Here is a 72,089-nt window from a genome sequence, read left to right as displayed (position 1 = left end):
TTGAACAAATTGGGAAACAAATTTTTCCTGTACAAATGAATGCCGACCCCAAATTTCGGAAATTTCAGGACAATTTTTTTTTGTATTTTCTCAAATTGAAATTTATTTACAGATTTTTGTGATTTTTTGGGTTATTTAAAATTTTTTTTAAATACCAACCGACCGACCGACCCTACTTGAAAGGTCCGTTCGCCCGTAGAACAGGGTTTCTCTCTTTCTCGCCTTACTTATAATTTTATAAATATTATTTGCTTCACCCCCTTCCCCAAAACCACCCCCTTTTACACTCATAAATTAATTGGTTTTTGCTAACTTTCCCCTTCCGTGTAAAGTAAAACTTTATAAGCCGGTTGAATCAAACTGAACAAAATTGACGTATACAATTACAATATAATACCATGACAATAATATGTATGACGAGATCTAACTTACTAGCTGAATAAACCTCAAACCATGCATCACATACGTGATTGTACGTCAAATTGTCATATAACGCATGAATGTGATGTTTAGTATACGAGTCTTCCTCAACATCTTCCAGCCGGGATGATTAGATCATGTACAGTCATCTACGTGTTTATACTCTAAATTGTACGTCAAAGGGTGACAAAGGGTGTACAGATTACCGATTTAGCACGGGGGACACAAAAAGGTGCTTAAAAACACATTTTGAATTTGTTTTTTTGTCCATTTGCGAGCGAATGAGTAAGTTTATAGTTGAGGAGGTCGGGCGGGGACATCTAGCCTATTAGTTTGAGAGGGTCACTATACTGAAAAGGGCTAAAGTTATAGTTTCCTCAATTTACGTTATAATTAGAGTTAAAATTAGGGTCAGAGTTATGTTTATTGGTGGCACTACGGAGGGGGGGGGGGATAATTATCTTGACTCCCAAATAAATAAATCCATGACCCCTTCCTTCCGAAGAAAATGACAGCCCCCTAAGTTCCCTACGTGCAAACATTATCAAATAACATTATCGGCAGCTACCCAGTTCTGATCTTAATGCCAGTAAGAATCACATTTCGTCATCAATATGGCCAATTGCCACGCCCATTTACCACGGAAATAATAAAATATTTCCGGCTATATCTAGCTTTTCCGTCATAATTTTTTTTTTTTTTAATGGAAAATCCAAATAAAGAGTTTATGTTTCGGGTCAAATTATTTTGCCCTTTGCAATCAATGCCACTATTTTGCAAAACCAATTTTCCTTGTAACCTGTCATTTTCGCCTATACTTTTGCGTGTGGAATTTGTGCACATCCGGGTACCTTACATCGTTGAACACGGTATGGCGACTTGTAGATGTCACGTGCGCATTTATAAAAGCGCATTTATATATATACCCGAATCCACTGCTGAGTATAATAGCAATAGAGGACAAAAAATAGTAACAAGAATTCCATCTGAAAAGCAGAACGAGCAGAAGTTGTTACCGACTTCGTCTGCACTGTCAAAGGAATTAGATAAGGCGCAAGAGCTTCTAGAAACACCGGACTGAAAATAAGAATGCGCTTTACATTATATTTTTGTCGATCATCTGATACACTTCTTAATATAAAACATGTGTGCTCAAACATACCATTTATCCAGCCTTCGTGGTTTACGTTTAAATGGGTTAATTTGTACATTTCATACAGTTTGCGCTTAAAATCTCATCAACTCAAAGGTTACAAATGCAAACCACGTAATTTTTACACATCAGCATGAAATAATCACGATGTAACATATGGTAACACAATAAATTGGATAAGTAGGAATTCATTGGAGTAATTTTTACTCAAGCTCTAACGTAAGACGACCAGACAAACATAAACATAGCAAAGTCTGTGTGTACTATTACATCTGGCTAAATCATTCAGCATTCCAATGCTGGTATAGAGCTCATGAAGGAAAATAGTAAGTCAGCATTGCGTACATGTAATGTCATGCTATGAGGATAACGGGTGTCAGATTCCTTTTACAGTTTTAGAATTTTCCTTTTTCAATTTTCGGTAACATAATAAAATACTCTGATATAAACAGTGAATCAGTGAATAAGAGCGTTTTGGTAATATCCAGATATAATATAAAAAAACACGCCGAAATGAGCACAACTAATATAAGCAAGTTACCCCTTATTTACAATAATCATATGAAATATTTTGAAACACATTTCTTGCACATTTACACGAATTTCTACGATTTATATTTCTTCAGAAATTTGCAAAACCAAAGGGAAGGAAGAACTTCAATATCATTATAGACCGGTTGGAAATATGTGCTTATTTATATTTAAGCGTTAATTGCTTAAAAGCTGGCAACCAAATAATCTCATACAGGGGTAAAAATTAAACATGTCTGGGCATAAGGATCACAAAACTGCAATAGTTGTGTGCGTAGAATATTATTATAGTTTCCAAGTAATGAGGCTCAGCAGGTCCAAAGTCAATTTACAATTGTACAGTTGTGACAAATTAAATTTGCTCCGATTTTAGTTAAAATGGAGGCAAATTGTTCCTCAAACTCACGGGATTCAGGAAAGAATCCTTTTTACCATCTGCGATGTGAAATTCACAAGATAGATGATAAATATATACAAATGCTATTAAATCCTACACACACACCACAAAAGTATTGTAACATTGCTAAAAAGATAAATTCCGCAATTATTGTAAGTCGATCATTGATCCAATATCCTGTCGATTGTACATGACGTAGTAGATGGAAATGTTAGGTTGCATGAAATAAGTAAGAATAGGCTAATAATTTGGATGGAAGGTGTCACTTGTGGTGACATCATGCGCCTATTTCAGTGCTTACAATGGCGGAAAGACAGGAATCTGTTTGAATGCAGAGACCTTAGTCCACAAAATGTTGAGATGCCTTTACAATGGCCTCCAGCTGTTTTTTAAAATTGCTTTTTGCAGAGGTATCAGTAAAAATGGTGGTGGGAAAATGGTTTATGTATGTGACGGGTGGAAGAGGTTACCAGCCTTAGCAAAAATAGGTCCTTCAAGGTATGTCGGACTCTGAAGAAAGGAATGTCACGTGTTTACCCAATAATGCACCGGATGACCTTGAACCGCACCAAAACCATTGTCTTGTGTGTTCATTATACGTGTTTAAATGACATTACGTCCAGTGACCATATTATTGCAATTTAAATTCCTGAGACCCTCAATCCTTACAAGACGTCCGCCATCTTTGACTGTTATTTTCGTCCAATCACCACTTCAGTGCAAAGTTCTTCCGCAACCATTTTTCTGATACCTTCCACAAATCACTTAAACCATTCTAATTCATCTGGACATTTTGCGGACTAAAGTTTCTTCGCCCCTGCATTCAATTTCCATTTTTAGGCATTGTAAGCACTGTAATAGGCGCGTGATGTCAACACAAGTGACACCTTCCATCTCATTTATTAGCCTAATCTTACTATTTCATGCAATGAACATTTCCATCCAGTATGCCATGTGAAATCGACAGGATATTGGATCAATATTCAACTTACAGTTTGCGGAATTCTCTTTTTTTCGACAATGTCGCAATGCTTTTATATTAGCCAGCCATCGCAGATTCTTTTTTCTGAATCCTCTAAGCTAGACGTACAATTTGCAACAATTTGACTTTTGACGGATGTAGAACCAGCAAACCGATCTTAGACCTTTTGTGCCCATAACTCTTTAACTATATAGGTCTTATGCGCCCAAGCTTTACATTTCAGCGTACCCGATTTACTAAATAAAAGCTGGTCGCCAGCTTTTACGCAAACCTACCGATTCGAACGCGACATTTCCAAAATAGAACCAGTCTATTGCAGTTGGCATAAACTGTAAATTTGCTTAAGGATTTAAATTTAGAATGGAATCTGATATGTAAGATATTGGTTACGTCTAAATTCTTCTGTCATTTGAACACATTGACACGTTAACCTTTACAACATAATATTGATGTCGACATAAAACGATTAATACAAAATAAGTGAACGACAGCAAACAAAATTCAAGGTTGCCTAATCAATTTAATATGTCCTTATCAACATGAATTTATATTCAAACATGTATAGCAGGTATAGATTATTTAAAGATAATTAAATCACATTTCAATCTTGTCTGTGGAAATGATAGCTTTCTGCTACATTACTGCTATACATTGAACCTTTTATTAAACACAATTTTTAGGTTTGGTTGACGCGCGCTGCCAGGTTTAATTAGTTCTCTTACTTGAACACTCGACATCACTCTGTAAAACGATAGTTATGTAATGTGAAGTGTCTTAAGGTCTCGGTCAACCACCTTTGCACAGTATTTACATGGGTCCTGAAAGTACACCAGACACACCTAATTGCTTTCTGAATACAAGAAATGTTCTTTTAATATAAAAAAAATTAGATTTGTTGAAATTCGCGATACAATACAAATTTGATGGCAAATTATTTAAAAGTTACATTATTGACATTTAACAGTCCCAGAAGTAAACTTAGGTAGACTTTATAAATCTAATGCTATGTCTTTTGGGAAACTTCGTGTATATCTTCAATACGAAAGGTCAACATTTTAATTTACCTTAACATTTGTATTATATCGCGATTTTCAAAAAATATTATTTGATATCAGGAGGATATCAATCGTTTTCAGAATGAAATTTGGTATGTCTGCTGTGCTATCAGATACCACAAAACATACTGTGCACAGGTCGGTGACGGAGCCCTTAAATGCAAAGACATTTCTAGCTATTTCCCTAAAATGCGTACACCAACACTTAAACATAACTATGATAACATGGAGTGGTTTACACACACAACTGCGTCACGATTCTTAAAAGACACTCGCATTGACTATTCAGGTAAATACCCAAGTACTCACCAAATCCGCAGCGAATTCTACCAACGAGCACGTATTTCCCGCGTATTTCAGAGGGCCGTGTTGGAGTAAATAACCATTAAATGGTCGAGTTTGTCTGTTTGGTGACTAAAAAATCATGTTGGTAAGTTCAATCTTCATCTGGTCATAACAAAACACATGGCATTTTAAAGGGAATCCCCTATTTACACTCCCTGTGTAGAAGATTAAGTCATTTCTTCCATAAGGGGTGTATGGAATTATGGAATAGCCCATTTTTATCAACTTAAATGGATGTCAAACTTTGTTTTGTTGAAGAGCTACGTACCGACTTGACTCTAACAAAGTACGTCACCAAAAATTGGATTGAATAGTACGAATTCACATCACACAGTAAAATAAAAATGTAGTTGTTCAATATCAGGTCAAATAATTAAGAAATAAAGGGTAATGCTTTATCCTTTACACCCAAATAATGTGTCCGAGGCAGTAAAAACGTAAATAATGGGTGAGGCGCAGCCGAACCCATTATTTAAACGTTTATACTGCCGAGGACACATTATTTGCGTGTAAAGGATAATGCTGCACCCTTTATTTCTATTCTATTACCATAAAATAGTGCGATTTACAGAGAAAATATCATTTTTTGGCACAAATTAATATTTTAACTAGTTGTTTACTTCAAGGTGGAGCGCGTACGCGTAAGTGACAGCGTGTACCGCGGAAATATTGCACGCGTAACCAAGCGTGATGCTGTGCGTAGAATGTGTTACGGCGCTCGACCCATTATTGCAGAATAATGGGCTCTCACGTGACGCGTTTCAACAAATCACAGTGCGCGATTTTGAATAATGGGTCGTGGAGGTAATAGAATTCCAGATCAAGTGAACTGCAGAACCAAGTACAACGAGAGATCCTGGGCGAGAGTTACGGTTATGTAAATTATGGTAAACATGAAGAAAAGACCAGCCCGGTTTGAAATTTACTTGAGTTGTACAAAATATATTTTGAGGAAGAGTGAACTCACTAACATAGTTTTCCAGTGCTGTCGTCGCTAATGTTTATATATTGGTAACCTACAAGCATCCTGAATTATTCCTTTCGATTTAGAATGAATTAATATAAGATATTACAAACACCTATTAGTTATATATTTTCCGCAAGATTAATTACTACTACTACTAGTGTGTTCATCCTATTTACAAGCGTGTGACAGAATACGTCAGGCACATCTTATCGGTCAGTTTCACCAAACAGAAAAACTCGACCAGTTAATGGTTGTTTACTCCAACACGGACCTCTGAAATACGTGCTCACTTGTAGAATTCGCTGTACATTTACGTCAAAATAAAATGCTGGCGTATTTACCTTTATAACGAACGCGAGTGCCCTTTAAGAATCGTCACGCAGTATTTATTTTAACTACTCCATGCTATCATAATTACGTGCAGGTGTTAGTGTTAAGCATATTTTAGGAAAGTAGCTGGAAATGTCTTTGCATTAAACGTTTTAAGGCACTTCACATTACATAAGTGTTGTTTTATAGATTGACGTTGAGTGTTGAAGTGCAATAATTAAACCTGAGAGCGCCAAACAAACCTTAAAATTTAATTGTTTAATTAAAGATTCAATTTCGCATTGCGCCAGAGCCGATTAAGTTAATAGGGATTTCATAGTCATACCTTTAAGGCGGATCGGAACGGTACCTGAGATAGCAGTGTTTGTGCTCAAAAATTGAGAAAATAAAGCCCACAATCACAGCGAAAGGTATAGGTGCATGATTTTCAATTGGATGGGGAGAAATAGCAAAAACATTTGCTATTATACGATCAATGTATTACCGTACAGAAATAAACGGTTATATGTAAAATTAACAAAACTAGAAATTATGGCCTGAAGGCCGATTTGCCAAAAAACATAAACAGGATTGAAATGTGATTTAATTATCTATAATTTATACCAACTATACATGTTTGCAGATAAATTCATGTTGATATGGACATATTAAATTGATTATGTAACCTTGAATTTTGCTTGTTGTCGTTCACTATTTTGTAGTAGTCGTTTTATGTCGACATCTATTACGTTGTAAAGGTTAATGTGTTCAAATGACATTTGGTGTTTCTATTTCTATAATCTTACTCTATACAAAGTTACCGGAGCAATATCACGCTGAGAAAGAATACGGCAAAGCTACTACACTACAATCTACATTCTAGGGTTCTGAATTTAAATCTTTAGCAAAGTTACAGTTAACTTTTTTTAATTTCTTGTCTTCGGGAATAGCTACAGCCTTGGTTTTGCCAATTCCTTAAGAAAAAATCGTAGAAATTCGTGTGCGTATTTGTGACCGTACAGCACGAATGAGCCGTAAATGTCCTCAATTGTATTCTGAGTTACAGTGTAAAATGGGCATGAAGGTCGTATTCATAGGTACCTCAATTTGGTGCTACGTGTACCTCATTTAATGAGATACACGTAGCACCAAATTGAAATACCTATGAATATGACCTTCATGCCCATTTTACACTGTAACTCAGAATACAATTATGACATTTACGGCTCATTCGTGCTGTACGGTCACATTTAGTAAATGTGCAAAAAATGCATTTCATGTTATTGTTGTGAATAACGGGAAAGTATAGTTGTAAATGAATGTTTAGACACTTATAAATATTAGTTTGGTCGATTTTGTATATATCGACACCGCAAAGATATATCAGAGTGATTTACTTTGCTACCGTAAATTGAAATACAAAAAGGAAAATTCTAAAACTTTAAAAGGGAATCTGACAGCCCTTATCCTCGTATAGCATATCACATTATATGTACGCAATGCTGACTCACTATTTTCCTTCTTAAGCTTTATACCATCATTGGAATGTTGAATGATTTAACACGATGTAATAATAGTACACGAATGTTAGAATTGTCTAGTTTGAGTTCACATTGCTTTAATGAATCCGTACTCATCCAATACATTGTTTCACCATCTGTTACATCATAATTTAATTATGAAATAAAATTTCATGCTGATGTGAAGAAATGGCGTGTTTTGCATTTGTAACCTTTGAGTTGATGAAATGTAATGCGCAAGGTTAGAATAAATAATGGCATATGTCTGAAACTGACACAAAAATGTTTTAATAATATTTAAATGTCGGGTTATATATAGATCACGAATACGTTTTTAAAACGTTATTGTAAAATATTTTGAGCAAACATTTTAAATATTTTGTCAACAGTTAAGCTTAAATAAGTTAGAATGCTTTGCATCACGTTTCCAATAATGTTTTATGAATGTTTTTGTGAATATTCTGAATCATCCAGGTAGATAAATAAAGTAAAATTAAGTATTAAACTGTTAATCTGGACTTACTGTATTCAACTCAAAACAGTAAGTCCAGATGAACAGTTTAATATTTAATTTTACTTTTTTTTATGAATGTTATTAAACGTTTTTATACCTTCTATATTACCCGACATTTAAACCTTTTCTGTAAAACGCGTTAAACGTTATGTGTTTGCTGGGGAGCACACATGTTATTATAAATATCAGATAATCGACAGAGAAATAATTATAGGATCTGGCCGTTAAAATTTGGATTGGGATTACGATTCGGAATGACGCACTTTTGGAACAACGGATAGGTACCGAAATAATGGGGTATAAATATTTGATATATTGGGCTTTGAAAAGACGTTCCAATTGAAAGACACCGGTTTCCGATTTCGTTATCAAAATACAATTTTGTTGGATATATTGCATCGTTTGTTATTATCCACAGCCATGGGACATATTATTGCTGAAATGTGTTTCTATTGCCCTGCAAATGCAAAACTGTGTCTTGGAAGCTCGAGCACGATTAACCTTGAATTTCTTTACACGGTTTTACTCTCAAATCACACGATAGCAACGATCAGCATGAAATTATGTCCAAGTATTTATCATTGTTTATTTGACAATAAATAAAACACCAGAAGTGCGAAAAATAGAAAAAAGAAGTACTAATGGCAAGTTATACGTTTTGGTGTTCCACGCTCGGAACTGACTATAGGTATTTTGATCTACAGTGAGCAGACTTGTAGCAAGCAGCTGCTTTATCGTCGATCTTCTTTTTGTAATTCCTATAGCTTAGGTTTCTCATAAATTTGATTTTAAGGTGGTACTACACCCACCGATAAAAATGTTGTGACTAATATTTTGCATTTTTCTCAAAAAATCACTACACACTGGTAACAAAAGTTATGTATATTATAGGGGCAAGGCATCCAATTACTGCACTGACATTTCAGTGATTCAAGACAAGTGGTTCATTAAATTAGGTATATTCTAGCGGTACTTCTTTTCCTATCATAAATAACGTACCGTTTGTCTTGAGTCACTGAAATTCCAGTGTAGTTACTGGATTCCTTGCCCCTTTTGTTACCAGTGTGTTATTATTTTTTGAGAAAAAAACGCAAAAATAGTCACAAATTTATCAAGGAGTGTAGTACCACCTTAAAGTATGCTATGGTAATTCAGAATACATTGGAAATCACATTTTAAAACCGTGTTTTGTTTTAATAAATCGGCATCTTTATAATGTGTGTATTGCCAGCCACGTGGTGATGCTGACATGAGTTAATAATTTCTGATGCTGACATGAGTTAATATTTCCAGCATAAAAGCAACTAATTTGATCAAATAATTCAAACTACCAATACAATTGCATGTTGCATTTTAACGAACCAATACTGCTATTCCACAAAGCGTAAACAAAATTAACGTTGAAGTAAATTGCTTTTTAGTAGGTCAATTTTGAAAATGAGTCAGTGGATGGGAGCCAATTTCATGTAATTATGGTCTCGGATATTAGTGTTGTGCATAGGTACCAGGTGGGTCGCACTTCATGAGTTATTAATTTCATTTTATTTTCATTTATTAGACCTCATCACTGGTATTGAAATACATCGAGCAAGCAATCTAAAAATATATTGAAAACAATATCTATAGCAAGTTTAAAATATAGGAATAGAGCACACACAAATAAACCAGCGATAAGGCGAGAAGGTGAATAGCATCCCACCTTTTGATGTAAATGGGAGGTAGAAATTCCATCAGTCTACAATCTGACCACCTGCAAAAAGAGCCACAGGTCAGGTGCATGTATTGGAAGAAATACGATCTGAAGCAAAATGGGCTTTCAAAGTATTCAATACTTGAATAATCCAGACCAAGATATGCCGATACTTGATACTTTAAGGGACGCACCATTTGATACTCAGGGGGGTAGGAAGTTGGGGTCGGGGAAAGGCATGTTTTTTTTTTTTTAATTTCATGCATTTATACACAGTTAGGTGGGGAAAGTTTTTTTTTTTTTTTTAGTGTTGGTGGGAAAGTTTTTTTTTTGCTCATGTAGTGGGTGAAGTTTTTTTGTTGTTGAAAAACTTCCTACCCCCACCCTGAGAATCTAATGGTGCGTCCCTAAGGAGAAAAGATTCAGCTTGCCTATTATAGCCGCATGAGGGAGTCGATTCTATAATGGAATGGAAAAACATGGCTTCAGAGCTTCAGTTCAAAAGGCATTGTTTTAAATTTAGAAGCAAGAGATGGTTTAGTGGTGGGATTGTCTTCACCAGTACTGCACTGTTGAAGTTCTTATCTGACGGAATATTTGACTTATATCAGAATCCAAACGCCTGGTATAATAATTACATTCACTCATAAACAGGACACAATATTATTGCACATTATCATCATATATTTTTATTTGATCAGCTTTTATATAATATTCAACACACAGTTGATTATTACTTTTCATTGTTAAGAAACAATAAAATTGCACAATATTATCACCATTAAAGTGTATTTAGTTGCATTAGATTCAAGCAAGTAAACATATAGGGTGCACAACTTATAAGTTCCCCCTATATATTTTTTTTATAAATGGAAAACTATTTGACGAAATGCAAACCTGTAAAATGATTTGGGTAGCCTTATTTGTTTTACACATGTGGACCAAATTTTAGCGTCACACGTCATTGCGTTCAGTCACAATGGTTCATTATGTAAAAAAGGAGACCGTTTTAAACAGTGTTAAAAGTTGCATCTGAGTCCATAGGACTCAATTCTCAAACAATACAGTAGGCCAGGAATATTCATGTGTTTGTAAAAGAAAACTTAATCTTTGGTTTTCTTCTTCTTCTTCTTGAAAAGCAAAGCAGGTGTTTTATTCTTTTCTTTTTAATGATAAATGTCTGAGATGGAAGGGATATGTACTGCAGTGAGAATAGACCACGTCGCCAGTAGTTCATCACATGTGAAAAGTCACATTTTAATAATGCCGCATTTGTCCGAATTTCTTCGCGGTAGAGCAATAGGTTTGCTGAATGAAAATGTACCGGTGAAAGAAATTGCTCGTCGTGTGGGAGTTGGGCCTAATGCAATTCGAAAATTTATCAATGAAAACACAACACCACAAGAGCTAACCCGAGCAATCCAACATCTATGGAACAACATGGACCAGCAACGGTTCCGGAATTTAATAAACAGCATGCGGCGACGTTGCAATGCACTTGTCAAAAGTGTATGAGGACACATCCCCTACTAAACATCTAGACATTAAGTTTTCTTTCCATTACAAACACATGGACAGGCCTAACATACTGTATTGTTTGACAATTGACTCCTATGGACTCAGGTACAACTTTTAAAACTCCCTCTTTTTTTACATAATAAACCATTGTGGCCAAACGCAATGATGTGTTACACTACAAATTGGGCCAGATTTGTAAAACAATTAAGGTTACTCATAACTTTTTACAGTTTTACATTTCGTTAAATAATTTTCGATTTATTTTAAAAAGCGTTAGGGGGAACTTATAAGTTGTGCACTCTATAATTGTTTGTTGCCTATAACGTTGACAAAACAAAGGTTAACTCGAGTGAAGATTTTAATTTCCCCATGTATCTGGGACATATGCCATGTCAAAAAACTCGCCCTTGGAAAGTTTTACTTCGATCTGCGACATCATTCTCAAAATCAGAGTGGGTCAAGTTCACTCAGTACCGGGCAAAACTTCCATAGAGACAGGGATGAATTTGTAAAGTCGTCCCGTCTCACCGACCCCTAAAATGTTTTTAACAGCCCATATTAAAAAAACCATTCGACATATTACTTTTATACAATTTATTTTTACACTATATAAGAAATGGTGGTATTTTGGTCTTAAACGTTGGCCTTACGAAGATGCCAACCACAATGATTTTAATCATTGCCTCGGGTCGGTACGATATGTGAATACTAATAATTCCAAACCTATTGCGACCACATTATAAAAGTACATTAGTAACTATACATTATCAATTTATGGTTGATGAAATATAATAATTTATGTCAGCTGGCGCACATCATGTCATCGTGAAATTTTATTTCTCACAAAAAGAGTCCTTTCATGTTGAGTACAGTGCTACATAGATCTACATTACAGGAAGACTAATAAATAAGCATAAGAAACAACCAGTTTTGGTAGATCCATTTAGATAGGGGCGCATCCAGGAAGGCACATTATAATTCGAAAGAAAGGTTCATCAGACGGACTAATGGAACAACAACAAGCAACAGATGCTATGGTTTGGTGGGTACCAAGCAGTCGTCTTAGGGCACTTACTTTAATGCCCACGTGACATGATGGGCGCTGACATTACAGCATTACGCGGGATGCATGTCCAAATTTTCTAGCAAATTTGTCATGTTTTTGCAACTTTGTAGTATTATTGTCTATCGATAACTTTTTTAGTTTAGTTCTTGAAAACATACTAAAAAAAGCAGAATCCTCCAATGTGTAACTAAGTTGCCTTATACATTTTCAGCAATTTTGATGATATTTTTCTGAAAAATTCTTATCTCTTAGTATTGTAGCATATCTACTAATCACTTGGTATGGCGGCGCCCATGGGTCACGTGGGCATTAAATTTAGTGCCTTTTATTAAATGGCCTATGGTGACTGATGAGTGCAGATTTAGAACCAAAACCAACTTACAGGATCCACCTTTTGACACAAGGATCAATCTTCTAACAAAAACTCGAATGAGCAAACAAAAGAATCCCCTTTTTGTATGTGCAAGTCGTCCACTTGTTGTACTATTCCGCCAAATGGTACACTTTCTCCAAAACAGTACCTGTTTTGAAACGAACACTGGTTACGCCCTGAATTCAAATAGACAACCGTAAGTTTATAATACTTGTAAATTCAATGGACAGTTTAAAACAATAGAAAATCTAGCTCAACATTGAGTTAGACTCATTATTCAATTGCTAGCATTATGTGATAAAAACATTTACTTCTTAACGAATTGCTGCTTCTTGGGTCAAAAAGTATAAGCCAGTTCAGTGAATCAGGATAATTTATGCAACTTCAATTCCTTTGATTGTTCTATGATGGTATATACATGTAATAAGAAACAAGTACCATAAAATTTATCATTTGCGATGCATACCACTGAGCGCAGAACAAACAAAAAAGTAGTCTTACGGCAAACATTACGCTACAAACTCTTTTAACAATTTGCCATATTTTACCAACTGAAAATCATTATGTTTCCAGCATGACACCTGTTACAAACTGTCAACATTTGACAACATTACCTAAAGCAGAGGTAACCTTTTGGAAAACTGGATTGAACAAGGTCATATGATGTTACTCCACACCTGGGTCACATACTGCCCCTAGACGAATGATAAACCCCAGAGACAGGGGAATAATTCCTTCGCAGGAAGAGATGCTTCCATTTTAAAGGACCTGTAATGCAACGTAAAGGTAGGGTTTCCATCTCTGAGATCACCGTTCATAATAAGTCAAATGCATTTCTTACATACACATTACGTTTCTTGTAATCATAAAGAAAGATAAATGGGTATTAAGTCCAAAATATGTACAAATGCAATCTGAATCATAGTAACAGGAAAGAAAAGGCACGCATTTCTATAATTTTGAAATTTCCAACAATATCTTACAATATAATGAAATGCAACCAAATGTTTCATTTGCCTTATAACGCAACAAAAGTAACATACTTGTCCATGTAAAGTCACAAATAATTTACTGAGCACGGCTAAAATTGGAAGACAAGTACTTTTATCTAAAATATCTGAAAATGAATAATGGAAATTTTGAAAATTATATCCGTAATTCATTTGCGTGTTATTTGTGATGTCGTCATTTAATAAGGTAATTAAAGTGGACATTTAAGTGATATATAATGGCTGAATGCAAGACCAAAGCGATCAATACTCATAATTTGTATTGTATATAGGCTGAACCTATCGTTTCAAGCAGGGTGTATTTAGCAATTTGCTATGATGAGTGGCTTAAAGGTGAGTGGACAGATTGTTTCATATTTTGTTCTTTATCTTACATCATTAAAATAATCTGTTTCTAAATTTTGCGTTATATTACTCTAACGGTTTTGATATGAGAAGCAGAAACATGTATAAACAATGCCCATATAACATGAAAACAAATACTTCATGGTGGTTAACATATTTAACCACGTTTTTCTTCACATCATCTAAACAAAACATATCCCGGGCGTTAAATTTAACTGAGGGTAATGAGACAAATATATGCTACAAAAATCTCAGAACTATGGGAGATGAGTCTGTCTATCTGGTCAAACACTTTTAAATTAACAATTCTTTACTAGGTTACCATAGTACTGTACCAACAGTTTTGTTGCTTATCTTATTCAACCTTAACTTATAACGATTTTTTCCCTGAAAATCTTCTGATCGGGCTTAATGTATGACAACTGCATTCTTGATTAAGATATGTCGTAATTGCTAAGCTTGTGATTCGTCAATGTTTCCATCTTTAAAACCACACATATGCACACCTGCTGCTGATTTGAACATGACAATCTATTATCGCAATTATGTAAATTACTCGCATTACAGTATTCTAATATAAAATATTGCTATGGAAATATTTTAATGTTTCCACGGCGATATCATCATGCCAATCAATCTCGATTACAAATTAGTTTGGAGACGAATTACAGTTTTCTTACAGTGGAAAGTAATTCACTATCTGGGAATCTGTGTGTAACACTGAATTGGCACAGGAAAATCAGTCCCTCTTCTGCAACCCGGTGTGTGATAATAACTGTGATCTGCTACCACTAAATGAGTCGCAAGTCGGTAGTTTCGAGACATCCTGGCTGACCGAGTTGATATTCCCATTGTACTCCCATTCACAAAGGACTGTAGACACATGGAGCTATTATAAGATGGAGAGGAAATAGATTACGTAACGCATTGAAACCTTGTGCCGATTTGAAATCTGACAAGCTATTCATCGAAAGGTACCTTTTGTTTGGGACAAAGGGCTTCCACCATTAAATCGGTAAGCTGACCCGACAGTGTATTAACGCTTTACCTAGCAGGCTACTGTCAATAAGTGATCAAATGCAAGTCGCGTGAAAGCGCTTAATGGAATGAAAAGTACCTATTGTTATACATAAACCCAAGGGTGTGATTGAGTAGCCGTAAGCACAAAAGGCACACATTAGCCGCTAATGCATAGTTCGTTGTCACCCCACTGACATTAGGTGCTTCATTTAAATAAATTGAATGCGCCTGCTGAATGATTACACATCATGGCTGCCATGTCTATAATGGTATTAAATAGCTACGTCCCGTGAGCTACGTTGTATACATGTAACATATAATAAATAAATCCAAGCAAGGTAAATCATCCACAGCAAAGTGCTCAACCAAGAAGGGAGCTGGAATACATTTAAAATAGACTTGGTGATTTATTACAGCATTATTTACAATATTGTTTCATGCAAGCCAGCCGAAGCCGACCTACACTCGTCAGAATTATGCTTATCACTGGAAACTGATTATGATGCACGGAATGCTCACGCCGCGAAGTGGCGACGGTGAGCGCGAAGCGCGATCACCGAGCGTATATAATAAGTATACCAGTATAGGCCTATATAAAAGTTGTTTTACAAATTGAGATTTTATTTTATTTTATTTTAAGAAGGAGAATGTCATAATCAGTAAATCAGTGGCGTACTGAAGGGGGCAGCTCTTCTGTGAGAGGTCTTGGGAGGTGATGAGGTGTGAGGAGGGGATAGGAAGAATGAGAGGGGACTGGAGGAAGAGAGAAAGAGGAAGAAATAAAGAGAAATAAATAAATAGACGTAAATAAATAGAAAGGTAAGGAAAATGATAGGAATGAGAGGGGATGGAGAAGGGAAGGGAGATAAGAAGAGGGAGTGATACTTTAGCAAGTACAGAGAAAGGAAAAGGAATGAATGACAAATAAATGTAGGCCTTATAATAATTATTATAGAAACTAAACACAGCCCCCCGCCCACACACACACACACATAGGCCTAACACTAACAGCACTATAGGCAGCCATTCGATGCCAATGCCTTTATGCGTTACGTATTTAAAACGCCCAGTCAGATGTATTTTACACCTGCCAAGCACAAGTCACCCAATTTCGAAAATTGGACGTTGAATGTACACTCTCATGAATATTGATTGGCAACATTTTCCAATATGTCAGCGCTCAAATCGGACACAATAGAACAATAGACCATTCAGTGCGTTGTGTAGACACCTACTGGCTTGAACAGGTGCGTAAGAAACAAAGAACACAAACGCAGCTAGTAGCCAGGGCGTCTCGAAACTACCGACTTGCGACTCATTTAGTGGTAGCAGATCACAATTAATATTCTTTTATATTGATCAAACACACTCCCACAAACATGAAAAGCTATGAAATGCCAGTCTACAATTAAAAATAAAAAGAGTACTATAAATACCTTCATCTTATACACGCACGGGGAATTTCTCTTCCCACAAGCTGTTATTCTTAGCTTACACATTAGTTACGGTAGAGTGATATTGGTATTTTTTACATTATAAAAAAATAACTGAACTTTGTTAAATGTATATTCATTTTAGTAGCGCATTTATTCGCACATTTTTGCCGCGTGGCAATTTCATGCAATATGAGCTTCACAAATATTTAACACACATACAAGTTATATTTGTTGACAACAATGTGAAGCAATTACAGCAAAACAAGCGTGTTGTTTTTAAAACCGTAATTGGCTTTCGTTTCTGGCTACAATATCCCTATTTTAATCAAAGAAAATTTTATTTATTTAAAACTAAATTACCTTGTTAAAAAAATAAATATTTGCAACACATGACAACCGCGCATTTCATAAAGCGCCGTTTTGGTCAAATTACATAAATATCATATTCAATGACATTGAATACAAAATAAGAAAACAATGAATTATTGCGTTAGTTTGCAGTATATAAATACCTGGCAATATATATATAAAGAAAGCATTAACCATGAAAAACATCCCACATAACATTAGATCTATCAATATGATAAAATTATTTGCCTCTTACTTGGACGGCATTATCTGTCACGTTTTGTTTCGATACTTATGCAAGGGTCATTCAGCACCGTGAACCCATCCTCATCAAGCATTCACCTTTGTTTACCTTAATTGCTTGTGTATAAGAGGCAAGGCATCACCTTGCTTTTATCCTTTGCTCACAATTTTGAGGCCAGCTTCATTAAAGAAACCAATCACCATAACGCTAAGAATTTTGGTCAAGTTTCATCTTGACCATTCTTTTATTAATTCAAGCTTCACCCAGTAAGTCATTTTATTACGTCCGAGCTGGTGAAGATGGTGAAGATTTTGCATCAGTAAGATAGTGAAGCTTGGTGTGGCTTGAGGAGGACGGGTTCCCGATTCACAATGACTCCTACAATAACAAAACACAAGAATCATGGTGATTCTAACTCCATCATGCAAGAATCAACCCATTGTTCTGTTCGCTTCATTTTACTACTATTGTCCGTATCAGTCTCTACGCCATGATCTTCTAGCATCTTCCGGAGATCTTTCATAGCAGCCTGGTTTGTGTTCGCGTTCAAACTGTCCTCAGTTTCGATTTCTTCCAGCGTTGTCGAAACAAGATTACATGATCCTTTTGATTTCACCCACGTATCGCTAAGGTACTTACTGATTTCAGTCACACTGCACCTTCTGTCCATCTTAGGTTCCAGGATCTTTCTAATGAACCTATGAAATCTCGGAGTAAATTTTCTCCATGTGGACGATATTGCCGTAGTTTTGCGCTTTTGCCAGTTGAGGAACTCCCGATAGCACCTGTCCTCATTGTCCGCTCTATCCCACGGGAACGTCCCGGTCAACACGCAGAAAGTAAGCACACCAAATGCCCAAACATCGTGACAGAAATCGGCCGTATAGCCCTCATTCATTACTGCTTGGCACATCTCGGGAGGAGTATACGGTACATTAGGGCAATTCTTCTTGACAAATGTCCCCCTTTTTTGAGTCTTGCGAAAATCTGAAAGTTTAACAACATTCATATCTCTATCAAAGACTAGAATGTTTTCTGGTTTGACGTTGCCGTGTACCAGATGCCTTCTGTGAAGAAAATCAATAGCAGAAACTGTTTGATTGAGACATGATTTAGCTTTAGTTTCTTCAATCCCTACGTGTGGAGGTATAGCGTCCAAAAGATCTCCACATGGAGCGTATTCTTGAGCAAAGACGTACGATTCCCGTGTTTCAAACGGATCGTCATAAGTCACTACAATGGCAGGGTGTACAGACAGTTGACAACTAACGTAAAATTCACGCTGAAACTCTTGTAGTCTGGTACTGTGTTTATGAAGGTGTTTCAGAATCACGCGTTTGCCCATTGATTTATGGACGGCCAATTCCACCTTCCCGTACCCGCCTGCTGATAATAATCGTATGGTAGTGTAATGTTGAGCACCCTGGTACGGGGAAGAGTCCCTACTACTGTTCCTTGCATTCATTTTGGTATGCAATGTTAGTAGTTGGAATTGACTACTAGTTCCAATAACAGTAACCTCCTATACAAGTATCACCTCCGAATGTGAAACAAGTCCCCGAATCAGGTCATAGTTTTAATGTTTGGGCTACTTAACATGATGACTATGTAGTATCGAAATGCACCTGTGAAGTTAGCGATATAATGATATTGCACTCGTGTTACATTGTGTTAAGTGAAGCAATGCCAGTCTACATGGTCTAGCATCCCACATACTCTGCAAAATGTCAAAACCTGATATATGTTGCCTTGCTTTCGATCACTAGCGAAGCAAATGTGGTGGCACCAGTATTTTTTCCATCTAATCAGGCGTGGTTGCCTACAGCTGCAATGTCATTTTCTATGGTTGTATCTGCTCCAAATAGCAAAATGAGTTTTTAAGCAGTTAGCATGGTAAGTATCACAATACTGGTAACGTCATTATCACCTAGCGACCAATAGGGACTCAATTTCAATGCCCTGTTATAGATAACTTCTGGATGTAACAAAACATATTGTTGTTATTTAGTGTGAAGCTGAAGTCAATTCACCCAATACACACTGTCGCAAAGATACCACTGAACAGTCTTCATTGACGAATTTCTATCACTGCATACAGTTCTTTTCATGACTTGGTAAATATTTTCATATAGATGAAAGGAAATAGTAAATCTAGCACGTTCCAGTGCTTGTCTGTGCCTACCTACAGCTGGAAATGTCACTTGAAGCTGAGGAAGACAAACAAGGTTTGTGGCTATACTCAGCTCCTTAGTCCGCATTATCAAGTATCCTCAAGTCATAGTCCAAATGTAAACCACATCGACCTAGCGTCAATTCGCGCGCACGAAATAGTGAGATGGCGGTATTAGATAGCTAGATGGCACAGCACAGTAATGACACAGCATCACCGAGAGCAGACTCGTGCATTCTCAACAGAGGGATGAGCAGAACCAAATTAGATGATGCTATTTTTAACGGATGGATGGCTGGTCTACTCAGCTCAGACTCGCGTGGCATATATATGCCCTGCATTCTATCACTCACGCTCGACATTTATCTGGAGTAACCAATTTAATTTAATACATATGATATGATTAGTCCGCAGGAACAAATCCATTTGTCGCTAATATAATCATTGGGTTAAATTTATTGCAAAGGCTGTAGGGTTTACTTTAAGGAGCTCGTGCTTTAACTCGGTCCTCTGTTTCCTATCTAAAGAAGAATTCACCGCCAAAATATGCCCTTGGCTATTTCTATTTTGTACAGCTACAGATTTAGCTTAGGAAAAATAATTATTTTATAAGCAATTTCTAAGCCTACGCACAATCGCGTGTATAGGAGACATATTGTTGCATATTGTAAAAAGTAAAAGATGAATGTCATCCAATAGGAAACATAGCCCTTAGCAAAACAACGTTTTCTTGATATGTCTTAAGTATAGGTTTATATTTCAACTGAATTTTTCTTAATGAGATTTCATGATGGTTCAAAATTATTTTTTATCTGTGATTGCGATTGCATAGACCTGTTATCTAATGATTACTTTTAAAATATACAATATTCATGATGTTATGATTGCAGTACGTAATTTAATTTTCTTGTTTTAATCTGTAGAATTTAAATACATATCTTTATGCAGCATTTATCACATCCCGCAGATAACCTCTCAACACACGCACTTTTTCAAGTAAGCAATAATATATATATGTTCATATACAGACCATCAAAATATTTATTAAATCATTTAAAAGTGCATTTCCAATAGTAGACTGTATAAATAGGCAAAGAAACATGATCCAACTTGTACCATTAACCATATGGCTGAGGAAATAATGCTGAACAAATCAAATAAAACATTGAGTACAAACGAGTGCAACACACACAGGTCACAGATGTGTAATAGTCATTATGTTAGGTAGATCAAGCATTAAAACTATGACTTGATACGGGGACTTGTTGCACATTCAGAGGTGATACTTGTATAGGAGGTTACTGTTATTGGAACTAGTAATCAATTCCAACTACTAACATTGCAGACCAAAATGAATGCAAGGAACAGGAGCAGGGACTCTTCCCCGTACCAGGGTGCTCAACATTACACTACCATACGATTATTAAGGATTTGTACAAAGTGTAAAAACAGTTTTATTTTCAGTGTGAAGATGGTATACTGTTTTAAACAATTCTTACTGAAAGAACGTTATCTGAAACCAATTTATTTTGCCTAAAGGCCTGCTCGACTCTCACTGTTGTTTGATGTATATAGAATTGGCTTCATTATTAAGAAAATGCAAACTATAGATGGCGCTATAATATTGGTGAAAATTTAAACCGATTCATACAAGCATTTGAATTCACACTTACGTGTAATTTTCGTAGTTTATCCAAGCTCACTTCATCAGCACTCTGGTGGATTGCGGTACTAGACGTGGTAGCGCGATGATAGATAGATGGCGCTATTTATCATAAATCATATTTCTTAATTGGCAAGGGATAGGTAATCAATACTGCCATTTAAACAGCTGGAATAGGTGAAACAAGCAACAAAGAAATTTTATAAACATATTTCATCAAAAAAAACCCACGGAATTATTTTTATTAAAAGCCTGAAAGAGTAATTTCCAGTATCTAAATAGCGCCACCAATCTTGTCATAAATAGATACATTTTATATCCGAAAAAGCTTTAAAAAATGCTATGAAAGTGAATAGTGTTGTAAATAAGGGGAAATTAAAGTTGAAAATGACTCAAAAGCATCTGTATACATTAGTATGATACCGCTTTAAGCTGTTTAAGCCTAAAAATTGGGTTGTACATGATGTTTTGTTTGAAAAACCAATAAATGGTCACATCAAACAACCGTACTCTATAAAGAAGTTGCAACACGTGGATACTATATAGCGAAATATCCCTTTTATCGGCGGGTACGGAGAGGTTTAATTGGTCGCACTTTAAAATTTTTTTATTACATCTAGTAAATCATTTAGTACAAATACCAGACAGACAGTATCTTGTGTTTTTAGATGTTGATTTTGTTTCTTATCTTGTCCGACTTTGATAACTTTCTGAAACTTGAAATGAATGTTTTTTTTAATTTAACTTGCATGTTTAATGACAATTTGGTTTCACCTGGATTGTGATTGGCTGTTCCAGTTGTAATACATACACCCCCTCTGGAGATTAAAGTCCATGTCTTCCATAGGGTGTATGGATTTCAACTGGAATAGCCCAATGCTTTGATACAAACCTATATCGTCACATGTTGATCGGTTTGGTTTACGGCAAGAAACAACATTTGAATTATAGTCATGGTAATATGATGTGGTAAATTAAATCTATATTTTGATGATTATAACACATTTATACAATGTAATGTCATCGCACAATATACATTTGAAATTGGGGTTGGAAGATACCTTCCCCTAAATAACAGCTAATAACAGTATTGCGAACCTTCAGCATCCATGGTTCGATGTAGAGAGTCTTTCCTATTCAGAGGAAATATTGCAATTACACACCTTATCGCCTTTTAACAATAACCAATGACACTAGCACGTAATTCCAGTCAAGCACCAATCTTTAATCCTATTGTTGAAGAGGATAATAAGCTTATACTTATGTATAGCATTAGTAAAAAGCTTAAGTCTTTGTTTGCTTTGGCTAAATCCTGTTCAAGTGGTGGGCTAACCAACAATTAACAATGAGAGGACATTCCTGAACCGCGTTCAGTTGGGGATGATTTGAAGTGACCGCCACTTATGACCATTTGATATTTAATACCAGCAATGTGGAAAAAAAGAAATAATGTAGTGCCAAAATAATTTACCCTTTTACGGAAGGAGCAAAGTTTAACAAGTTATAACTCCGCTTCTGCAGTACGAATGTCAGCGGCGAATGTCAGGTTATTATTTCCCAGTCTTTAAAAAAATTGCAGGCAGAGGTGGGAATCGATCTCGGTACCTCCCGGTTAAAAAGCACTGTGCAAGACCACTAAGCCAACTAAATATCTGTTGTGAGATGCTTGACATTAATCTTTGATATTGCTTAATGGAACAAATCGCGGAATTAAATTAGTAATAAAAGAAGTATATAGATTCTTATTTAGCGGTCAAATTGGATAAAAGGGGAAATATTTGCCCCTGCTCTAAAGAAAATATAGGTTAGAAAATTATCAAATAAATTTAAATTAAAAATTGAGATTTTATATTTATTTCTTTCACGAGGCGGACAAACACTGACAAACACTGTATAAGCTAAAAACTCGACCCTCATCACTAGATGCTGTCATAGCTCAATGGTAGAGCATCAGACTGCTAATGTCAATATCGTTGGTTCGAGTCCTCCTGCCAGCAATGGTTATATTTATGATTTTAATGCTACGCTACAATTTGTTCAATTTTTTTCGTTTATTTATTTATTTATTTATTTATTTTTGTTTATTTATGTAAATAATTTGATATATTTGAAAGAGGTATTTGAGCAATTGAAATTTTGATTTTATAATCCTATGGGGTCATTTTGAACCCCCACCCCTCCCAAATTGCCAAACGCACAACACCTATGAGTTTGCATCATACATGTCATCATCATAAAAAAAACCATTCTATGTATACCTGACGCCGGCAACTAGACTACTATACAAAAAAATAGTATCACATCTTTCCTGCTCAATCAATATATTATAATACTTGCAAATAGATCATAGTTTACTAATCTAATCCTGTAATATAGACCTGTTATATCACCTTTACATGGTTTGTTATGGTAGGGATTAGTGTCCGATCTCTGTAATGTAATGTAAATGAAGCATATTGATATGCAGGAAGAATCGATCAGGGCGCTATCTATTAGGGAAAGATAAACACTATTCAAAATATCAATAGACAAGAAGAAAGGGATGTGGAGATTTGTAATTGAGTCATGCATGATTTAACAGAAGGTTCTTTCCAAAACCCAAACGTAATGAACAGGATTTTTTTACGAACTGTTTATGGTCAGTACCGCACGAGGCACATATAACTGTCGATTATACCTGATATAGGGCATGGACAATACATTTCCTGTAACAGGAATTTGTTATCATGAGTAATTTTTTTTAAATTCAATATGTTCGAGTTTTGACAATCCTGGATAACTCAAGAAAGACTCTAATTGAAACCTATTTACATTGGGGTCCATTTGAACACCGGGACGGGTTGGAACAATCAGGGGTTAACGCCATACTCATTTTGAAACTGGCTGCGACTATATACACAGGTATGGTTCTCTGTACACACGATCGACGGCTTAACGCCCCTCCTAAAGGCGGAGTACTTTCATGATTCCTTTACCCAATTCTAAATGAACCATGGGGGAGATTGGAAGTCTGCATTTAATGTACAGAGGTTGCCAATTAATTTCAGAGATTTTTCGCCAAATATATCCCAGCAAATCTACACCGCTGAGAACTCGGGACCTTAGCCACCAACGGCAAGTACCCTAACCATGCTATCCATTAGTTGAAATAAAAGTAAAATATTTAGCAATCGTACAAAGATAATTCATATAAGATAACACTTTGTCATCTGAATGGATATCCTCACCATAATAGGTCATTTTATCATATTCAGTCGAGTTATAGATATGTCACACTCAAATGATAAATAAAACTTAATCTCCGCTTCGTGCAAGCATGAAAGGAAATATCTCCTTCTAACCGTTTTGGGAAATATATTTTTTCTTGATTTTGCTTTCTTTATGTCTTTCTTTCTTTTATCTTGTCTCTCCTTAGAATGAAAAGATCGCCATCAGGCACGTAATGTAGGACACTGCAGACATAAAAACTCTGTCAAAACACGCTGCGGCATCCCGCATGGGAAACTTCAGTCGTTTGTTAATTTAGTAATAACATTGAGGAATACGTAGGCCATTTTTGTGTTAATACTATACATAGATTTTCAGTCCGGCAGGTTGACTCTTGCGAATCTCAAACCACTTTCAGAATAAAAGACATTGGAAAATAGTAAAAGCAAAAGAGACGATTTTAGCGTACCTTACGGCCTGCTCTGACTTTTGTAGTAATAATACCGCACATTCCCTAGTTTTCTTCATTTATCACAAATCGCTGTTATCATTTGTTTGACGTAACATGTATAGATGTGATTATAGTCATGGCTTTGATTTCAAATTGCGTACAGGAAAAATACAAGTGCGCGTGGAATGCATCACATGATTCTTATGGTGAAAAATAATATTCCTATCGGGTATATTTTAATTCGATGTAAAAAAACCCGCAAAAAATATTCGGGTGAACTAGTACACAATATTGAGAGCGAAAAAAATTTCATACTTTTATGCTTCCGATTCTGTTTTTATACCATTGTAATGTACTTTAGTAAATTAAGATACCCTGCAAAAATCAAGACTTTAGATTTTGAATAATAATAATATTTCGATGGAAATGTTAGTCGAACGCGTATGCGATGTTCATAACACAGTACGTACCCCGGTACGTACATGGCGTGCGGGACAAATATACACACACATCAAAAGATCGTACCGTAAAACAACCGACGGAGTAATACGCATTGGCTCTGGTAGCAAATTTTTGTTTGCTTGACCTCAGTTATTCGGCTTTGTATTAAAATGGTACATATCTGACAGAAAAGCTAACATTTTATGGAAAATAAATACTAATCTATTTTTATGGAAATGTTACAATATGGCTTTAAAGGTACATAATCCATTGTGAGATGGTCATTATTATGTACCTTAGCACAAACTAATGAAAACGCGATTCTGGCATTTCTGTTGTAAAGAAAGTTGTGATGGTATACAAATATTACATGCCTATGAGTGTGATAGTACAAAATGAGGTCAGATTTTGACTTTTCTATTTCACGAAAATGATATATTTTTACTATTACACGAATATTGGCATGTAATATTTGTTTTATATCATGATATCACATGGTTTCTTTTCATGCCATGTGATAGTAAAAACTATCACACGGCTAAAATCACTGTAATCATGATGTAATAATAAATCTTTAACGTAAAACACCATGTCATTATACTGGGAGGACTTAAACGTCAGATCAAGAGAGAACAACAGGAACAAAAGACAGATCAGGGAGGAAATTTGGATCACAAAAGACGATTAGTATATTTGAAAAGAGCGGTGTTGTATTCAATCTATGTTTTCTGACATACACCGGTGATTAGTGCAATCTGCTTGTAGTGCAGGGCGATCTATCCAAAAAGTGTATTCATCTATTGCTATGGTAGTTAATCCGATTATGACGTCACTTCGACGGCGAATAGAGAAGATACTAAGATTTGTAGAAAACTAGAAGGAGGTAAGGGAGGGATATGGGGAGAGGGAAGAGAGAGGGAGAGATTTGTGACATAATCTAGTTAAATAACAGTTACTTAAGGATACATTTTGTGACTAATTTTGCATTTTTCTAAAAAAATAACTACACATTGGTAACAAAAGTGTATATTATAGGGGCAAGGTATCCAATTACTTCACTGAAATTTTAGTTATTCAAGACAAGTGGTTCATTATACAGTCATGGACAAAAGTTTGGAATATTTTTATTTTTTTATCAAATGCAGTTTTCATTCGTATTAGGAACAGGTTTATTGTTCTGGAGTTGTGCTCAGTTGAATTTATTTGAAAGATACAAATGTCCCTTGATATTAACATCACACAGTTTGTCAATTAAACAAAGAATAACCTGGGGAAGCGCATTACCATGGAAGGATCACACAATCGCAACACTTTTTGGCGGTCCCTTTGTATCACAAAATGAGATTAAAGACACTAGCAAACTTTGTTGTTTAAACAAAAAACTTAAACTCCCACTATGACATGTTCAGATAAGTCTCTTGCTTGTGAAAGCATAACTCAATATTTGGTATGTCCACCCCTTGCCAGCTCAAGGTTATGTTCGCGACGTGACATTCCCTCGAGGTTCCTTGTGGAATATCGCGCCAGCAAGCAATCAGCGCGTGTCTATGTTCCTGCAGGGTGGTTGGTTGGTCGGTTGCTCATGTTACCTAACTTGCGGGATACTTCTGCCCATAAGTTCTCTATAGGGTTCATATCCGGGTTCAAGGCCGACCAGTCCAGGTGTTCTACATTCTCATTTTCAAGGAATGCCCTCACGTGTAGGGCTCTGTTGTCATCTTGGATCACGAAATTGTTCCCGAAGAAGTCTCTTCTTGCAAATGGAAGCATAACTGTATCAAGAAAATGCAGGTATTGGTCCTGGTTCATGTGTCCCTTTTACATGTACAGGTGTGATTTTGATCTACTGTGAAGTGCTCCCCATACAGTGATTCCACCACCATCTCCCTGGACTCTAGGCAGGATAAAATTCTTAAGCAGGGCTTGACCAACATGTCTTCGGACCTTGAATCGTCCATCTTCGGCCACCGGGCCTCGTCACGAAAGATCACATTACGCCAGTGGCCTACTGTCAAATTCCTTTGTCTCTGTGACCAAAGAAAGCGCGCACGCCGATGTCTTTGCAGAAGTGTCAGCTTTCTTATTGGTCGTCTTGCGTGAAAATTTGCACTAACCAGTCTATTGTTCCCAAGTTTCCTGGTAGCAGGCGCGTTTATGGACCTCAGCCATTCTGTTAGTAATCGAGATGCAGGCTTTGTGCGTCCATTGCGGCAAAGTCTCAGGAGATGTCGGTCTTCCCTGGTCGTTGTCTTTCGGGGCCGACCTGACCTTGGTCTAGGTGTAGTAGTTCCGGTCTCTCGACGTCTCTTTAAATTTTTAGAAACTGCACCTTAGGTAATTTCTAAAGCGGCACAATATCCTTCTGTTTGTAGTCAATGACGCGGGCGTATAAATTTGCGCTCAACTCGCACCCCATGATCAGAACTATCGTATTCATCAGACAGATGTTACAACGTAAAGCTGGTTTGTTTACATGGTAATGGAAAAGCCAATGTAACCTTATGAATCATATCGTTAAAATAACTGCTAAAAGGATGCCCAATGGCTCATCGGTCAGGCATAAGAAGCCATTGTCCTACATTACGTAGTGTGCGATATGGAATGGTACCTAAGACCTTGCCAGACACCCACGATCCATTTTGCATGGCTGATGGGTCATTGATGATAAGCACTTAAAAACAGGGCTATGCAAAAAAATAATATTATTCCAAACTTTTGTCCATGACTGTATATGTTAAGAAATGACTCATGAGGTACATTCTAACGGTACCTCTTTTCTTATCATTAATAACATACCACGTGTCTTGAGTAACTGAAATTCCAGTGAAGTAAATGGATTCCTTGCCCCTATAATTACATTAATTTTGTTACCAGTGTGTTATTATTTTTTGAAAAAAGTGCAAATATAGTCGCATATTTATCAAGGGGTGTAGTACCACCTTAAATGCTAAGATACGAATATCTTTCTTCTATATAGAACAAAATATACATATAGGCAATTCTTCACAACACGAAGGTTAGAATAAATTTGGCATCATGCGAGATCTTATCTCGGAGGCTGATGCGGTTAAGGGCATATCTGTCGTCCTAATATTCCCACACGGACTCAGACAACACAGCTGATACGCTTTTCACTAGCGTTGAGGAAATTAAATCTGCGAGATATCGTACATCTTATCTTCTTTACATCTATTCTAAAAGCTTTGCTTGTGGGCGTCTTGTTGTATATACAGCGTCCTGTCGAACCGTGTTGTCTGAAAATTGATGCATCGTTCTTCTGATTTGAATGGAACAGTTTATATTCACCGAATAAAATAGTACTTTCAATTAAGCGTTCGGATATCAACGTTTGCACATTATTTTTGTGGGACATGAGAGCACAACATCAGACACATCAAATTGCATACTAAATACGAGGAATGGCCTTCTGATATCAAATAAGTTGGATTTGAAATTCGCGATATAATACAAAATATTATGGCAAATTATTAAAAAAAAAGATGGACTGTTTCCTTCCCAGCTACAGACACTTTAAGTTCATAATCTTTTGAGTGAGCTGGCCGCTATAAAAACAGCAAAAATAATGAAAAGTAATTCGCAAATCAAATGACAAGAATCTTTGTACGAGTTATCAACGATAAGATATCAACGATATTCCTATCACAAATTAATAATTTAGATGAGTGTACGTACATAATAATAAACAAACCGTAAAGCTTCATTACATGTTTATTATCTTTGCGCTGAGCCCATTCACGGTATGCTAAGACAAATGTAATTAGCGGGTTAATCTTGATGATTATTTGATTTATATACAAAGCTGACAACATAAATTCCCCTTTGAAATGTTAATTCAATCAATAAGCTGAAGTTCAAATGAATGGCGGCTACCACTAATCATGAATAAATCCAGGCGGCGGATGACATGATCGAGCCGGCAACTTGTGAAACCGCCCGGCCGTATGGCATTTTCCAATATGCTCGTTTAGTTTTGTGGGGTTCATTATCGAACCCCAACGGTTTTAGCTTGTATTTATATTATTTATCAACATAGCCCACGCAAAAATTTTTATGTCAAATATATATCAAAAGTATATCAAAAATATGTTAAATGGCATGTTGATACAAATTTGATATATCAAAACTATGTCAAATAGATTTTGACATATATTTGATTGTATCAAATATGTGTCAAAAAAATTGAAGTATGTCAAAACTATGTCAAATTTAACTTAGATTCTCAAATGAAAAGTATGAGGTCAAATTTGTGTCAAAATTGTGTCAAATCTGTGTCAAATTTGACTTTAAAAATTTTTTGTATGTCAAATTTGTGTCAAAATTTACTTAGTCATTTTCCTGATAATTTCAGTGTGTCAAAATTATGTCAAATCCAACTCAGAAAATTTTTTTGTATGTCAAATTGGTGTCAAATTTTACTTAGTCATTTTCATGATAATTTCATTGTGTCAAATTTGTGTCAAATTTTACTTAGCCATTTTGTTGATAATTTCATTGTGTCAAAATTGTGTCAAATCCAACTTATACATTTTACTGACCAAATGCATGTACATTGTAAAATGAAACATTGTTTTATCTTTTTTTAGCATCATTGAATTTTTAGAATCAAACATCATGATCAGTAGAGAATATGAATTTAATGACCGCATAGAATATTCACTGTTTATCATGGTTTATTGAAACTACATATCAATTATCAAGACATCAGATCAAGATCTGACATGATATAAGGCTTTGTATAATGTGAAAAGAAACTGAACAAAAAGGTGTTGTTCAACAATGTTTTAATATAAAATAATTCACTGACGTTTCGTACAAAACGTCAGTGAATTATTTTATATTAAAACATCGTTGAACAACACCTTTTTTTTTTTTTTTTTTTCACTTTTTACCATGCGATGTAACGTGGGATTCTTATGTTTTTTTGTATAAATTAAATTATGTGACCCAGTGTGTAGAGTTCTCTAACCTGGACAATGAACCGGCAACCCATATCAATTTTACCTTCGTTTCGGCATATCCATCAACATCAATAATCAAATATCAGTGTTAGTAAACAAAACTAATATATAAAAAGGTGTGCATATAACTGACTTTCTATCTAACTTTCTATCTATAAAAGATGGGAGGGATGTAGTGTTCTCTAACCTGGACAATGAACCGGCAACCCATATCAGTAACCTGAACTTGAACTGACTTTGAACTTACCCCTGTTCTTATACATTGTACACCTTGCCACGTACACAAGCTAGGCAGATATAGCTAATACAACATGGGCAGCATTTAAGCTGCATCTCTACTATATGAATAAATATAATAAAGTAAATCATTCTTCTGAGTGAGTCTCATTGATTATCTTGTTAACTACATTACACAGTGTGTGCTCAATGCTTCTGGTGTGTCCAGGCCGGGGGGCACTCAACTTTAGAAGTGATAGTATGTGCCTGTCAATACTAGGCCCCTCTTTTGAAGTTGACTATACCCGATGACTCCTTTTTTCAAAAAGTCATACCCCTCTTTTAGGTGCGGCTACCCAATGACCCCTTTTTTAGTTGCGACTACCCAATGACCCCCTTTTTCTAGAATGGTATCACTAAAATGCCACAACATAATGCAGCAACTTTCAAATTCTCTTATTTCAGCAAATTTGTATTGAAATTTGGAAAATTTTGAACAAGAAATAGGATTTTGCTCCATTTTTGAGGCAGCCAGATCAAAGTAATTACGATTTTTGGTCATTGCAATTTTGTCCCAGTATTTCGAGCCAGATGGAGCAAACTTGTTCCCCCTTCCTCCTGTCCCCGGTCAGTATGCTTCTGGTGTGTCCAGGCCGGGGGGCACTCAACTTTAGAAGTGACAGTATTATGTGCCTGTCAATAGGCCCCTCTTTTGAAGTCTACTATACCCGATGACCCCTTTTTTTGAAAAAGTCATACCCGATGACCCCTCTTTTTGACTACCCAATGACCCCCTTTTTCTAGAATGGTATCACCAAAATGCCACAAAGTAATGCAGCAACTTTCAAATTCTCATATTTCAGCAAATTTGTATTGAAATTTGGAACATTTTGAACAAGAAATAGAATTTTGCTCAATTTTTTCAACATTTTCTACCCAATAACCCCTTATTTGATATCTATACCCAATGACCCCTGCCCCCCAATATTTTGTACCGATAGGCCCCTACTTCGTGATGCCAGTAGGCACATACCTTCACTTATAAAGTTTCCCCCCGTCAGGCAGGGACCTTGTAGGGACCAGCTCCAGGAAGTCTCATGAATTAAGTTGCTTTGAGGCATCATCGGAAGAGCTGGCCGGGCCTACTCATTATGATTTACATAATTCTTAAGGATGGAATTACTAGTTTATAGCTATAAGCTCGAGATGAAAAACGCAGACTCAATCCATTGTTTGAACTAAGGGGTGAAGCGTGCAAAAACGTTTATAGTAAGTGTCAGGAAAGGGAGCGGAACATGGACAAAATTTTGCGCTCTTTATGATAACTATTTTAATTAACTCCTATTTTTGGTGTAAATAAATTATGACCCCCTCCCATTTTGGCATAAACATTATGACCCCCCCCAGTATTTTCACGACCCCACCCCCATTCGGGAAAAAATGACAGCCCCCTATTACTAACAGGGCATTAATGCACTGGGCTAATGCAGCTAACCATTAAACCAAGGGAATTTCTTGTTTCGGTGCTCCTACATAAAGGAGGAACTTCCTATCAGAAGAAAAAAAAATGGCAGCTTGTGGTGGTGGATTTGAATTTTAACGGTTCAATTTTCGTTTTAAAAGCTTAAAGCCAGTCTGTCATGCCAACGGAGGAATGCATCAATATCATCTAGTCATGAACATTATATACAATGTGTGATTCGGTGGACAGGCTTGAGCTATTATAGTAAACGAATCTTATGACTGCAGTGTGACGTGAATCATGAATGCATCAGCATGGACGGTGGGACATGCAGTCAATGGAGTAAGATTTTAGTTTTGGCTGTTCATGCTGCTACTGAGTACCAATCAATTTAAGACTAAACTGCATCATCGCATGCTGTATGTACTGGATAAAGCACATGGTAAGTATACAGTCAACATCATTGAAAATTAAAAAATGTATTTTAAGCTTACCTATACTTCTACTACACATGCAGTACATCACTACATGTATCACTGTAGTCTGTACCAGTTAGGGTGCATCAAGTGCCCCTCATTTCAACCATATTTTTTGCTCCTAGTGTCAAACTGTACAATTTAACTAGAAAATCGTCCCCTCCAAATTTAAATTCAATCGGAGGTCGGGAAGGGGGTCCACGTGAGCTTAAAGTTCGGACAGAGGCAACCGGCAGCTAAAGTCCGGCCGGCAGCTATTGTATTATGTATACAGTTATACACACACATTAATAGCTGCCTTTAGTGAAAGTTTTTACAGTACTTCAAATCTCAGACAATACCGTACTCAATAAAATGCAAATCCATTTGAACTAATCACAAAGGCAGCTATTTTCAGACATATTTGACGTTATAATAATAGCTGCCATGTGCATGTTTCTCTATTTACAGCCGTTTCTGCATGGAAAATGGGTCCATCGCGCACTACAAGCTTGAAGTTTGTGCATGGTAGGTGTTTTTAACTTAATGACAAATAAATCAGGCAGCTATTTAGTTTTCATTACGTTATACTGCACATCACTGTGGCTGCCTTATGAATAACAATGTAATAAATGTACTTTTACCATTGCTTTTTATTTATCAGTCCATATATGAATAATATGATACAAGTTTGGTAAATTAGGTAGTATCATTCAGTTTACGCGGGGGGGTGAATTCTCAAAATGGTCTGCCAAAATTGCTTGCCCCCTCCCCTTTGGCCGTGCCAAAAACCTTGCCCCCCCTTTCGACGTGCCAAAAACCTTTGCCCCCCTTTTGACGTGCCAAAAATCTTTGCCCCCCCCTTACACATACAAGATTTTGGGGAACCCGAATTTAAAACCTTAAATTGTCTTAACATGTAATGTTTTCCTACGCCTTTTAGGGCGTAATATAGAAACAGTGCCCAAAATATCTGTGCCAAAAATTGCTTGCCCCCCCATTCGACCTGCCAAAAAGCGCTTGACCCCCCCTTTCGACCTGCCAAAAATGCTTACCCCCCCCCCCTTTTGGCCTGCCAAAAATCTTTGCTCCCCCGTATAAGTACATTTATTACATTGTTATTCATTGAAGTATTACGGAACGGTAACGTACGCACCGTACATATAATATGCAGGTTTCCTTGAAAAATCTTTTCTTTTAATTTTCTATACCCGTGCTGTATGTATTGTATTTTTGGACCAGGGGCTGCATGAGTATAGCAAATGTGTTAACTAAGGTTTGCCTATCATACCTTTAATAGAAATAGTTACGGTACTTGAGAACTAGGCATGCTTGAGAGCTTCGAAAATGTATTTTGGGTCAATCTGGGAGAAAAAAATCCCAGGTAATGGATTCTTCCTGATGGATTCTAATTTCTAAAAAAGTAATGTGGAAATACCTGCCCAACCATATACTCTTGATGATCCTGAATTTCTTGATGACACCAAATATTTTTTTCAGTTGTTTCAGAAAACTACCAAATGTGTAAGCTTATTTAATTTGTAACTTTATGTACAATTTGCTTTCAGATGCTGCTGAAAAGGGATCCGAATGCGGCAGGAATAGCAACTCATCAATGGCAACTCATCAAGAAGAAAATTCTGTACATATCAGTCATGCAAAATGAGGAGTTCAGAATTCAGATTTTACGCAAAGAAGAATGTGAAAAAAGAACCTGCTAATTTTGACTCGGACTGTTAAAGATCATGCAGATCTGGATCATGCACATAAAACTTAACTTTAAAGACCATTTTTCTGATTCATGATTTCAAATGGATCCGTCAAAACTTCGCATTGTGGCGACTAATTATGTGTCGTACTAATTATTGTTTAGAATACATGAGTGGCAAACTTAAGACTATTTTTCTCACTATTTGGCCCCAAAAAAAGTCAGATTGCTCTTTCCGACCGATCAACAACTTTATGTGAAATAATCTGTATTAAGGTCACATGTGTTTGTTTTTACATACCGTATTTGAATTTTCATTACTCGCAAAATATTTTACAGGTCAAGCTACAAGTTTAAAAATATTGGTTGAGAGGTAGTCGGGTAAATAGTATATCAATAAATATTGGGCGTGAAGCATCCAATTCTGTCATTAAATATGTTTTCATCAATATTTTCAGTGATTTTTGGTTTTCATTGGGCAAAACTTAAGCTTAATGGAAAATTAAGCCCCTCCGTGCCCCTCACCTTTGTGGTGCAGCCATGTGATCACATTCTGGCATACTTTTGACATAACCAAGAACTATGTCAAATATGTATCAAATTTATTTTGACACAAATTTGACATATCAAAAGTATGTCAAATATGATCCTGTTTGACACAATTTTGCACAAATCTGAATATTTGATGGCATTTTTTTGCCCTCAAGTGGAATTTCCAATAACTTGGCACTGACTGGAAGCTGTGCATGCACCTGGGCAACAGGGTAGAAAAGGATTCCCTGTGCTGGCTCACCTCAACGGCAGCTCCACCACTGCATTCACATCAGTGTGTCAAATATTATCACAATTTGATACAATTTTAACATAACCAAGTACTATGTCAAATATGTATCAAATATATTTTGACACATATTTGACATATCAAAAGTATGTCAAATATGATCCTGTTTGACATAATTTTGACACAAAATAATATTTGACATGATTTTGACACAAATGTGATTTGACACACTTTTGACATAGAACTATGTCAAAAATATGTCAAATTTTTTGATACAAATTTGACATATGTCAAATTTATGTCAAATTTGTGTCAAATAAATGTCCCAATTCTTATCGTTTTTGTTTGACATGATTTTGACATATGTCAAAATTGTGTCAAATTTCGGTCAGGGAGGCCTATTAGTTTGTGATATTTCAAGCGTTTCAAAATTTCAAAATAATCCCATTCAATTACAAGGTTGACGATGAAAATTTACTGAATTTAGAGAATGCAATGCGGCCACCACCTGAATAAATCGAGGTTAGAGCTGTCCTTCCAACTACGCCAGGAATATACATGTACAATATGTCCGATGCGGAATGTCGTTTGCGGTGAAGCGCATGCAAAACTAAACTGAAGATAAATAGAATTAGTCTTTTACGCTCGTATAAGTACACATGTTAGAGGTCAAATTAATTTACGTAATGTATTTAAGAATTAGGTTCATCATTATTTCGTAATTAGCAACCTTTGCGATAAATAATCTTCGGAGAGAAGACCGGTACAACAAACGATTCATATACGAATGCTTCTGGTCAATTGTCAACCATTAAATTGAAAATCCTGTTAACCTGTATAAAAAGTGAATGGCTTCGAATCGATGTGCATGGAATTCAATAAAATTAATATATTCAGTCTATACCGACCAACAGATCGTTCTATGGTTTAACGATCTAAATTACTCGGACAAGGCATTGAGACAAACAGAGTGCAATGGTCCAAGGTAGATCGACTGAGTTGAAGGTGGCACATAAACATAATGATTAGAGGTTAATGACTGCGCATCAGTTGTTTTGAGGGTATTGTGAAATATCTAAACATTGTGCTTTGGAACCGAGGAATAACCCGAGGAGCGCAGCCCCGAGGGCTATTCCGAGGTAACTGATGCAAAATCATTAAACTCATTCATAACCGTCACTTTTCACTTTTTTAAATTCAATTTACGTCACATTTTCTTCTTTTAATTTGAAAACAGAACACAATTTTAACTTTATCTGTCGTTTTCCCTGTAAAAAAAAGAATAGCCCATTAAGAAAATACCGCTAGCAACCAATCACACTAGCACGCAATCATGCGATGTCCAAATACGGCAGCCAGCGTCCGCGTAAATTGTTCGAACGCGTAACACGTCACGTAACGCGGTAATTGTAGAGCGTACTTTTAGCTACGTCACGATACGCGGTCATTATACTTTTTCAATGACCTGCATTTGTGTCCGCGTATTTAAAAGTTATTATCTGTGATTGGATCGCACTTGCTGCGTATTTTAGTGAGGTTATGAATAGCTAATGATGAATGAAGTGAATAGACAACAAGATTCTAACCTTGTGTCCTAGTCTGCCAAGGTTCATGGATAGATAGTTGCTGTGCATAGAGGATCATATTTAGGCCAAATCTACAGAACCGCGATACCTATTTTAATAGTCTCCAAAACCAAGATACCTAACCTGACCTAAGCTAAAAAGCAGTAACTAAACAGATTGACTTATATTAGTATCGGATATAGCGAGTCTCCGTTCGGAAGAAAAACACATTGTTCACGGATAATAGCTGCAGGAGGATGCGAATCTGAAGTCAGTTTTTTTCAAACAAGATAGTTTTCTCTTCATATTTTGTTATTCAATAACAATAAAAGAGCGCGCTTTTTGCCCACATTTCTCAAAAATAAGACGTACAGACCTCGATATCTTGCTAGATAGATATGCCTGAACTGACACATTGAACGACACTACATTATACAAACCCTAGAGTTTAACGCGATATAGACATTATGTTCAGGCCGCGAAGACGAGAGGGCTGCTCTCAACACAAACAAAGTAGACTACATGCTTTTTATCACATTTCAGGTGCAGAACAGAATGTAGTGCATTATGGAGTCTCTAAAATTGGGAAAATTTCAGAAATTTACCAAATTTATTCAAGTGCTTGAAATTGACATTTAACAAAGGCAAAGTGTGTGCCAACTATGTAAATGTCTTTGCTTTTTTAATGTTTCATAATTGTATCTCAATAAATTGATTAGCATAATAAAAGCATGACCAAATGTGGGAAATGTACTATTCAACCATTATCAACGCGCAATACTAAACAAAGTTTTTGCAGGATGCCACGAGTGTGTGCTCGCTACATTCCACAGCTATCTTTGAAACACCTGGACTCCTCGCATTCCATTCATGCAACTACAGTTGCTTAATGAGTAGTCTCGGTCACAGCTGGCTTGTGCTCCTTCGTCACTAAACAAACCGGCACAAGAATAGCTTTCAATTGACTATAAGACTAAGAATACGGAAGTGGATTTTTTTTGTAATTCCCAGACGACTTTAGTCACTGGCGTGTAATATAGCGTGTAATTTATGGTATTTTATCAAGTATTCCATCGTTAAAACTAATAGCTGTTTATTATATACATTTCATCTTGTGAAAACTGATGAAAACTTAATTACTGACCTGACAGTTTCGACCATCTTGAGCGATGGCCATCTTCAGAGTGATGTTTTTCTTTCCAACTTCTGTTTACCAACAGAGTGCGCACCAGCGCCCAGAAGTGGGTCGTATACGTGATTAATACAATGGGCCCTCGTCTCTGTTCATTGTCTTCGGTGCTCTCTTCCTTTTCCAGATGGCTTCTCTGATACGGCGGGCTCATTTTGGTTTTGGCAAGATGAAAATGTATATAATGACTTTCTACAAACCTAATGAACCTCTCCAAGAACATAATAGCTGTTTTGAAAACAAAATAATTGTTTACGTGTTTATTTTGTCTTTGCAGTTCCTCTAGCCACACAGATATGACATTTGAAACTGATAAAAGGATTTATTAGAACAACGCCTTCGGTTTACTGAGACTTTATTGTTCTTGGCTTCTTTTAAACTTTTGCCAAGGGCATACGTTAAACAAACAAAGCATCAACCTCTTACTGAATTCCTAGAAAGTTCGAGTGTTCGTGCTTATTTGATCTTATTTCTACTACTTCATTGGTCGATATTACTCAGCCGGATTTTCTCTCTGTCCTATAATAATTCTACAGAGAAATATTATACGTGCCCACTCCTATTTGTCATACAAAATAATTGTCAATCTTAGGAAAATTTCAAAAGTGATGGAAATATGAACTGTATGACCTTTCCAACGATGGGTGGCTGTCTACATCACAATGTCTTTCTTCTTCTTTATTGGATAACTAGTTTGGTTATGTTAAAGTCTTTTCGATGCTCTCTCAATGTAAAGGAATAAAAAGATCAGTATTTTGAGGGGCCACTTAAGGGCTGGGGAATGAACGTTTGGACAGTATTTATTTTGGGACATTAGAGCACATCAGACATATCGAATTGCATTCTGAATACGAAGAATGTCATTCTGATATCAAATATTTTGATTTTTTGAAATTCGCAATTTAATACACATTTTATGACAAATCATTAAAATTGATATTTTTGATATTTAACAGTACTTGAAGTAAACATTATAAATCTGATGATTTATACTTAAAGTGTATGTAGGTGGGATAAAAAGCCGACGATCAATTGAAAATTTTGACCTTTCGTATTGAAGATATGGATTTTTTTCCCCAAAACACCAAACAAAAAGAAGGTCTTTTTGGGAAAAAATCCATATCTTCAAAATGAAAGGTCAAAATTTTCAATTGACCGTCGGCTTTTCCTCCCTGCTAAATACACTTTAAGAATATATCATTAGATTTATATAATTTACTTCGAGGACTGCTATATATCAAAATTTGAAAAATATCAAATTTTTATAATTTGTCATAAAATTTGTATTATATTGTGATTTTCAAAAATGAAAATTATTTGATATCAGAAAGACATGCTTCGTATTCAGAATGCAATTCGATAGTTCTGAGGTGCTCTCATGTCCCACAAAAAATACTGTCGAAACGCAATAAACGCTCATTTTAGATCCCTTAAGGGGCAATTCAGTTTGGAATGAAATTAGCCTAAAATAAGTCAATATGTCTCATTTCTTAGCGAGCTAAGCAGATAAATGGTGACCTTTTTTTTAGGTTATCCCCTGTTGAAAAATATAGTATTTGTTTACGACCTTTTATGGCTGGTAAGAACACATAAACCAATGTTTGTCACCCAGAGTTTGCAGTTTGTCACCCAGAGTCTGCAGTTTGTCACCCAGAGTGACAAACTGCAGCTTATGAAAAATTATTTTTTTTTGTTTCGTTACACACTGTATTATTACTCATTGCAAACTTTGGTATCAAGGAAAATACACCGGAAGAATATCTTGGCTGAAATGCGGAACTAATTTTCATATTCGTAGGAAGAATTGCCAACCATGGGACTTCCATAAGCTTTCATGATATATGTCATGTTTACATTTCAATAAATGGCTAACTTGAAAAGGGTCCCTTGAGACCCCTTAAATGTTGTCACTCCAAAATAATCATTCTATGGGTATTCTTGCTCATGGAATAAAGCCTTGTGGGATATTCCAGTTAAAATCCATAACCTTAATCTCCCACACAGGGAGTGTGACTTTCAAATGGGGTGACTCCATTTGAAATGTGGGGAGATTAAGACATGTCTTCCATAGGGGATGTATGGTTACAAATGGAACAGCCCAATGTTGTTTAATAAGGCCAACATAAAAATATGTTGCTCTTGAAGATTATTTTTATTATTATTAATTCACCTTCATGATAATATAAACAGCAAAGCAATACGAATTCGTGGAATCAAAAGGAACGTGACGACAACCAACACACTGAGTACGCAAAATAAACCTGCTCGTGTGCTGGATCGGATGTAAACATATTGCATTACGTAATATGAGCATTTTGTACGGAAATGTTGGCGTGCAAGTTTATTCAAAACAGAATTCAATATCACCCGGAGTCATCTTCATGACGGGAAGGAAGACACTACACAAAAGTGCCATTTTCCGGGACCATTTTATATTTATCAAGCGTCGGTGTTCAGTTCAACAGATAAGTGAGGGACATTTCGTTAAAAGGTTGTTCCGAAATAGTAGTGTTATATCAATCTAGATTGTTTCTCTTGATGAACGAGTGAGAATACCGTTAATCTACGCTTGCTTAATAATCTATTGATCTTAAAAACGTGCCTAAGTAACCGGAATACACATGTACTGGAACGTTTGAATTTGTTCACTTCCATTAGTTTTATGCGCAATCACAGTACCAGGAGTACTCACTTTTTACAAGGCCAACTGTGTATTCAAATTCAAATACAAATGTGTATTCTCAGATTACATTTGGGGGAGGCTGATTGTGAAAATGTGGACTGGACTGAGGTGGGGGAACAGATTTTGAAAAAGTGGGATTTTATTTCAAAATTTGGACTTTTTTACCAATTTTATTTTTCCTCGCTACGCTAGCACTGGGAATTTTTTGTGATTATTTTTTTTTGGGGGGCTCATCTGGTTACGGAACTGGGTATTAGAAATCTAGACTTGAGTTTGGTTTTTTTCCAAGCTGGTTTGGCCCAACTAGCACCCGACGCAATTTACCACAGAAGTCAACAGACAGCACCTGCGAGTAGAAACTGTCGTTGCCTATCGTGTTAAATACTACTAGGCATAGGATGTGAGTTTTGCGATTTCCTTAGACGGAAATCGCCCGCGGTTTTGACGTCACACATATATTTTGCGTGGTAGATTAATGGAAATATTGGGCTGTCCTATTTATTAAGTAAAAATCAATAGAAAAACAACAACACGTGTACATTAAATTTCGATATAGAATTTGGTTCATGTCCGGCACACGTGCAATTTCTGTTGACGAAAAATCGCATAACTCACATGCTTTGGTTCTTTTACACAGTTATGTCTTTTCCAGTCAGCCAAATATTGGAACCCCTTAACCCCAGAACTGCGGAGCCATATTTTGTAACACGGACTATATGTATCAATGGGTCTCCTTTATCCAGTTATCCAGTGATCCCTAAATAAGGACAAACATTCACCACATAATATCCTTATGATGTCATAATGTGAGCACCCCTATGTACAGGCAGAATTGATTTTCGGCTAAAAATTCTAGGAACATGTTATTTTCACCGAATTTTCTCTTAAATTTTAAAGGAAATTACTATTTAAAACAAGTAAAAACAAGTAAAAAGTCAATATCTCTTGAAATAATTTTACAAGAGGGAAATGAAAATCATGTACTTTACTGGTGAAACATAGTCTCACCAACCCCGCACTATTGTCATCTTTGATGGATGGTCGGTCCTACCTCCCGGGCAAGGTGCTGGAGTAAAAATAATAATAGCTCAAAGGATGGATCTACGATTAGCTTAAGTCGTTTGGGTGTAAATATATCATTTTTTTTTATGACGGATGAAACAAAGGGTGTGAACGCGTGGTCTAATCTGTTCATGTTCTGTTTCCTACCGGAGGTTTCTATCTAACATTTGGGCTTTTGACAAATAACCAAATTTTGAATTGTATTGCCCCAGCAGTTTTGAGATATGAGAAACAAAAACGAGTGTAACAATGCCACATAGGATATATTTACGCACATTCCGGTGTGGTTACCACAATCCACTACGTTCTAATTCAATTGTCAAACGAAACATATCTTAAATTTTACTGTCGAAATGAGAAAAAATGCACCTTGTTTTCTGATGCTTCAATTAAGTTAAGGTTATTACGTGGGGATTTCATGTGCTTGATTCCAAATGGGCATACGTTAATAACAGAAACAGCCATGCAGAAGAGAATGAACTGATGCGTACATAGTATATGCCTATCAAGCCACATGCAAAAGACCATCACGAACCTATGAAAATATGAAACTTGGGAGGGGTGTACATGATGGGGGTGTGGGGTGGGGGGGGGGGGGGGGGGGGTCAATGCTGATGGGCCATATTACCCAGATTACGCAATGATATACAACAATAACCATAAAACAAGAAAAGACGGAAAAAAAGAATAAAGAAAAAAGAAAAAATGTAAAAAGAAGGAAAGAAAGAAAACAGAGAGGAAAAAAAAATAACAACACAGGGACTAGAACCCAGGTTTTAAAAATTTTCATAGACCAGCGCGCTAAATCAATTGCCGGAATAATCAAAGCGCATTATGTGCAATAGCGTGATTACAACCATGCGCAGGCTATTATAATTAAGATCGCTAATAGTAATACATGTATAACAAAACAGTGTTTTTGTCATGTTCGCCAAAATTTTCCTACATAAAAATAAAAATTTAATAATCGGCACTGCATTTATTAAAAAAAGACCATGGTTTGCGTTTTTTAACCGTTTTTACTTACGTACTTACGTTAAATTTAGAACTTATATAAAAGGTTTGTTTTTTGATGGATTACAATTTTTTTCATTGTTTACATTTACGTCAGTAATTCATTACAATACAATTCGTACACCAAAACATCTTTGATTTTTCTCAATATAATTTTTATTATGATCCTCTCGGCCCTCTATACTGTACGCAAAAACTTCCGTACCCTTAATTTTGGAATTTAAATAATAACATTTTATAGAAAGATTTAATTTTTCGATGTCAGAAGTAATTATAGCATGATCATTAACATGATTAGTATCGTTGTGTTTACCCAAAGTCGTGAAATACCATTATTCCAATGGGGATTTTATATTTTCTTAATTAACATCGATAAAAAATTAATATCGATATTGCAACACTTTCCAACGTGACACTTACAATAACGTAACCCAGGACAAACAAAAAACAGTAGACTTCCGCCTTACCAGCTTTATTTGTCTCAATATGAGTGCAAACACTGCTAAGTCATGCTACCCTTCGACTCGCTCTAGCAGCAACTGTTGCAGTGTTCGACACAAAATGGTCGACACAATAGGGCGCAATAACGTTGTCTACCCAGATATCCAGTAGAACTAGAACGAGAATAGGAGAGCGATGATGTTCAGTTTGGGTAATAAAATGCTTTTTGAATTTCCCCTGATATTCACAATAGTGCCATATGTTTTAATAACCAATACCGGCACTTTAAACTCTTTTAGTCAACGGGCTCATATCAGTTCTAATCTTTGATTCGGTTTTCATACGCTCGTATTAGTTCTTTAATTAGGGATTCTCTCTTTCTCAACACCCATTATATCCCTCTGGGTTTTCTACATCTGATCAGTATCTGCTCACTTGTTGTAACTCAAACAAAAGATACAATACGAATCCAAAACGCCTATCCGGTTGGTTAATTGTCAATGGGTCTGTCAATCATACATGGTAACTGAACATTAAAGTTGATTAAACAATAGCTATCAATGAATCCATGTGACTGTACAAAAGGTATTTATGAAAATTTTGGTTGAAGTTTCGAATTTTGTGGCGAAAGTCAGTTTTACTGCATGTTTAATGCTGACAAACGGACAAAATCAAGGCTTGTCATTGTCTCGGTCCCATCCTCCGTCACTAAAATGTTTGTTTAGTGACGAAGGAGCACAAATGGGCTGGGACCGAGACTAGGCTTGTCATTGGTTGGTCCATCATGAGCGGCAATTGGCATGGTAATGTGGCAGGGGAATTAGATACACATTTGAAGACCAAAAAATGAAAGTTTACTTTTATAAGTACTCATCATAATTTGATATTTTAACCTATGACCTCAAAATTAATTTCGGTCACAACCAAAGATGTTTTACTTTAGTAAAACAAGATGAGCTTATCTGTATACCGCTGCGTGGCCGCAAACGTAACCGTCTCGGCTGAAACATGCATGTAAATGAATCAAAATAGGTACGGCAAGACTTTTTCGCATCACGTACGTCGAAGTTCACTTTCCAATTATGCAATCTGTAGTTATGATAACGAAAACGACTGGTCTACTAAATTACCTTAAAATCTGAAGGGCAAAAATGGCGGACAAATCGTCGGACCTTTCCTGAATTAATACAGCATATTTAGCCATTGTCAACATGGGGTCATCGCCAGGAATATTTTCCTTATATAAAAAAAACCTAACACCTCCGCTAATGATATAACATTAATGGAAAGAAAAGTGCAAATGTTTTTCATGTTTCGAATCGGTCGAGTAACAAGCTCCATGACGTGCTGATGTAAACAATGTCGTTCAGGTCATTAATAATTAATTAGGTAAACTCAAATATGGAAACCTCCAAAAGTATGCTAATTAGAAGTTCAACGAATCAGAATACGATCCGCTACCTCCAAAATTATGCAAAGGAGGTTACGTGAACATGTACAATGGTTCGTCTCTTGTGTATAGTGGACCTCTGTGGTCACAACTTTGACCTTCATCTGGAGACTGGCAACCCAGGTTAGAAATCAGTCACCTGTATGGACACTTGGCCCACATTCAAAAGTCACTAACCCCCCGGGGAGATGTCAGAATCCTGATGAATGTCAAAATTGCGACCGAAATTAAGATTAAACTTGAGGTGCATCATCGGTGCATTATGTTTATATCATGGGTTAAGGTTAAACGAAGAAACGTATAAAAACGTATAAAAGACGTATAAAGTTGTTCTCTAAAACCGCGTTTTCTCAGCAATCAAATATCGCAGTGAGTCAAATGTTGGTGCATGGATGTATCTTTACATTATTTTTGTGTGTTTATACACATTTTTAGAATCCGTTTGAAAATCCTTCGTTTAAATCATTTTTACGCACCATGTTCACAAGATCAAAAACGCGTTCCATGCAGTTTTTTTCAAATGTTCGCTCCGTATAAAACCACGCCGAGTGATTGTTTTCTCCTTTTATGTATTGTACTACAAATCGACCAAAGAAATAATGTTGCCATGGGGAAGAACCAAATACAGTACCGATTAAATTTTATTAACACAAAACACTGTTATGTTACATTATCGATATCTGGATTGTGGAACGTTAATTTTGATTTCTAACTGCCTACATTATTTCTCAAATGTCTGTCGCTTACTTTACCATTTGAATTTCACTCCAAATTTAAGCTACTTTTGCAAAAAACGAGGTTTTTCGCCATCGATACCTCCGACATTTACAGCGGTATTGAGCTTGTTTATCATAAGAGCCTGTTATACACTATTCCATAATAGTCAGTTTGAGATCAGTCATTTCTATATGTCTCTCAGTGGCTCAATCGGTTAGCGCGTTGGACTCACGCTGGACTATATACAATGCTATAGTTTTGAGCTGGGAAACTTTGGTACGTGTTCGAGTCCCGATGTGGTCCATTCCATTTAGTTTATTTTATTTTTCTCTCACTTTTTTTCTTTTTTCTTGTTCGTTTCTTTCTTTATTTCTGACTGCAGCGATTGATTGATTGTTTTTCCCGGTTTTTTTTTCATTATATAATTCAGGAATTTTTAGGCCTATACTAGTCTAATAGGCGCGGCATATGAATATAGGCCCTATTTTTACAAATTAGTAATAACAAAATATTGGTTGTTGGTTTTGTTATTGTTGTTGTAGTTATTGTTGTAGGCCTATATATTGCATAATCAGGGTATAAATAGGCCTATATACTAGGCCTATTAAAGCCTATAGAAGCATTGATTTATTTCACGACAGATATCATCCAGGATAATTTTTAAAATTGAAAATTTAGAAAATCCAAAGGAAAATTGCCGAAAACGACTGCCCACAATCACCCCCCATACGGTCCTATCATGGTCGCCCCTCCCTATCCCTGCAACATATAGGATGACTCACGAGCCGCGGTTTGTCCGTGGCCCTAGTTCAGATTGATACACTATTTTTATTGTCTGAATCAATATATTATTGAAAAATAACACTTTGATGTTTTGCAAAAGTTCATTCTACAATATACTTTGAAAACTTGCTTAATTTATTGTTGTTAATGAGTTATGTACATTTAACAAAAGTGTTGTTTCAGCCCTCTTTACATCATAACTCAAGAACCACAGGACCTATAAAAGCATTTCTGTGATATTTGAATTCTTTTACACGCTCTCAAGGAAATGAGCAGTGCAATTTTTGCCGAAGCTCACTACCATTCGCAAGATGTTGTGAACTACCAAATCGCAACACTTTAAAATAGTGTATTACCTTAAATCAATAACTTATAAGCAGAAATTCGACAATTCTGCCAAATTGAGGCAAGTGAGAAGTAAAAGATGAAGGTTAGTACAGCCCAAGGACACGGTGCACTATGTGTCACAATGTGAAACTGAGATTAAATCCTAGCAGTTAAAAGAATGAAATATGAGACGAGCGAAACCATACATTTCATTGTTTCATCGTAATTAAGCTTAATTAGCCCACTCATTGCGCCCAAACTGAAACCAGCTACACGATAAGATAAGACTTGGTATCTATTAAGAATACCATTGGCGCTTTCGATATTGCTTAAGGAGGCACCTACCTTGCAGTTCTTAGAGCAGCTTTTAAAAATTTTATCTATAAATCAAGTTGAAAGATTAAAAAAGTTCTTTGTTTCTTACAGTTAAATTTTCCAGGAAATATATTGCAGTCTGTATTAAAATAATAAATTGGTACCATCAGTTTCCAGTGACTATATGCATGAGCCGCATGACTCCCCCCACGAGGCAACATAAGCTTCGCCGAATTATCAGGATAGGACATTAAGGTAGGTTGGAGCATTGCTTCATGGTAGGAAGGGACATGACCAAGCGACTAGTGTTTGCACTCAAATATTGAGACAAAGAAAGATGACACACACACATTATAACAAGTTGCAATACAAACTTTAATGAGCTTCGACATCATCACCCAATTTACAATTCAATAGTGTAATTACTATGCAAATAACCTTTCCTTGATCCACAGTGTAACGGGAAATAACCATTTGTTCTGTGTGTGCGAATTTCTAGCGTATATATTTCTGTGGATAATATTTGTGTATTTGTGCCGGATGGTATCCAAATTTGGCTAGAATATACTTTATGGTCGATACTATTGAGTGAGTTTGATATTTTTATGAATGAACTGTAGTATGAATGGTAGCACACCGTCATTCACATCCACATTCACTACGAAACAGTGAAATGCTTGGTTGAAATTAAATCTAGTACCTGTGTCGGTTTTTTTTAATATTTTTAATTTTTTTTGCATGTAATATAAAGATAACATATGGTATGTGTTCTATTAAAGAGATCCCAAGTATTGGTATAAGGGGTGTCATTTCATTAATATGTAGAAATATATCCACGAATTACTTTTCGCACCATTACTGCGTTGTTAAACAATGAGTAAAAATCGTTCAATAAATTCTCACTACAGAACGTACCCTTAAGTGACCATGTAGTTGGTGAAGGACTGGAGATTTATTGTTAGTTAAGAAGCGAAACAAGACTTATAGTCACATGAGTTTAACTCTTAATATATATTTGGCACGAATCTCTGTGAATTATTATGTAAGGCGGAGCTGTTACAAGTACGGAGGTTTGATAAGGATGATAAGGATGCATGCAAACCTGTAGAAATGGCTACCACACGCTTTTTACTTACAGTTACAACGATATTTGTACAGTTGCATGTCTTAGCGTACCAACAGGACCACCATACCTCATCTATTAACTACAGGTATCCTAGAGGAATTCTACCATGTAAATTGTACAATGTTTCCAAGTTGCACTGTGCCGAGAGAAACCTAACTGCTGTTCCAGATCTTCCATGTTCTATCACACTTGTGGACTTGAGTGTAAACCGTCTGACGAAAGTAAACCAATCACAATTTTCTGGACATAAAAGCCTTAAAGTCATTTATTTGCAATATAACGAGTTGGGAACCATACCTGAAAATACCTTTTCAAATATCGCGTTGTTAGAAAAGTTGATCCTCAGCACTACACGGATTGCTGACATTTCTGTGACAGCGTTTACCCGTTTGTTCCAACTACGCAAGCTTAACCTGTCTTATAATTTTCTGAAACATTTACCTAATGGTATTTTCGATGACTTGTTAGACTTGCGTTGGCTAAACTTAAAAAGTAATAAATTCTCATCGATTCCTGATCATGCCCTAGCTCCATTGCAGTCACTTCAAACGTTAGACCTGAGCAGAAGTTATTTTACCTCGTTCTTCCTTGGAGAAGGCTTCAGAAACCTGACAAATCTGACTACCCTATTGTTACGTTCCAGCTCTGGAGTCTCAGAAATAAACAACGCTACTTTTGAGAATGCCGCCGATTTGCCATTAATATTTCTCTATTTTGCCTGGGATGTCCCCCCAGAAACTATAGTTGACAATAGAACATTGGCACCTCTTCGGCATATTCAGTTTATGTCGACGTTTTACGAAGCGCAAGAGTGTATTCCCTATATGGAAACAGAATTATTACATTACCTACAAATATACCTTGCTCCACCAGATGCCAAAATTACGACCACAACTTTGGATTTCATTTCTAAATGGAACATCACTCTATTAGAACTGAACTTAGACCTTTCTTACGTAAGTGGAATATATGATTCCCCATTTAGATTGTTCAGCAACCTCATTATCTTACGTGTTTCTTGGGTTTCTCATTCAATGCAGCATGTATCCGATAAAGCATTTTATGGTCTTGGGAATTTACAGGATCTGTATCTTGCGGGAAATGGAATGAACATACTACCTGTCGATGCATTCAGTGCTTTCAACAAAACTGGATCGCTCCAGTTGCTCGACCTAAGTTTCAATAGTTATACTGGGTACTTCGACCAAAATTCATTCGAAAGTGTTAGGTCTTTGAAACAGTTGGACCTTTCAGGCAATCCTATAAGGTATATCGGGCCATGGATACACAAACTCACGTATCTGGAAGTATTGAATTTGAGTTCAATAACATCTATACTACCACTTGAAACCAACGCTTGGACAATGGCGTTACCTTTTCTGAGCAAAATAAGCTTCAACTACCCTGAACTACACAAAATAATCATTTTGCCATTGGATCTCATTAACAAAGCTCCACAATTGCAAACTTTGTCATTAAAGGATACTTACGTGAATAAGATGCGCATTACGTTTGGAGGTCTCGCAACTCTTCATATTCTAGACTTAACGAAGAGTTTTACTTTGGTCCGAGACTTGGAAAAGAAATGGCACAAACAGGTGCATTTACATAACTTGACATATCTGACTTTGGCTTCGAATAAACTAGGATCAGTTATTGATATGCAGTTTAACGTCACCACTCCCAATGTTGAATATCTAGATTTAAATGACAATTACATTCAGGAACTTAACAGAGAAACGTTGACGTCATTGAAAAACTTACAATATCTAGATATAGGAAATAATAGATTGGTTGCACTAGATGGAGTAGTACAACTGTTCAACTTAGTTCATCTCAATATTTCGCACAATTCCATTAGTGTAGTTCCAGAAGAATTTGTAGAACTGGTCAACGCATCTGCTCTACACCTGACACAGCTTGATTTAAGCGGCAATCCGTTTGATTGCACTTGCGCAATACGGCCTTTTAAGAACTGGATTTTAACAGACAACAAAGTTTTTCTAAAACCGAATGAAATGTACAAATGTAATACGCCTAAGGGATTCAAAGGGTTGAGTATAACAGAAATAAACTTAGACTGTAAATCATATTTGATATTTTATGTTAGCATTGGCGTTTCAGCTGGTTTGACTTTATGTTTAATCACAATTGTCGTGATCAAATACAGATGGCATATCAGATATTTGTTATTTATTTTATGTAATCGGCGAAGACAATACCAACCTCTAATGGAAGAAGGAGAAGAAGGGGAAGATCATCCTGTCAACGCAAATCTACTTCGATACGATGTTTTTGTTTCTTACGCTCATGACAATGATATAGATCTAGCATGGGTACTAAATAATTTGAGGCCTAATCTGGAAGAAGGCATAGAACCATTTCGTTTGTGTATCGGCCATGCCAGAGATTTTGTTCCAGGGACTCCTCTACTTGAAACCATATCAGAAGCAATCCACAACAGCCGCAAAACATTGGTGGTATTATCACCAAGTTATCTGGAAAGTGAATGGTGTTATTTTGAAACGCAACATGCCTGGTTGAGACTCCTAAACGAAGGGCAAGATGTTTTGATTCTTATACTATTGAAGCCTATTCCAGAAAACAAAATGACTATGTGGTTAAGACAATTTCTTTGTAAAAAGGGATATTTAAGATGGCCGAAAGATAGAGCTGGACAGGAATTGTTTTGGCGTTGTTTACGTGAATTGATTAAGATGAAAACAACAGTCGATCGTCGATTTGATGTCTGACATCTTGAATATTGATGTTATTTAAAATAGATATTTAATCCATGAACTTGATGAAAGATATTAAGATAATCTTTGGAGAATATATCATAGATAATATTTCAATTAAAACAATCCAAAATTTCCCACAGTGCATTTCTTTCCTGTACTGTTGCTTTTCGAAAAATTGCGCAGTTCTTTGAATGAGTTGAACATGCACGTTGAGTGGGTGAAGTGCGAATTGTGCAAAAACTTAAAGAGAAAGAAACTTTATAAGCCGCAGTGTAGAAGGGTTTCAAATCTGAAAGAGAGACTTTGTAAATTGAATTTCTGTTATCATGTAAACACATGGCGACAGATTCTTTCCACCGGGCACGCAGGCATTGATTGGAAGTAGAAGCGACTTAAGTTTTACATCATGTTCTGACTTAGGTATATTAGCTTCAAGTAATGTGAGACTTTGGGGGAGGTATTACCTTCCAAATTCATCTTTCTTCAAGAGGTTTGATTCAAAATACAGGGTGCATCTGAAATTGGCATCGTTATACAATAATTCTTCATAAAGATGATTTGATGACTTACATGTACATTGATGTTTTACTCGTCTTTGCAGGTACATTTGTGCCTTGTTCAATTTAGTGACTTGTCCTCTGGATGTCTTTGTTTTTGGTTGATGTAAATATGCAGTTGTTAAGTGTATATTTATATTTGCTATTTTTACATTGTTTCATATTTTGGGAGACTGTAATAAATTATCTTTTTAGTACCGTACTTTTTAAGCCTGTATATCATTCTTGTATGCTTGTTTATCATTTATTTTTGGTATATAATTTTATAATGTAAAGCGCTTATGGGGCATTTGGGCATCAAACTTGCTATAGTAAAAGTTGCTCCATTATTATTATTATTATTATTATTATTATTATTATTATTATTATTATTATTATTATTATTATTATTATTATTATTATTATTATTATTATTATTATTATTATTATTATTATTATTATTATTATTATTATTATCCACCCGATCCCTTTGAAACGTGCTATCTCATCCCGCCATCTGACTTTCTGTGCAAGTACCCTAGAACAATTATTAATAATAATATAATCGATTATAGACCCTATGGGTACCATTGTTTTAAAATTACAAAGTACCTATAAAAATTTCATACATTATATACTTTGCACTTCTTTCTAAACGTATTTTGAGCATTACTACCACACGAGTATCGCATGCATACATATTTTAACCATATACGATCTTTCTGATCTTTTCCGTAATTTTTCGTATGAGTGTAATGCAATGTAACGTAAAGTAGAGTTTAAACTTGAAGGTAGATAAGTTCTATAATACTTTAAACTTCTAATTAAAGAAAAAAAAGTAAATATTATTTGAAAAAAAAAAAAAAAAAAAAGAAAATGGAGCACCCTGATTCTTTCATCCCCTCAATTGTCTTTTGAAATGAAGCGGTAAGTAAAATGTCTAAATTGGAGGAGTCAGGCACAAGGAACTACGACGGAACTTGATATCAATGTGTCTTCGTTATGTGCCTTTTCTACTTAATAACAGATTGTAGATGGCAATTGCAACAGAGGTCAAATACTGCATTGTTTTGACGGACTAAATAGTACATGTAGATTTTGTCATATTAATTTTTGTAGAAAGTTATTATACAATGTAGTCAATGATGGAATAAACGATTCGATGATGGGGGTCAAAGTATTTTGCATTTCAGTGAGGTATCAGGGTGTTGTCTGAGGACGTAAAGGCACAATGTTCCTTGTGTGCATCATGTACACTATTATAACACAAATTTAATGTGAAATTGTGCGTTTAACAGGACAATTTTCAATTTGACACAAAATAAAGGTGAAAGTTTATGTTTACCGTGCTCACAGCTCAGTAGACACAAAACATTTTAAAAATGTTGTTGTAGTGTTTTTTTCATATAAAAGGTTTCAAAAACGTATTCATACCTTATATCACCTAAACTGCTGCTGCTGCTGCGTTGCCATAGTCCTCATAGAACCGTCGGCATTCTCTTGCGTGCTTTCTCTCTTGCCACGGCCATTCCACCATTAGTCCACATTCTGATGTTGTCAATCCATCCTGTTTTCCTTCGACCTGGCCTGGCTTTTCCTTCTACTTCTCCTTCTATCGTTATCTGAACAATCATACTGCAGTTACTGTCCGTTTTCCTATACACAATACACAGTGCTCTCACCATTGACGCGTGACCTCTACAAACAGTGTATGTTATAGGTATATGGGCATTACCTAGTTAACATCACTGTGTGAAAAATAACCGGGCAATATTTAAATTATTCTCCAAACTTGTAGCAAATATATTTCTCTAACATGACCTAAAATTACAGCTAGGTTAGATGTTCAGAAGGGGTCGCACTTTCGTAGAATATGAGTGAGGGCAAAGCATAGCTAGCTCATAGCTAGCCAACTCCCCGTGTTAATTGAATGGAGATTTGACCGAAAATATTGAGCTATATTGGTAACGGACCGCTCCGTTCTGAAGGATGCCACAAAAAAAACGGTACAAGCTACATTTAAACTATTATAAATAGGTTCTAGAAAATATAGTTTTGTAACATGTCCTAAATTTTTAACTAATTTAGATGTTTGGAGAGGGTCGCACTTTTGTGTTTTAGGAAGGATATGTAAACGACAGATAACACCAAAAATATGAAGAAATTATTTCCAAACCGTGTTAAGTCAACAATCATTATGTTGCTCATTTTGAAGAATGCTGGTTAACAAAAAGCAGGTCATTGTCTCATTTCGTGAACAAAGGTACACATACCATTGTTTCCTTTCGTTTCCTTTATAATCGGTTACCCAACTGAAGCTATAATACCAGCTTTATTGCGATGTCGCACATGTAAAACAGACACTTGTGCACAACCAGAGAAGATCTGATTTAATCAGTTGAGCTGCTTCAATGAGTGTTATCTTGGTTTAATAGCTTTTAATGGGGTTTAAGTCATGCAAAGGTCGAGATGAATTCTACTGTAGACATGACTGCATCATGTGCTATCTGGACGCCGCTTCCAATGACCATACAGGGATATCTTTCTTTTCTTCAGCTGACTGAGCAGACCTTGTTTCTCTGTGATGCCCACTTTCTGACGGATCCATGCATTGGTTTTCCTATCTTTCCAGCTGACCTGAAGCATTCTGCGCCATACCCACAGCTCACAGCTCAAACGACTCTATCTTCTTGATATCGCTTTGTTTTAGGGTCCAACTTTCTGCACCATACAGGGCTATACTCCAGACAAGGGATCTCACCAGTTGTTTCTTCAGCTTCAGGCTGATCGCTTTAGCCTTCCATAATCCTAATAATTGGCTGGTGGCATCTCTGGCAATTGCTAGACGAGCATTGATCTCCGGTGTAGAGTCTCCATCACACCCTACCATTGAGCCAAGGTATTTGAACCTTTCACCTAAACATTAAAACGCTTTTAAAACGTCTTGAATCCAAAGCGTGTAAAAAACGACTCTGATTTACAAACCTCAGCACACTTTACACTGACCAATACGCCCCACGCTATTCCATAAACCATTTGACAAGAACACAGGGACTCGCAGCTTCAAAAGCGCACACTCTAGACATTCCATTAATGACCTTCGCAAGCAGGATCAGCTCCCCGAGTTTCGTTTCGTACGGGTTACAATGAGAAGTTCCTTGTTCATAGGAATTTCAAGCTGACTCAATTTTTCCACGAGAGCGTACTAAACCACCGCCAGGGTTCGAACCCGCAACCTCTCGCACCATTGTAGAACATCTTATCGATTGAGCTGACTTGACTGCTATTGAGCTAACTTGACTCAATATTTTTGTGTTTGCTGGGAGGGATGACCATATCCTATTTGGAGCATAAGGTGATAGTAGAGAGGAAATCCATGATGTAACAACGAAAGTCAAATGCATTAACTTCCATCACTTGGCTCCTTGGATTCTTCTATGGGATGTTAACACCAGTAAAATCAATATGTTTAAAATCACTCTACGCCAAGTTAGCGTAGGCGTAAGAAACTGCAAACTCTCAAATCTCTCAAGCGAATATCTATATAGGATACGAACGCCTGATAAACAAATAATTCCAAATCACTCTACTGTGAGTTGTTTTATTGATTCAAACTGGCGTTCGTGATGCGGCATTAAACGTATAAGCAAGTTAGCGTAGACGTAAGAAATCACAATCTCTCAAATAAAGTGATAAGTAGAGCTCATAGTACATGACTTTGACCTTTAATATTGAAGAGATAACATAGAAATCATACATAGAGGATAACTCATACGGACGGAGAGCATTTGGATTATGATCGATGTGAACATTACAGGATTTTTATTATAAGGTCAGTATTGTAATTATTCTGTTATACAGCCCATAAAACATGATACAATGGGCAGGCTCAAGACTTTGCTAATTTGCGTCATTAAATAACAAAGATATTCGTAATTTATTCCAGTTTCCACAAAAAGATTATCACGCGAATCCATTTTCATGTTCACAAGAGAGCTGTCAATCAAATTGAGAATTTAACAAAAGGAATCGTTATATTTAATACATAGACTAACTCTACCAGCCGTCTACGGTCTAAACTGCGCATGTACTATGTTATGCTTCGTAGTGACGACTATAATCATGATAATTAAAGACAGAGATAAAAAGAATTTATCGCGTTTGATGTCACTGTCAATTACGATTCTTGATTGGTTAATAGCGCGTAAAAGCAAGACCGATCTATCAGGTGCTGATCGGAGAAAAGGAATAGCAGCAAATGGCGAAAAATTACGTACTTGTACAAGGCAAAAAACAGCTTTTCTAGGCATTGTTGACATGGTGCCTTCGCGAAAGAAAGTTTTCCTACTATAAAGACCTAACTTTTGAGATGGTTTGCATGTTTGAATGTGCAAAATTAACAATAAGGCGCGCGGTTATACCGCCGCGTTCAGTAAGTCAATCATCACGACACTTGTAAACAAACCGTGCTCGAATTTGATTGACAGATGACGTCAGACGCGATAAATTCTTTTTATCTCTGTCTTTAATTATAAATAACTTAAGTTGATTTTATAGTCGATCGCCGAGCGATTACGATGCACCGCTTTTGGAAAGCGAAGGGCAATCGCCGGATTTTGTGATGCATCGCTCATCGCTTTTGCATTTATACTATCACAGCGATAGTGATTGCAGACGACAATTAAAATATTCTAAATGCCATTAGAACATCCATTGCTGTCAATAATTATTGCCTTGAATTAATTCATCACCGAAAGTTAAGTTGAAGCCTGTGAAAATCGAAAATCTTACACCAGAAGCCTTAATTTCACACCTAAGTTATAGATTTATAAGTTTTAGATTATCGGTGTTGCTATTTTGTTTTGGAAATCATTTATTACTGAGCCTGAAATACCTCCTTTTCAGTGGTAACAATTATGATCTTTTAGCATAGGCCTACTGAATATTCAACAAAACGCCATCATACGGATTAAACGGATTAACAATATCTAATAACCTTGAAACCCATTTTTGAGCCTTTTTTGTTTGTTTTTTGGGCGCATTTCTCGACTTCGCAGGCGCCTGTTCAGCCAAAAAGTGTTTTTCCAGTAATAATTCAAGTTTTTAAATATTTCCTACTGAGATTACACAAGAATAGACACTCGAGTGATGTACGCATCTTATTCATATGCATATCGCATAAGGGATACTCTATCGAAGCTATACGACTTCCGATATCAAGACTGTTGACTTTTATTCAAGTTATATATCGCAAAAGTAAATGAGAAAGGGGAGAGAGAGGGAGAGAAGGTGTGTGGATGGTGCGGGGGGGGGGGGTAGGGAGAGAGAAAGAGAAACAGAGGGGAGAGAGTGGAAGAGGGAAGGGAATGAAGGGAATGGGAGAAATCGAGAGGGGAGTGGACTAGGGTGTAGGGGAGGGGAGAATACAGTGTAGGGGGAGAGGTAAGGGAGAGAAGGATACACTGGGGAGAGTAGGAGAGGGAATGGGTAGAGTAGGTAATATGTGCTGAGGCTTGTGGATCAACGCCTGGCGTTGTGCCTGTGCGTAGCGCACTATAAATCACTGCGCTTTAACAAAAAATATAGGTGAGGGGATAGGGAAGCCAAGGTAAGATGCATGTGTTTTGCTTTCCTGGGACAAGAAACTACTTTATAAATTTTTATGTCGCTTATGAATGCATCAGCCTTCGTGCACGCGTGTAATTGATATCCGATCCATACAATTTGTGTTTACTTCAACATAACATAACACAAAGGCGGATAAGTAGCCGATAATATAATGCTTTAATAGCACAATCAAGACAATAGGCTATCATATAAACATCTACCAAAAAGTTATAACCCATTTAAATAATGTCCATTATTCCTAAACCTTTGATTGTTGCCAAATTTGGAATAATGCAGTCGAAGCAGAATTTATTTCTGCGCATTATGACATCTCAATTGTTCCAATTGTCCCAATATTGATGTCGCAGCGTACATTTTAATGAAAGTAACCCAAGATATAAAGGTTGCAGCATTCAGTATCCATTGAAGGAAATCTGTTCAGCTCTCATTGGATTATTCTTTTTGATTCATGAATTTGGATGTGATCAAAACATAATGATAATCAATAATAATTGTCATTATTCACATCAGTGATCATTATTCACGTAATGTAAAATTAAAACATGAACATTTCACTGATTGTGTTCTGACTAACAAGGTCCTAAATGGCCCATTATTGCAATTTGTTCTTTCAGTGGTAAAGTTAGATTCAAAATTTACTGATTAGGAATTGTTCACAACAGATCTTCGGTCTTCCACTTCTTGTTACCTTCTTGGTTGCAGAAAACGTTGAACTTGTAATGTTTTAATATAGGATTAAGTAAACAATGACCATATATGTTGAATTTATTACTCCATTGCGGAGCGAAAAAGGGTTTGATATTTGACCAATGAAGTAGCGGCGTTTTCCCCAACGCAACAAAAGGCGCTCGCGCTCTACCTCATTGGCTAATCGCTATCGCTCAGGGATGTAGTATAAATTCAGCTTTCGGTGTTATGATTGCAGACAAGACCTCCTCCTGTTTTTAATCCCTTGATTTCTGGTTTCTAAACAAAAGAGAAACTAAAACCGAGAACTTGAAAGGAGGGAATGTCTTTGTTATTTAACAAAAAAACTTGATGAAAGCATTTTTGGTTTTGATTTAGTCATGTAATAATCTGATGGCGTATTTAAGGCCGCTGACCTTAAAAGTGTCAATATTTTGCGGTCTGATCCCGGGTATGTATACACACGGTTTAAAATAATCCATCATCGGTCCCGGTCATAGGTACAACGGTAACGTGCTGCTTCTGATAGTACACTGATAACAAGTGATTAGAATGTAAACGTTGTTCCTTATAAATTTATATTATAATAATAATTAGGCTTGTGTAAAAACGTCAAGAAGATAATGATTACGGATTTCATTTGTTTTGTGTCATTTCAGTGAATGCTTTAAGGATCTTGAACAACAAGGTTAGTATTTTCTAATTGGGGCGTTGCAATATAGCGTGTTTAGTTTTCCTATTCTATTTTTATCAGGTTTATTAGGAACACGTACACTGAAGATTAGTCATTAACTGCAAGAGATTTGTCAATGGGTGAGAAAAAAGTTTGTCATGCATGGAACTTGTCAAATTACAAACAATTGCTGTTAAATGACGAGTTTGAAGGAAACTAATTACAAATCATTGATCTTGCATTAACAAATCACTTTATGAACATGACGAATTCAAGTGACAAATCAGTAAATTACTGATTGAACATTTGCCAAGACTGATAACAAGTGATTAGAATATAAACGTTGTTCCTTATTATTTATATTATAATAATAATTAGGCCAATGTAAAAACGTCAAGAAGATAATGATTATGTATTTCATTTGTTTTGTATCATTTCAGTTAATGCTTTAAGGATCTTGAACAAGGTTAGTATTTTCTAATTGGTGCGTTGCAATATAGTTTTCCTATTCTATTTTTATCAGGTTTATTAGGAACACGTACACTGAAACTTAGTCATTAACTGCAAGAGATTTGTCAATGGGTGTCATGCATGGAACTTGTCAAATTACAAACAATTGCTGTTAAATGACGAGTTTGAAGGAAACCAATTACAAATCAATAATCTTGCATTCAAGTTAACAAATTAACATGGCGAATTCAAGTGACAAATCAGCAAAGTAGCTGATTGACAAGTACATTTGCCAATATAGTTTAAAATATTCGTCACTTCTACGACACGACAAATTGCATGACAAAGAAAGTACTGGCATACAAATTCCATGACATAGTGATTACCGTAAATTTGTCAAAAGACGAATTTAGCAAGGTTGCGGGGTTGCCGATGTTATTCATGGGTACTGACAACAATTGCCGCGATGTCGACCAAAATCCTTGTGGCGATTGCAGAATTACTGCCTGCACTTTTATTCGATTTTCATCCTTCCAGGAAAGGTAAGGCGTGGTTACGTTTGATTTAAAATGATTAGATAACTACCGGGAGATATCTGGTAAACCAATAAGCCAAAAAAATTAAGGTACCAGTTGTGTTCACCCATGTATATCCCAGATAAAGACAAATATGTCAAAATTTAAACAAGCAGCCAATACCTGCTACAGAGTACAGTACTCTTTGGCTCTGATTTAATACCTCATTTGTTGAAATTGGTTGAGAATTAAAGAAATGGTAATCTAAAACCTAAGGAAGAAAATTAAAGCATGACGCTAGATTTAATGTGCTAGTCAGTGGAAGCACGGCGCTATATTGTTCGAGAACGTTTTATGTCAATCAATAGGGCATGCAATGGACATGATGGAGCAAACTGCAATTTTTAAATTTGCCTTGGGTTTTTTGATCGCCGTGTCTTTATTTCTTGAACGATTTCAACGAATGAGGTCTTAAATTCGAGTTAAAAGATGCAGCTATTAGCTACTGGTTCCAATTATGACATATCTTTCTTTGTTATGGGGTAAACACGGGGGTAAACATAACTGGTATCTTAATATGCAAGAGACGATAGATATGAGCTGATATGGCTAGTAAAATAGGTTATCTATTTTTATAATCATAATAAGCTTACTTACCTACAAATCATCATACATGCTATACAGTGAAACGCAAAACTCGAGTTTGAGTAGTGATTGTACGTGGGCTTAGCGTAAAATTGCTACAGCATGCAAAGACACTTCTCAGAGTCTCCAACCTTTCAGTGATTTAACCTGGGATTTAACTTGAAGGCTGTTAAATATAATTAATGTTAGGTTAGTTAATAAACGTAGACAAGCGGCTCTTTTCAGGACCACCAATATTTCAGTGGACAATTGGTAGTTCACTTTCACGCCTCTTATCAGAGCCACAGAATCTTTCGTAGGAAAGGGCATCTAATATAATTATTGAGAGCCACAGTTAGTTAAGTATGACAATGAGCAGCACTTGGGTGCCAGTACTCTTGCAGAACTTCGATATGACACCTTCCATATCATGTTTTAACGATTTCCAAATCTTTTGGAACCTCTTGCCATTTGGTTTCATAATTTACGGAATTGCTCAACTAATACCGCCTTAATTTAAATTCATAACTATTTTATGATATAAAGTGACTTTAATATAAACATGATAAATATGATCTTGTGTCATTTTTATTCTCATATCAGACCAATCATGGCGACAAATGGGGAAGTTAAGACTAAATCATCTCGAAAGAGCATGAAATTCCTCCATCCTGCTCCTCCAGACGCATCACCCAATCTACAGAGGGCAGCCTCTCGATACCTTACAGTGGAACCCATACTCATGTTTATATCGATAGGCGCGGGAATGATGATATCGGTGGCTCCACAGTATTTACGCTACAGAGTAGCCATGGAACAAAATGTGACATTGCCTGATTCGGACGGGGGGATTAATGGTACGTGTGTCGATCGAAATAGAAGTAATCCATATTACGTGCGTCTTCAGGAAGTGCAAGCGGATGTCGCATTTTGGCAAATGGTACTTTCTTTGTGTAACACGCTTCCAGCTCTTTTCGTCTCCCCACTTCTAGGTGCCTGGAGCGATGTGATAGGCCGTAAAATTGTCTTCGGATTGAATACATTTGGGTTCGTCGCGTTTTCCATAAGCTATCTGCTAACATATCACCTTATGCTCCCAATATGGGTACTCACTGTGGGTGCTTCTATCCAAGGTAAATACTGCCAACCCAGATGAATCTATTCATTATTATTATTATTATTATTATTATTATTATTATTATTATTATTATTATTATTATTATTATTATTATTATTATTATTATTATTATTATTATTATTATTATTATTTCATGTTTTAATAAAGGTCACATGATTTTGAGGTTTAACCATACCAGGTCATTTTTGTTGCTAACATCCCGAAATTCCCTTTTAAGGTTTGTAAATTGGGATCCCAAAATTTGCCACGTGCAAAGGGGTGGTCCAAGAATTTTGTCAGGCCGAGGGGGGGGGCAAGCGATTTTTGGCAGGCCAAGAGGGGGAGGAGGAAGAATTTCTTGGCCCGCCGTTTGGAAATTTTACCCCGGGCTCTTAATTATTGCATAGCTCCTTAGATTCAACATGAATTGATCTGATTTGTTTTGAACTTTTACTGATATAACTTGATATTGACAGGTTTGTTCGGTGGCGGTGGGCTATTAAACGCACAGGCCTTCGCATACCTCGCTGACATCACGGATAATGAAAATCGTTTGCTGCGTATGGCTCTTCTTCAGTCAGCACGGGGAATAATGCTCGGAGTGAGTAATGTGGCTGTTGGTTTTATCATTAGAGACTTTGGATTCGGGCCTCCAATATTGGTGATGTGCATATCGTATAGTCTCTCATTTCTATACGTTTTCTTCCCTTCCTGTTTGATCGAAACTGTTGACAGACATGACAATCGCACGAAAAAGCGAAATGACGAATCGGAGTTAAGCATCATGGCTGGAGTCAAAAATGATCTGATATGTTTATTCAAAACGAACACTAATCTTCGCAGATGGCGGTTGGGTCTACTTTACCTGATAGATTTTATGAGAGAGATACTAGAATCGTCTGCTGGACTCGTCATAATTTATGGATTAGGACCGCCATTTTGTTGGTCGTCTGTGCTTGTTTCCGGTTACTGGACGATTATACTTTTTGGTAGTTCTATAGGTAGGTATTAGGTTTCAAGTAGATAAAATAGGGATTGGACTAATAAACAGAATATACCTATGTACCTATGTACCTAAGAATGAAGAAGTGACAGTAGCGTCAAAATATGAAGAGTATTTTAATAGGATATTGCAACTCCTATATCAGGGCAAAAGAAGAATATGGTGACAGCGCAAACCAGTCTGCCGGTTGCGAAGGTTTTAATCTCCTGTCGATATTAAGCACATCCTAATTGGATTACGTAACAAACATGCTTCTGTGCCGGGCTCCTGTGACTGCATTGACGCTGACCAGTGCGGTAAACAACCCTTTTTGGGATTTAATTAAGTATACAACAACTAATAAATCTTGCTATCATGTCGTCAGGTCAGTGGTTCATTATATCCCGCATGTTTCTTTAAATGCATTAATAAACTCCTCAACAAAAGTTTGGAAAGTTTTGTCGAGCATCTGAGGCTCAAAGTATTTGTGACATATTCATATCGTTTGTTTCAAATTGGGTGTCATTGTAAAGGGGAGTATTGTAGCTATCCAGTGATATGCAACACGATATGGATTTGTCACAAATAATTGGAGATACAGATACTTGACAAAAATATTCCAAATTTTTGTTGAGGAGTTTATTTTAAGACTATATTTCCCTACCCATCTATATGTACACAGGTGGATCTGTTTTTTAACATATATTTTCGTTTCCTTTTAAAATGACAAATTCTGATTTGCCAGTGCCAGGGTTATAGTAATTTATGCTTATAAAAGGATTTCTAGTACAATGCGGCATCGGAATCTAGCTGAGAGCGTAGCCTAAGTTTTTCGGATTCCATAAATGGCTCTCCATACACAAATGAACAAACACAATGAAGGGTAGTCTCTTTCTCGGCCAGTTTGATTCCGAGGGAGCGGAACCAAATTGGTTGCGGAGGAGAATAAATGGACTGGTTATTCTGCCATGCAAATGAGCGCTTTGAGTGCTGTATTGCATCTGTGGACAGGATTTAAAATGGACTGTCGTAGTAAATGTTTTTCAAGAACTACTAAAAATACACTTTCCGACGGCGCGGTTCGGTCAGAGACACCCTACAAATTCGTAGAGGTTTCACTCATATAAATTCCTTGTACTCCTTTCTTTATTTCAGCTGTTACAGTGGGTACGAAGGGTCTATCTCTGTGTCTTCCCGACCTCTGGAATCTTCAGAGCAGTATGGTATTTAATATTCTCTATGGCTATTTACATGCCTTTGCCAATTCAACAGGCGGATTGTACATTGGTAAGCGTCTTGAGTCAACTTGTACCAGGTTGATTTTTTCATGTTTACACCCCTACACCAAAGATATTATCTATGCTTTACCCACGTTGGATATGTGGCAAGTAAATCAATATTTCAGTTGCCAGTTGGTTGTAATTAGCAATAGATCTCCATGTTCACTTCGACTCAACAATAATTGCACAGTGACTTATTAAAATAAATGTTCGATCGCAGAAAATGTTAAATTTACAATTAATAGAGTTGAGTTTTTCGAGCGGCTATATTAATGTTGTAACTTGTTCCCGTAAGAACCAAAATTGACGGTGATTATTAACACCAAATAGTTGCATATTTTAACACGTATAGCTGGATTTGTTGGATGTTTTCGCAACATCAGCCAGGCTCTGATTCCCGCCATGATGGCCAAGATGGTCTCAGAACATGAACACGGTAAGACTTATACAATTTTAGGTGTTTTTTGGAAAAATGCATATCTTCAATACGAAATTAGGTCGGTTTTCTTTCCAGCTACTTATACTTTAAATTCCAGAACAATAAAAAATTATATGATATCAGGAGGACATTCCACGTATTCAGAATACAATTTGGTGTGTCTTATGTGCTCTCATGTTCCACAAAAAATACTATGCAAACGTTGCTATCCGATTCCTTAATATCGGAAGTTATATCATAAAACATCAGGACATGTACAAGCGGGATCATCAGTTGATTGAGAGTTTCGGTCCCCTCGGTGGTTGTCAGCAGCGTAAAACACCTCTCACTAAAGAGCTTGTAATGAAAATAAAACAGTGCCTCTATAGCATCTGTTGCTTATGTTTAGTTATGTTTAGGTTGATCCCGGGTCTATGCCCAGATCAAAATCTATTTTTCAGGGCTCCGCGGAGTCACACAGATATGGTTTAAATTGCAGCAAAAGAAAATTCCTGTACAAAAGTAACTTCTCCATGCTCACAGTAAACACGATCTAGACCAATACAATGGAAACTTAGCGCCGAAGCTTTGAGTTGCCCGATGTGTATTAGCGATAACATAATACAGGCTTGGCTTCAGATGAAAACATTTGCATTATTTTTTACTGCGAAGTGTAAATCCAAAGACATCTATCTAAATTTGTGTATTTACACCATAATCAGTAACGAAATAACTGTCCAAGACCGTGTGCGCTCGGCGTTTATAGGTTGATTTTAGTCATGGACCTGTAATGCATTTTATTCATCAAACACTTTTTGAGCGCTATATTAACAACTGCCAAAGCGCTTTACAATTAAAAACATTAAAATGAAACTACAAGAATATATATTTCAAACTATATCTTAAAAAGTACCTAAAACATATGATAAATGGTTTCTTTTCAGGAGTGGTTTTTGCGTTTGAAGCAAGTATACAGAACCTAGGATCTCTCATTTCACCTGTGCTTCTCAACTCAATCTACAGGAAAACGGTTCAAATTCAACCCAACATGGTTTTCATAGTGTTAGGAACAATGGGTTTTATACCATTAATACTCACCGTGTAAGTTTTACAGTAAGATACCCGGCCGCAAGTACTTTGAATTAATGGCAGAGATTAAAATGAAAAAATTAAAATAAAAATCCAGAACGACAAAATTTAATGTTGATAGTTGATATTTTCTTACGTGTTAATACACACCTATGACGTCGCGCTATTGTTTTACCGCTCCATTATTTTCCACGAATGGAGCGATGATCACTAATAACACGCCATTCGTAAATGCCTTTCTCTTTTCTCTGAAAAGCAAATACTTTTCAGGAAAAAGTACTGGCATTTACGAATGTAGTGTTAATATCAATTGCACTTTTGAAAAGCAAGTATTTGCGAAAAGTGCGGTATTGTTATCATCACTTCATTCATGCAAAACAATGATACGAAAAACAAGAAGAAAATGATTTTCATTAATACAATAAATTGAGGAAGCGGATAGCAACATTTGCACAGTATTGTCATGGGACCTGAGAGCACATCAGACATATCGAATTGCATGCTGAATACGAGGATTGTCCCTATATCTAATAATAATAATAATAATTTTGATTTTGTGAAATTCGCGATATAATACAAATTATTAAAATTTCATATTTTTTATATGTTTCCAAATTTAACAGTCCTCGAAGTAAACTTTATAAATCTAATGATATGTAATTAAACTATAGGCCTATGTAGCTGGGATGAAAAGCCGACTCAATTGAAAATTTGACCTTTCATATAGAACTTAAACATTTGTTTCCAAAAAGACCTACATTTTTTAGTGTTTTGAGGAAAAAATCTATATCTTTAATAATGAAGGTCACAATTTTCATATGATTGACGGCTGTTCAACCCAACTTCCTACTATTTACTGCATATCGTTAGATTTATACAATTTACTTTGAGGACTGTTAAATTTCAAAAATATCAATTTTAATAATTTGCCTTAAAATGTGTATTGTATCGCGAATTTAATAAAAATCTAAATTATTTGATATCAGAAGGATGTGTCTGATTTGCTCTTAGGTGCCACAAACAAAATACGTAAAAACGTCGCTATCCGAGCCCTTACAATGCAATCTGTGAAAAGTAAGTAAAGATCAAAACGGGCAGGTTAAATTGTTGGCTAAGTACGTTGTACTTATTATGCAAGATGTGTTTTACCCTCACTTAGGCTTTACTTCGTAGGCCTTTACTTTTATTTATTTGGACCTTTCTTTCTACGCTTACTGTTTTTTATAACATTTTTTTTCCTTCTTTATATTTTTATACGTTTTCAGTGGCTTAGGACCTACATATAATTTGTCATATTTTGGGCAACATTGCTACATATACATAATACACATTCTGTATCAATGTATTTAGGCCTATGAATCTGTTTATTTTCAAATCGTTCTCTTCGGGCATGTTTAATAATGATAAAAGCCACAGTAGGTCTATTTTCTGTATAATTTTTATTTGTCATTAGTATATCTGATGTTTCATCTGATGGTATTTTGGCATGCTGGAATATTTACTTACATCGATCAGTAGGCCTATCCGATACCGTAAAACGGGTAACTTTGGGCACTTTTCAGAGTTTTTAAACCACTGCTTCCAAACAAAACCAAATATATTTCTAATTATCTCTTTTTATGACGTTAGGGTTCCCTTCTACACCTTGAAGTTGAAAAAGATTTTTGAATAATTTTGAAAGGGTGCCCTAGGGGTTGAAAATAGCCTGACCAAAGTTACCCCGCATTTGGGGCAACTTTGGTCAGAGTATTACATTCCATGAAGAAAAGAAAATGAAAAAATTGATCTTCGCTGTATATGGGCAAGGTTTTGTTTTTTGTGACATTTGTCCCCATGCAAAATTAAGCAAGCACGCATCCTTGCTCACAAATATCGATTTTTATTTTGTCTGAAAAAAATGTAAAAAATGCTCATTTTTGGTCAAAAATGCCAATATTTTCGTAACTTTCAAAGAAATTGGACATGAGCGACTTCTTCCAAATATATTTCTTAACAAATTGAGACCAAATATGACTAAAAACAATATTGCTGTACGGAAATATGACCATTTAAAAAATATATTTGAACGACCACAGTTACCCCGCTTACCGAAGTTACCCCCATTTTACGGTAATTAAATATTACAATGTTAGGGACGCTCCATTTGATTTCGGAAGGGGGACTGGAAGTTGAGGTGGCTTTTATTTCGCGTCGAAGGCGGCGAAGTTTGTTTTGTTTTTTGCCGACAAAGTTCAAGGACAATAATAGGCCTAGGTAAAATGTGTTGTAGTACATTTAAAATTTTCGTACCTTTTCGTAGCTGATTTTGGTCCTTCTGCTGCGAATCAACGATATATATCCTCGGAATGATTCCATCACAAAATTATCCAAGATAAACAATAGTGTCCATAATTGCATGGTTGTTCCAAAATCGTAAACTCGATTCACAGAGAAGAGTATCATTGCTCAGGTATAGCGATAGGTGTAGTTTTCTTGAGGTTGACAACTGTAATGACCATTTCATATGAGCCTATACATGCTATATGACCTTTTTGCCAATTTTCCTTATTATGCAAAATAGAGACCTAAAGGCAACTACTTCAACAGTTAATACATTAGAAGTGGATATAAAGAACTATTGATGGTCTAATCACTTTAATGATTTTACGAATCTACGTTTATTCAATTTGTGTAACAAACATTTTAAATCTTTATAATTCAAGAAGGTGGTTACGGATGATTTGAACTAAACACCTGGATCGTGATATGATGGGTATTTCTATAGAAATTTTACATACAGCTGAGTCGGACTATTTTTGCACTCGCACCTAAAATTTAGTACGATCATTATATTAGTGTATTGTCCGGCATCAATGAGTAATTGATCAATTTGTAAAGAGCAACCTATTTCAATAACACTCCATTCGTGAAAAATAATGGAGCGGTAAAACAATAGCGCGACGTCATAGGTGTGTATTAAGTCGGTTAATGGCCGCGGATTAGAACGTGAGTGGGTAAGAATGGCTTCGCCGCTCCGCGGCTCAGCCATTCTTACCCACTCACGTTCTAATCCTTGGCCATTATCCTATACATAACCCAACTCAAAGACACCCAACTTGACGTGGTCAGACTTTTTTACGTTCCGTATTGAGATGTTTGGTAATTTGTTTTGAAAATGGGAACATGATTTAATGGCGTTCTCTTTCATTTTGTAATTTTCATCAGTCAAATTTAGCTGATTAATTAATAATCATTGAATTAAGTTTGTCGCATCGTTACAAAATGAAATTTTGTGTTTTCAATAGTGGCGTATCAACCATGCGCCACTTTTATACTACATTAATAATAGTAAACAAACTGAGAAATATCAACAAAATGAAAAACATTGTATGTCATAGTGGCGTATCACCTCGCTACATTTCTTAGTGACGTATCGGACCGATACGCCAATGTGGAATGAAGCCGATGAAAAGTAAATTGGAGTATTTTGTTTTGCCTGTTTTCCATAGTGACGTATCGTTTAGTACTTATTGTTTTCAATTTGCCAGTATAATGTGTATTTATTTCTTTTGAAAGTTAATATAAATATAAAATCTTATTTAGTTTGCTACAGAAATTTCACGTCAATTTCGAAACATAATGAACATGATGAATGTTTGATTTACCCAACTCGATTTTATATTGGCATTTCTCGAAAAGTTGTTTATTCGCGGTGCCCCACTGACGATACGCCAAGTGTTATGGAATACATCTGCTATTGCTATCACAATCACATGTAAACGGCACAATACGTAAACACACAAAAACCACCCACTTCCATATGGTTACTATGTTTATCTTAAATTTGGTATTAATTATTTGTTGTTGTTGCAAATTAATTTTATTGAAAAAAAATGGTGCCATGACTGACAGCGTTATATGAACATAATTAATGTTTATATCATTAACTTTTACAGTGTTCTTCAAGTCATAAACCGATATACTAAATGGGGGGAACAACAGAGAAGAGAATCTACTGAAAAGGAAGGGATAGAGAACAAAGGAATGGTCAATATGGTGGACATGGGTACAATGACGGAGTAAGGAGAACTAAATTTGTGCAACGTCACAGGCTTTATTTACTTATTTTGACCCCTGTATTTAAGTTGTGACAATTATATTTGTGTGACGAAACATTATGTTTTGAATGGAAACAATGACTGTAAAACAATATTGTTAAAGCTAATAAATTGGGATAACTGGCTCAATCAAAGGGACATCGATGAATCGAGACTAGCAAATCATAGTAGATCATACGACTTAAGAAAGAGTGCATCTATTTCAAGAAATGTCGGTATCATGAATAAATTGAACCATTTTGTTCCAAATGGTATTATAATTATACACTTTATTGTACGTTAATATTGTATATAATGTAGGGTTTAAACGTGAAGGCAGATAAGTTCCATCCTGCTTTAAACTTCTAATTAAAGAAAAAAATAATTATCCTTTGAAACAAAAAGCATCACAACCTCGGAAATCGTCGTAGCACCCTGATTCTTTCATCCCTCAATTGTTTCTTTATTAAAATGAAGCGGTAAGTAAAATGTCTAAATTGGAGGAGTCAGGCGCAAGGAACTACGACGGAACTTGATATCAATGTGTCTTCGTCATGTGCCCTTTCTACTTAATAACACTACAGATTGTAGATGGCAATTGCAACAGAGGTCAAACACTGCATTGTTTAGACGGACTAGATAGTACATGTACATGTTGTCGTATTTATTTTATTTTGTAGAAAGTTTTTATAAAATCATGGAATAAACGATTCGATAATTGTGTAAGACCGCAGAACTCTTGTTTCCACGGTAACAAATACATTCTAAACTGATGAAGCTTTCGTTGATATCATTTAATTTCCTTGTAGACTTCATAAAACAAACGGTATCTTTTCAGAGCTACACCAGTAAGCCAATCTAGACCTATCCAAAACTCATGGTCCACCGGCTAACTGAAATCCTCACTCCACGCCTGTTCCTCATTGCCCAAACTAGCGTTATAATTCCCCATTCAGTTGCCCCCGAATAATTACTATGCCAGTTATGCGGACCTTGTCGGACTCTATAATTTGGGGACCTATTAGATTCATTGGAACGTTTTAAACGACCCCCGCGACTATCAAGGTGAACTGGATTGGTTTTTTTTTATAACACCATTAAAATAAATATGTTAAAAATCACTCTACTGTTATTGATTATATTGATTCAAACTGGCGTTCACGACGCGACGTTAAACGTATAAGATCCTGTGCCATATACTGGGGTACCCAAAAAGGTGGCTTTGTTACATTTTGATGTGCAGTTGGGATTTCCAAACACTGTCTCTTGAGTATTCCTTCACTTAGAAGATTCAATTAGGTCTTAAATTGAGGTTAATGTATTCTATATTACTCATGTTTTTATCCTGTTTTAAAATATTTTTCAATTCTTTTCTTATGACGTTTGGCATGAAATGTGCCAAGGGTGGCTGAGGATTAGGGGGAGGAGGATAAGGGGGAGGGATTCATATTGTAAATTTGATTTAAAACCCCTTTAAAAAATTGAATCTAGTAAAAAATGTCTAAATGAACTCCCAGACATCTAAACCAAGTAAATAAATACAGAAGTTCATTTAAAAGACCAATACTTACTCAGAATGATTGTAAATGTGGAAAAAAGAGGTGGGGTTACATCCTCCCTACTTTGTGATTGTTTTTGCCCGCACTCTCTCATTTTTTAACCGATTTCCATAAAAAAAAGGTGTCAAAATGCTCAGAAGGATGAACCACTTCAAATGAGATGTGTAGGTAAAATGTTTGAACCATTTCATTTTTTACTATGTAACACAAAGGTACCCCAGGTTGTGACACAGGACCATAAGCAAGTTAGCGTAGACGTAAGAAACCACAATCTCTCAAATCTCTCAAGCGAATCTAAACAAGATGCGAAAACCTGATAAATCAATAATTCCAAATCACTCTACGGTGACTGATTTTATTCATCGTTCATGACCCGACGTTAAGCGTATGAGAAAGCGCGTAGGCGTAAGAAACCGCAACTCTCTAATCCGCAAGCGAATCGCTATAGGATATGAACCCCTGAAAAATCAATATTAAAATCACTCTACTGTGAGTGGTTTCATTGATTCAAACTGGCGTTCGTAAAGCGACGTTAAACGTATAAGCAAGTTAGCGTAGGCGTAAGAAATCTCTCAAGCGAATCTATACAGAGTGTCCCAGAACTAATTACAGAGTGAATAAAATTGAGCGTAAGTCGAGAAATAGACATCAAAGTCAAAAATTTAAAATGTAGCGCATAGCCTATTCTATTGTGCATATACGAAAATGTTATTTGATTCGGTTGACTGGTTGTGAAGAAATTAACGATTACGTAATGCGCGAATCAATGCAGTTCATTCCAAGTTTGATCAACAGGCGCTTTTTTCATACTCGCTCACCGCTTCCTTTATGTAGCTCATTAAATTTAGTCCACATTATCTATTTTATCATCCGTTGGTGTTACGTTAATCTTGCTTTCACTAAAGATGAATAACAGTTTGTCCGAGAAACCCTTGATTTCTGCAATTGGAAGCTTTGAAACTTTAATTAGGTTGTGCATGTTATATTTTAACTTTCCAAAGAACATTTGAGCCAAGAATGACAATGATCAAGTGCTTACAGCTTTACGTGTGATTTTTGATACCATGCAACATTAATGTTGAAGTTTTAAAAAAGATTTAAACTTTGCATTATACAATTTCTTGGAAATATTCCAAAAACATTAATGTGCGTCAGAATTTTTTAAGCCAGCTGGAATTCTTTATGCAATAATTCTTTATGCAACATTTATATCAACATTAACATCTTCTTACATGCAAGCTTTCATTTTCAATATCGTGCAGGTTTTCAAATTTGAACAAAACCTAATTAAATGTTTTGCAAGAAACATATTGTTTAAAAAGAACGAAAAGGATTTCACCGGGCAAAATATGAAGCCCATTGACAGTAACTGTTAAATACTTGTGCACATTGTGTTAAATTATCTTACTTTCAAACTTGGAATGAAGTGAATTGACGCATGCTCTATGCAATCGCTCATTTCTTCGCAATCAGCAACCCGATTCCAGTAAAATTAGCCTATAGAGTGTATTCAACGGTATAATAATTGAAATGGCAGCCATGCTGGAGGACAGTTCTAATATAACTTAAGATGACAGAGGGACAGGTCTCTAGATCGATTCCACATCCACAGGGAGCACGGCGGCCGAGCGGAACGGGCTACGACTCATAATCGGAAGGTTGTGGGTTCGAGCCCCGGCGACGCCATCGTGTTGTGCCCTTGAGTAAGGCACTTTATCTCGATTACTCCTCTCCACCCAGGTGTGAAATGGGGAGCTGTTATGAATACTGTCCATTGAGCGCCACCCAAAGGTATGACTATGAGCATGCCTTGGGCATTGTATGGCAGCTGTTCACATGTGAAAGGCGCTGTATAAATACCAACATTTATTTTATTTATTTAACCATTCATACCTACCACACGTTTTATTGTATTATCATGCGAATTTTCCCGTGGTACCTTATGGAGGACAGAATTTTTAAAAAGTCAGGATGACTCTGTTATGGGTGACGTCGTATTGCATACCCTCTATAAGATGCAGAATACGATGGGCTACACACTGATTTTTAGATTTTTGGATTTTTCTGGGACACCCTGTATAAGTTGGTGTAGACGTAAGAAATCACAATCGCTCAAATAAAGTGATAAGTAGAGATCATAGTACATGACTTTGACCTTTAATATTGAAGAGATAACATAGAAATCATACATAGAAGATAAATCGTACGGACGGATAGCATTTGGATTATGATCGATGTGAACATTGCATGATTTCTATTTAAGGTT

General features: G+C 36.1%; 3 protein-coding genes across 3 annotated transcripts; 2 read left to right on the top strand and 1 right to left on the bottom strand.

Annotated features, from left to right (window-relative positions):
- Positions 1 to 17,445: 17,445 nt before the first annotated feature.
- LOC140146712 (serine/threonine-protein kinase SBK1-like) lies at positions 17,446 to 19,655 on the bottom strand. Its single transcript, XM_072168587.1, has one exon. The coding sequence runs from the start codon at positions 18,706 to 18,708 to the stop codon at positions 17,644 to 17,646; it is 1,065 nt and encodes a 354-aa protein (XP_072024688.1). The 5' UTR covers positions 18,709 to 19,655; the 3' UTR covers positions 17,446 to 17,643.
- A 27,715-nt stretch (positions 19,656 to 47,370) lies between these two features.
- LOC140146695 (toll-like receptor 2) lies at positions 47,371 to 50,940 on the top strand. The gene has a single exon (XM_072168570.1). The coding sequence runs from the start codon at positions 47,433 to 47,435 to the stop codon at positions 50,199 to 50,201; it is 2,769 nt and encodes a 922-aa protein (XP_072024671.1). The 5' UTR covers positions 47,371 to 47,432; the 3' UTR covers positions 50,202 to 50,940.
- A 9,971-nt stretch (positions 50,941 to 60,911) lies between these two features.
- On the top strand, positions 60,912 to 68,486 carry LOC140166161 (lysosomal proton-coupled steroid conjugate and bile acid symporter SLC46A3-like). The gene is made up of 5 exons (XM_072189557.1): positions 60,912 to 61,420; positions 62,557 to 62,688; positions 63,034 to 63,117; positions 64,044 to 64,200; positions 68,124 to 68,486. Exons 1-5 carry the CDS (start codon positions 60,982 to 60,984, stop codon positions 68,248 to 68,250), a joined length of 939 nt encoding a protein of 312 aa, XP_072045658.1. The 5' UTR covers positions 60,912 to 60,981; the 3' UTR covers positions 68,251 to 68,486.
- The last annotated feature ends 3,603 nt before the right edge of the window (positions 68,487 to 72,089 follow it).

The sequence above is a fragment of the Amphiura filiformis genome, chromosome 1 (assembly GCF_039555335.1).
Source record: "Amphiura filiformis chromosome 1, Afil_fr2py, whole genome shotgun sequence".
Classification (NCBI taxonomy): Eukaryota; Metazoa; Echinodermata; class Ophiuroidea; order Amphilepidida; family Amphiuridae; genus Amphiura; species Amphiura filiformis.
Note: the sequence above shows the minus strand (reverse complement) of the source record. Positions and strands in the feature narration are given on the sequence as shown.

What these genes read in the sequence shown, in the direction of transcription:
- LOC140146712 (XM_072168587.1), bottom strand. Translation starts at nt 18,708, where the DNA reads ATGAATGCAAGGAACAGTAGTAGGGACTCTTCCCCGTACCAGGGTGCT.
- LOC140146695 (XM_072168570.1), top strand. Translation starts at nt 47,433, where the DNA reads ATGGCTACCACACGCTTTTTACTTACAGTTACAACGATATTTGTACAG.
- LOC140166161 (XM_072189557.1), top strand. Translation starts at nt 60,982, where the DNA reads ATGGCTCTTCTTCAGTCAGCACGGGGAATAATGCTCGGAGTGAGTAAT. An exon ending in GGTCTCAGAACATGAACACG is followed by an intron (nt 63,118 to 64,043) that starts GTAAGACTTATA and finishes GTTTCTTTTCAG; the next exon opens with GAGTGGTTTTTGCGTTTGAA. An exon ending in ATACCATTAATACTCACCGT is followed by an intron (nt 64,201 to 68,123) that starts GTAAGTTTTACA and finishes TAACTTTTACAG; the next exon opens with TGTTCTTCAAGTCATAAACC.